Below are 71,837 nucleotides of genomic sequence, written 5' to 3'. Positions count from 1 at the left end.
GAGTAGAGTGGTTAGCATCTAAAAGTTGTGTCTTTCTAGGCTTCCCCTTTCCTGGCCCACTGGTTAGTGAGAAGGAGCTTTTATTTGGGTTTTGTTTGTGCCCATTGGTGTTTCCAGGTTGCTGGGTTCTTCAGCTCCAAGTCTGGGATATATAGCACCAAAAGGGAATCCAAGGAACTCAGCGTTGTGTCGTTATTTGGGTCCTGAGGTCCCTAGCTGGTCTGTTATACTTAGGGAGAGGAATGGGGAAAAATACATCTACTTTGTTTTCCTGGAAGTGGAAGTCAAGTACCGCTATTTACAAATTTTAACGTCTTGAATTGTTGAATTCTCTAGTCTGTGTCCTGAGTCCTTTTTTTGCTCACCCCCACCTACTCAGTGACCAGAAAGGACTTCTTGTATACCTGTTTTTGCCAGTACATCTCATTCTTGGGGTAGTAATCATAGAAGAGTTGACCATGAATAAGGGGATGGGGTGAGGAGTTGTAGCACAAAGTCAAAGGGAAATATGAGGTGCAAAAATTGGGTTAATATTTTTTAAAGGTATCATCATTTTAAATACATTATCTATAAAACTCTTGCAAGCTATCCATGAGGTAGATTTCATTATCAGATTACATTGAAAAGACTGAGGTTGCTAGAGGTGTCAAACTTCCCCAAATTAAGAAGATGACGTGAAGAAATGGAGGCAGCTATGTTTGTCCCCATTATTAGGAAAGCAAAGGTTTTCCCAGAACCCCCACCACAGACTTCTACTTGCATATCACTGCTGCAATAACTGTGTTGCCTGGCCGTTCCTCACTGCAAAGAAATCTAGAAAAGCTAGTCAGTGTGTCAAGTGAATGGCAATAAGGACAAGAAGGCTGAGAAGGATTGTCGATCCACCACCCTGCAGGTCTGCCACAATCCGTGACTGTTAACCAGGGGCCTCCTCCATATACAGGCTGCCCCCAGTCCCCAGGGCATCTACTTCATTTTAAAAGGCATATTCAATGTGCTTCCATATTTGGAAACCTTAAAAATGAAGAATAAGTTTAAAGAAAATTAAACTTAATATCTACTTGACATCTGGGGATCTGTGAAAGATGTAATGTTCAATATATGAGATGCGAGAATTTTTATATTTAACCAAAGAAGGCATGAGTTTAAACAGCTTAAGAAGCGTGATGTCAGGAAGTAAATACCATGGGCACTATTAGGAGACATTACCTGTATTAGTCAGGGTTCTTCCCGAAACAGAACCAGTAGGAGAGATACACATATAAAGAGATTTATTGTGAGAAATTGGCTCATAATTATGGAAGCTGAGAGGTCCCACAATCTGCTGTCTGCAAGCTGGAGACAGGGAAGCCAGTGGTGTAATTCAACCCAAGTCCAAAGGCCTGAGAACTAGGGGAGGTGATGGTCTAAGTCTCAGTCTGAGGGCAGGAGAAAATCAATGTCCCAGCTCAAGCAGTCAGGCAGAGACGTCAAATTCTCCCTTCCTCCATCTTTTTCTTCTATTCAAGCCCTCCATGGATTGGATGATGCCCACCCACATTGGGGAGGGCCATCTGCTTTACTCAGTCCAAATTAAACACTAATCTCATCTGTAAGCACCTTCAAGGACACCCCAAAAAATAATGTTTAGCCAAAGAGCTGGGCACCCTGTGATCCCATCAAGTTGACATATAAAATTAACCATCACACTACCCAATACCCTGAAAGTTATGGGAACTCTAAAGACCACATAAAGCTGAACTGACCACCCTCTTTGTCAGCTTCAACTCACCTATTGAAAGGGGCCAGTGTGTTCTCTGGACCTGTCCAGAGTGAAGTTGCAAGTTGTCAGAAAGAGTTTGGTGACACTGTTATCTGTTCCTAAAGTGCCAGGGAGAGCCCTGGGGTAGGGAGAAAGGGAGACGCATACTGCCAACCATGGCCAGAGCTAAGTGCCTTGTTTGGCTCTGTCTTTCTTCAGGGTCACTTGGCAGCCAGAGTAGTTGAGCTCAGGTAATTTGTGGAAAAGATCTTCCACTCCATGTGATTGCTAATTGCTCAAGGAGCAAAGCACAGTCAAAATGGCAGGCAGATATGAAACTCCAAACGTTGGTGATAACTGCATTTAACCTTTCCTAAAGGAACATTAAAGAGGCATTAATACTTTGGTGGGGGGAACCCCAATGTGTGAAAAAAGAAACAGCAATTGCTGACAGAGTCACTTTCCACCTGAAGGAACTGGGCCAGAATCAATTTCTAATAGGAGGGAAGGGTAATGAGAGTGCATTGTGGATTATAGTCACATTCTATGTCACCTTCTACATCTCTAAAAGCTTCTCTGGACAGACTGTAAATTACCCTGACCTTAAAGAAAATGTTCACACTAACGCTTTGGTTTTTATGAACATTCCACCTGGACAGTCTGGCCTGGCTTTAGATAAAATAAGAAATGAGCCGAGAAACCAGCTGAGCCGCCAGGTGCCAAGGGCCAAGCCTGGTCTGATGATTGATTCTGACTGTTTTCTTGCCACTCATATATCTAGAGAGAAAAGAGCATTATTTCCATAAATGATAAGCAAACCCAAGGCCAATTTGGAATGGTTATTTGCTGTCCCAAACATGCTTTGGCTATTGTTAAAATTAACGTGACGCTTGGGGTTTTCCTTCAGGTTTCAAAACTACAGCTGAGAACACCATACCAACTTTTGTTTGCGGGCAGATTACTGGATACTGTGCTAGGCAGGGCTCTTGACTGAAAACAACAGACACCAACTCTAGGTATGTGTCAGAGGCATACTGGCTGGGGAAGAAGACCCAGCCATCATCCCACCACAGGCTCTGTCTGCTCCGCACTGCGCTCTGGGCACTGCAGGCACTGTGGGTATCACTGCCCCTGGATCCTCTCCATCAGCACTGCTGCACGTCATGCTCTGGACGAGCCCTCTGTGCTGCTGGACCCCACTGCCAATTATCACCAGCTGACCAGGTCTCAAGATTCAGCTCAAACAGGAGCACCTTACAGGTCGTACTGAGGCCACCTGGCCATGCTTAAGCTCAAGCCGCCGGGGGATAGGGAATTCACCCATATAGTAGGGGTATACTCGGCAGCCAAAACAATACCTACTGTAGATGAGTTAGGAAAAAAATAAAAACAGCTACCCCCATGTGCTGTCTGAATATATATATATATATATATATATGTGTATGCCATATATATGATATGTGTGTATATACATATTAGAATTTTCTGGAAATTAATCAACAAATATTTATAGATAGTAGGTTTGGGTGTCCTGGTGAAGATCTTATTCTCAACTCCTCAGTAGTAGATGAGCTGGAAATCTTTACATGGGATTTGTACTGGGTCCTTTTCCAGGTGGCCAGGTCCCGGTGATTTGTACCAGTTTCCTGCTCTACACACCTCAACCCCATTACCCACTTCTTCTTGGCTTTTTAACTAAACATTTACTTCTGAGTTAGGTGCTATGGAGGAATACAATATAGAGAGAAGGGGAGGAGCTAACATTTACTGAGTGTTCATTTATTATTGAGTGTTCTGGGAGCCTAGTTAACTTAACATCATCCTCTAACAGGTGGGGCTGTTACCTTACAACACCCATCTGGATTCAAGGCTCTGCTCCACCACATATTTTGACCTTGAGCAAGTTATTTAACCTTTGTGACCACCAGATTTCTCATCCATAAAATGGAGATATTTTCAGGGTTGTTCGATGGAGTACCACGTGACACATGGCCAACTGTTGTTACTACCTCCATCAGCTGAAATCTAGCCCATTCTCGAGTGTCTCCTCTAAGAAGCCTTCCTCAATCTCCTAAAGCAGATGGTCTCTCACCCTCCTCCTTTTGTCTTTGGTTTTAACCTTCTTCATGGAGCGACACAGGCAGTGAAGGCTGTGGTGAAGGCATATCCGCAGCAGCACCTAACAATGCCTTGCACAAAGTAGGTCTTCTATAAAAAGCCATTGAATTGAAATAGCCAAACTGAATTCTTCATGGAAAACTATCCATTTAACACCCTAAATTTGCTAGTTAGTTGTTTAAATTGCTTTTTCTCCACAAAAAAAGGAGAGATTGTTGCATTTAAAACAGAGTCACACAAGCAAGCTCTGTGTTCTACATTTAGCATATTATACAAAATCATGACAAAATAACCTTAAAAACATCTTTAGGAACGAGCCATACTGGAGACTGACATACTGCCTTTCAGTAAATCCAATACGGCCATTGTCCCCTTTAATTACTGATTCCAGGGTTAGGACTAGATGACACAGAGCGATTGCATTGAGAGACATGTGATGGGAAAATGGTCTGTTTTTACATCGCAGCATCTCGTTCAGTGAGGGAACAGGTTCTCACTATGGGAGGTACAAAGGAACTGAGGGGTTTTGAAGGAATAACAGATTCACTTCTTTTAGTTTGTGTTCATTCCATGAGAAGGAGAAAGGTACTGCCAATATTATTGAAACTATTTCTTTCTTTATTTCTGAGCTCAAATAGCTGAATTTGCGTAAATGTAAATATATGATGCGATTCCACTACGTAGTCACAGGCTAAGAAGCCCACCCCATCTTAGTTCACTGGTGACTCCTACTCAGGGTGTTATTGTACAAACCAGCTTTTCAGCGAATTGCAAACGAGAGTGGTAGGGGATGAGACAAGGGAATGCATTTGATCTATGGAAAATGCTCTAAAGCTGCGTTAAGAGCCCTCTTCACTGTAATCTTGACTGCTGGAGGATGTGGCTAAATTTCTGGTCTTTCTGCCTTCTCCCCTGAAGCCCAAAGTAAGATTGATGTTCCTCCTTATCCAGGGCTCTTAAGTGGCAGTGCGAGCTTACATTCCTCCTTGATGCCCCGTGGCTGCTCTCTTCCCACGGCCGTTTGTCCCAGCTCCCTATGGGAACATGGCCTTCATGTCCAGGACACAGGGGGAGGGTCCTCTTGTGTGAGCACTGCTGACACCTGCAGGGTGACCATTGCACTGTGTCCTTCATTCTTCACTTGTTTGGCCATGTGGCTGCAGGGCACTAAAATCTGTAGCTAGCCCCCTGCTCTTTTTGCTGCAGTTGGAATTTACAGTGCATCCAATCTTCCATTTTTGTTGCTGTTGTTTTTAAGCAGGCAAAATAATTTTATAAAGTCCCTTCAAAGAGTAATCATCCTAGATATGTTTTTGAGGACATTTTTATTTTCATAATAAGCTCAGCACCTTTAGGACAGAGATGGCACCTTTATATCTGGCTCTAGAACTCTACATGATCCCTAGTACATAATAGCTCATCTGGAAATGTTGTGGAATTCAATTGCATTGTCTACATCATAGGCTTGGTGCTTGGGTTTTTTTTTTTTTAAAGATTTTATTTTATTTTTTTTCCTTTTTCTCCCCAAAGCCCCCAGGTACATAGTTGTATATTCTTCGTTGTGGGTCCTTCTAGTTGTGGCACGTGGGACGCTGCCTCAGCGTAGTTTGATGAGCAGTGCCATGTCCGCGCCCAGGATTCGAACCAACGAAACACTGGGCCGCCTGCAGCGGAGCGCGCAAACTTAACCACTCGGCCACGGGGCCAGCCCCGGTGCTTGGGTTTTTAACATGGGTTCCATGAAGTCTTGAAATTGTATGAAAAAAGTACACGTGTCTATACTTTTTGTCTCCCTTGGGGGAAGATCCTGCTCTACTCTGGGAATACTGGCGACCTCTGTGAACCTTTCCCTCGTATTCTGATCCTGGTGAGGGAGGCAGCAGTGGTGGAGAGAATGGAGGGAGAACTTGAGTCAGATAATTGAACAGAAGCTGTTGGAGAGTCACCGCTGAGAGGTGCTGGGAGAAAATAGGCACATGAAGAAACGTGGGGAAAATTCTTGCCAAATATGTCAAAATGTTATCCTGCCACACCAACCATAGATGGGGTCAGTCTTCATGGGCACTGGCTCTGTCTCCCTTCCTTTAAAAATGTGGCTTTGGTGTGTGCTACTCTTCTGTTATGCAGCTCCTTGCCAATTTACCCTCGACCTCTCTCCTCCATTCTAAATCAGAATAACTTATCATCATTATTGTCTTTCATGCTCACAATCCCTTTATTAAGACCCAATTATAAACTCCCTAGAGGATTCTGGTTTCTGGAAATAGTAGGGTAGGTTATTCAGATCAACACTCTTGCTGAAAACAACAAAAAATACTGCTAAAATAGATTTAAACAAACACCCCTACCTTAAAATAATCAAAGATCTGAAAACACAATAAGGAACTTCTAGGTCACTACCTGGATGAACCTGTTACCGAATGGTAAGAAGACTATTGGATGATCAAGACCCCTAGGGGATCTGTCAATTCGGCTGTGGCCACTAGGGCTAGATGGGCTCAAGTCAAGGCCTGGGGCCCACAGAGACTGAATAGTCTTACAGGACACCTTCCCCAAATTAATACACACGCGGATTAAGGGTAAACCAGGTCTAAATCTGTCTTCTCTGCCCCTCAACCTCAGGGAACTGCAGGAAAGCCTGCTTTAGCAACAAGCAAGGCAGGAGAATTAAAAGGAAAAGGTACAAAAAGTCTTCGAGAAGTCGTGGCCACAGACCACCTTCTTGTGGGTTTATACTGTGGGTACATTCAGCCTGAGTGGGCCAGAGACTTTTAAGCCATGAATTTAGCATGACAAGATCTCAGTTGTTGTTGCTCCCAGGTGCCCAGCAAAACTAAAATAAAGCCTCTCTGGAGAGGGGCACATCCAAACTGGGCTTTGGAGTACCCCCATGAATAATCTAAGGACAGTGACCAGTTCTCCAATCAGGATAACCAAGCCTCGAGGGAACAAGAACCAGCCAAACAGCAGAGAGAAGAAATAGATCCAAACAGACTTCAGCTATTAGACCCAGTTTTCAAAACAGTTATGCTTATATGTTGATGGAAATAAATAATGACCTTGAAAATAACTATAAGGAGATTGTAAAATGTTACATGCCCTATCTGAAAAAGAACCAAACTAAAAATCAAAAAGAAAGTAATTGAAATTAAAAACTCAATGATCATATTTGCAACATATTGATAATATAAGGAAGAAATAATGAACTGGAAGGTGGAGCAGAAGACATTATATTGAATGCAGTACAGAGAGAAGAGAATGAAAAGAAATACACAAAAGCGTGTCGGAGATGTGTAGAATACAGTGCGAAATTCTAACTTTGGCATGCCTGGGAGAGACAAGAGAAGGGATAGGACAGAGATTGGGAATTTTTCATAACTGATGAAAGACACCTATTCACAGGTTGAAGAGACTCAGTGGATGTAAGCAGAATAGAATGAAACCCATGCCTAGACAATGCATTATGAAACTGCAGAAAACCAAGACAGAGAAAATCTTAAAGCAGCCAGAGAAAAAAGGCTATCTTCAAAGGAGCGACTGACAATGGACTTTCAACAGTAAGTCAGAAAAGTTTGGGCTGATAACAGCTTCAATGTGCTCAAAGAATTCTGTACACAACCACCAAAAAAAATATCATTAAAAAATGAATTTGGTCCCTTTTCTTAGTCTGTGGTCCCCTATAAAATTCTTGCCACTCTGATAGAGGCCTGACAAACCCATGTTGATTGATTGTACTTTTTTTTTTTAAGGTTTTATTTTTTCCTTTTTCTCCCCAAAGCCCCCCCAGTACATAGTTGTATATTCTTAGTTGTGGGTCAATGATTGATTGTACTTTAAAGTGATGGGCTGGGGGCCAGCCCAGTGGCATAAGGGTTAAGTTCACAGGCTCCACTTTGGTGGTCCGGAGTTTATAGGTTCAGATCCTGGGCATGGACCTACACACCACTCATCAAGCCACACTGTAGCAGCATCCCACATACAAAATAGAGGAAGATTGGCACAGATGTTAGCTAAGGGCCAATCTTCCTCACACAAAAATAAACAAAGAAATAAGTAAATAAAGTGATGGGCTGGGTGATGACCTCATCAGACTGATGTTTGAGCAAGTTGTAGAACAAGGCCCTGTAATGGCACACAGAGTTGGTGGAAAAGGGAGGAGGGGGTACCCGAGAGGTTGGAAGTGGTTGCCAAAAACCAACCAGGCCTACTGCATAATCTGCCCTACCGTGAATATAGCTTGTTGGTGGCATGCACCTACTTTGTCCTTTCATTGATTCCTCACCTGTTGACGCGCTAAGGACCAGTTCCTTAACCTTACCTTACAGGCAGGGTTGATACTCAAAATATTTAACAATGCTAAGGTCGTCAATCAGAAAAGATTCCCACTATCAGACCAGATGCGGGCTGTTGCACAAGATTGGGCTCCTGGAGGCCCCTGCGGTGTAAGTTGTTACCCCTTTAGAGGCTAGAATATGGGGAAGCCGGGGGGGGGGGGGGGGGGGGGGGATCTGATCAGCTAGAGTGGTGGAGACATTCAAGGTAGCAACCGTATCTACAGCTGGTATTTAAAGCATGTTTGTTGGCAGTACTAATACATACCAGCTGAATATGAGCCCTGCTCACAGCCCTTCCACCAGGCTCCTTAGCAGCTCTCATCCTTCCTTTGCTCCCTGGTCACTGCCTCACCTTTCTCTCTTGCAACTTTAAACCTTCAAACAAAACTTCTTCTTTCTCTAGTTCTACCTGTAATGCACCTTAGCAAAAAATCCATAGGACAACTGCCTTTCTCAAAACCTGGTTCTTAGTTCCCCTGGAACACTCAGACAGGGATTGCATATTCTCTTTTGGCAAACTGTTCATCCCTGGATATGACTGTATCATTTTGTTGCACCTTAAGTGGGCTTTACAAAAGGAAAATCCAGATTCATGCAGAAAATGAGGCATTTCTTTGTTTTACAGTCAGATTCAAAATAGGCTTCCTTCAAATGACAAGCTCCTTTGCTACATTTTATATTTGCACAAAATAATTCATTTCATTACATAGTATATGTTTATAATTGAAAAGTTAGAAAATACAAATAAAAGCACCTGTAATCTCATTCTGCCTCCCTCAGCTATTGACTGTATTACCTATATATGTATCTATATATGTGTGTGACCCAATTAACTAACGTTGTCTTTATATATAAGCCTTTTCAGGGTAAGTTATATCTGTACTCATTGTCAATATCAGATGTGCCAAGCCATGGCCATATTTAGCAAAAGAAACAATTTTTTCTTTCTAGAGACAATACCTTTATTTGGATTTTAGTGAATGGATCAAGCACTATCAATGTGAAGTCGCTTTGACATCAAACGAAAAGGCTCGCAGTAGTACAGCTCAATATGATCTGGATTATCATCTTCAGGTGCAAACGCATCATGAGTTCAGAGCCCAAGGACTTCATTTGTAAACCTTGGGGCTTGAACTACATTTGAATTCAAATTCAGTAACACCCTTAGATCAACTTGAGCTGACAAATTCTTCAGAAGAAATTGGAATAAGGCAATTTGATGGAAATTATACTGTGCAGTGCCTTGTCACTCCAGATATTTCACTTTTACATTAAATTTTTTTTCAATTAATTTAAAGGTAACTGTTATATGCCAGATATCCAGGCTATTTGTCATTATTATTCATTTATTTATATGCAGCACTGTCATTTACAAGGACATAATTCTTAAGGAAACATAATTGCTCTAAACCTATCAACTTGCTTATGTAAAACTTTGTAAAATCTTTTCTCTGGAAAGACAGTTAAGCGTTGGTTGTCAGGAATGTTCACCAGGGACCTCTGCATATCCTACACACTTGGCCTCTGCTCCAGTCCCCTCACACCCACCAGGCTCCTTCCCCTGAGCCTCAGGACCCTGACGTTTGTATGGTATTGTTGCATACTGAAGCTGCAACAAAAATTTGCTGATTTAAGGTGACTTCCAGAGAAAAAGAGCAAAGCATGCTGTGAATGAAGTAAAAAAAAAAAAAGAGTCTATTAGTACATGCTGCAGCCAGTCCCCTCACCCGCTTCGTTTGTCAAGAACATAGAATCACAGACTGAAAAGTCTAAAGAAGCTTGGAGTAGGAAAGGACTCTAGAGCTCATTTTGTCCAACATTATTTGGTAGGTAATGAAACTGAGACCCTGAGAGCTCACTCCACAAGACAACCCTGGGACAGAGAAGTCTCCAGAGCCTGCTGGTCATGACTTACCATGAGTGGTCTTAGCACCCCGCATGTGAAGAACTGGGTATAGAATATCCCGGTGTGTGGAACACTATGGAGGTCACTAAATGACAAACTCCCAAAACTCTACTACCATGTTCACATGTCCAGCAATTTCCACTATGAAATCACCTCCTTCACTTCATTCAAAGCTCACTTTAAACTGTTTCCTCTAAACATATTTATTAAAGAAATGTGAAGTTAATGCAATTTTTTAAAAGATAAAATTATACCCACACCAAAAACATGACTAAAAATCTGGATTTTTACTCCTTCAGGTAAACAAAAGTGAACAATCTCTCCATTCCAAATCCCGCATCATACTCATCTGGAGTAAATTTGCGTTAAATTTTAAATTCTTGGAAGCAATCATACGAAGGGCATAGCACATTGTAGTCGATCAATGCTTTTGCAATCAGTCAAAGCTTTTGTCTCAAAGTGTTGGGGAACCACAAGCCTCATTCTTCTTGGAAGACAGCTCAGTGGTTCTCCAACTCAATTCAGTCTGTTGATGGTTGGTATGTGATTCTGTGGTCAAAACTCTCACTTTCATTCACTTCATGCAGAAATCCAGCTGATAACCTTAACATTTCCTTTAATAGGGAAAGTAACTGAAATGCAATGATGAATCAGTAATGGGGCATGAAGATTACCCTACTTAACATTCTTCCATGGTTCCCTAGAGCCTTCAGAATAAAGTCCAGACTCTTAAACTGGCAGTAATGGACCTTCAGGATATGAGCTTCATCTATCTTTCTAGGCCCATTTCTCAGTCCTCCCCCTTCTTACTCCCTGGCCCAGGCATGCTAAACTACTTTCAGTTCTCTGGAAAAATCGAATTCTCACTTCCCTCCACTTAGAATGCCCTGCATATATCCTTTTGACATTTGTCTGGTTAGTGTCTACTCACACTGCAAAGGTCCATTTAGTTGCATACATCCTTTTGGAGTGTTATCATGAAGGAATTAATGTCAACTACACCCTGAATGTGGGAACAATCAACCCACTTTCAGAGAAACATCAACATTTGCCTTTTCATCACTAATCTTTTGGTAAAATAGTTTATATCCACCATGTCCACTTCATCATCCAAGCATTTCTTAATCTCTTATAAACCTGCTTCCCCTAGCATTACTCAACTGAAAATGCTTTTGTGAAGGCTACTAGTGTCCTCATAATCATTTAATTCTTTGGCAATAGTTTTTTTTCCCAAATACCAAGCCTCCTTAGGTTCTCTAAAACCATCTAGACTGCTGGTCACCTGATAATGTTCTCCCCGCCTTTCCTTCTGTGGCATACAGTTTCCCAGCTGTCTTATCTAATTGTCCCTTCTCTGTGTCATTTACTGGCTCTACTTCTTCCTCCAGTTAAAGATACTCCTCTGGGTTCAGTAGATTCAAAACATTAGCATTAGGATGCCTCCCATCCCTTAACTCACAGCAAACTCAAATCCTTTGTGTATCCTGTTGACTCTATCTTCTTAGTGAAAAAGGAGGAAATCACAGTCCAGTAAAAAAAAAGTATTAGAGATAGATTTGGGTTGGGATCTCAAAGCTGTCACTCATTCTTGAGCAGTATGGCATGGAGTATATTACTTAACCCATTTGGGGGTCAGTTTCTCATCTTCAAGTTGGAGAAAATAATGCCTATCTTTTAGTATTACTATATGAATTACAGCATGCAAAATGTATATTTCAATGCTGGGTACACAGTAGGCGCTCAATGAAAGCTATTTACTGTTACTGTTATTTCCATACCCACCTCGCCCAAACTTGAATAGTATCTCGCGGTCCCAATCCATTTCTTCATACACATCAACAAAAGGTAAATCCTATAGAGTACAGATATGAACAAGTTTCTTTTCTGGCCTAATGGTTCCCAATTGCTTACTGAATCAGAGCTCAATTCTTCCTTATGTAAGAATCTTCAGGTTCTAGACCCATCCTTCTTCTCCAAGCTTCTCTGTCACTGCCCTTCTAAATGAAAACAATTCTCCAAGGAAACTGGACATTTTCTGGTCATCAAACATACCTTATACTCTTCACCTCAAGGTACAGCTCAAATTCTGCCTCCTTTATGAAACTTGTTACCTCCCTGGCTGGATATTTTATCCTCAGAGTATTTTATTGGTACTTCTCTCTCAGGGTACTCATCTTCTGTCTGGTATTCAGTTTTTTGTGCATAACTGACCTTTCCTGCTTATAGATTGTAACCCCTTTGAAGACAGAAACTAGGTTCTTATTCAAGCTCCTACTCAACCATTTGCTAAGTAATGAGGAAAGTATATTTTTGAAAAATACCAACTAGATTTTTCCTCGAGGAATTATTCTCACTTCCTCAACTTCTTATGAAGGGTGGGAATAGAACAGGGAGGAAGTGTGTATACCGTGTACTGACAGAAGCACTGCTGGCTGAACTTCCACTTGGAATTCTCCCAGAAGGACCAAAACGCAGGACTGAAACAGCTATCCTAGAAATTGACCAAGTAAGACTTTAAGATCTGTTGATCAATTGCAATCAACCTCTTGGGAAGCCCTTTACCAATTTGCTAAACTTGTCCATACTTCTTTTCCTCCCCAGAGCTATTTTCCTAACCTTCCAGTCTCCTCTAAACCAAAGAGTAAACAGAACATTTTATTTTAAACCCACAGGTGAACACAGAGGAATATTCACACATATAATGTTATTTTATGTATTAGTTTATATTTGAGAATCTTATTTCTTTAAAATGAAGTTTTTTCCAACCAAAATCCAGGACTCAATTCGTGAAGGTGTAATCTTCAGGCAGCACCTAGCATAGTGCTTTGGATATGGTATGAATTCAGTATGTAATGGTTGAAAGAAGAATGAATTTATAGTGCACAACTGCAGAACTTAATGTTGCTTAACTGCAGTGGACGAAAGGAGAAAAGATATAGTCAAAGTGAGCCTGACACCTGGGCGCTCTGTCCCTCATCAATACCAGCTGGGTAAACCCTTGGGAGCTTAGTGGCATACAAGGATTTAAGCATCCCTCACTGAGTTCCTTGAGAACAGAGATGATACATCATTTTATTTTGTATTACTTGGTACTTTGCCAAGTCTGAAGGTACTCTCTCAAGTACAAGAGTATCCAGGAATCAGAAACATTGGAAGCTCCACTATGAAGCAAATTAGGTATAGTTCATATTTGTAAAATTTTCAACTCTTGTGATCTTCAATTGCTCCATAGAGTAAGTAAAGTAGGTGTTCCGTTATTAGCCTCAATTTACATATCATAACATCCCATCGCTGACACTAAAATCCACTTCAAGATCCACTCTTCTTTCAACTATTGAATATCACAAAAACACAGAATAGTAGGAACAGAAGGATCTTTGGAAATTACCCAATCTAATGTTTTTTTTTTAAGATGAGGAAAACCAAGCCTCACAAAGAGGTCACATTAGCAGCAAAGCTCCTACTAAAAGCCAGATTACCTGATGCGGAGTCCATCTCTGTCTCCCTTTGAGTATCAGTTTCTACACACATTTATATATACATTTTTCACCTTGCTGAAAATCTAGAGGTCTAAAAAAAGCCCAAGACTTCTCTCAAGCCAGAGGTACTTGTTTATATGTAGCCAGAGGGCAAGTTTTATTTGGCTCACAGTGCTTTAAAAAAATAAAAGTGGGGATGTAGGAGGGCGAAGGGTGACAGGCTAACGCTCTTGCATTTTATTCTGCAACCCCTATGGCACATGTCCTTATTCTAGAGTTCAGCTACCTTAAGAAATATTTTGACGTAGTACAAAGAGCACAGGACTTTGAGGACCCATCAGTCTGGGATCAAATCCTGACTCTACCACCTACTATGCGGCCTTGGCCAAGAGTTAACTTCTTTGAGTCTCAGTTTCCTCATCAGTAGAATGGAGATTATTCAGATTTAAGTGAGGATTTCGGAGGAAGGTTTGTCTGGCATACAGGCGAAGACTGATCAATATTTGTTAAAATGAATAACGATCGATGCTCAATGAAAGGAGACCATGCAGATGGGGTGGTCCCATCTCCCGGGAGCTCCAGACTGAAGGCTCTGCGTCTCCCTCGACTTCAGGGTCTGAAGCTCAGCCAGGAGTCCCGCCCACATCTCCCCAGCCTCAATCAGCGCCAGGTCCAGGCCCGCAGAGAAGCTCTGGGCCTGGGTCTGCAGCCCATCAGAGTACGGAAGGCTTGGAGCCTTGCTCCGCCCCCTCTCTCCCTCTCCCGCTCCCCAGAGCCAGAGTTAGAGCCTCTGCGACACAGCCCCACGACGGGGCAGCTGCCGCCGGCGTCTGCCAGGAATTGAGCGTTTTGTTTTCCTCATCTTTTTCTCTCTCGGTTTTCTGGCTTTCGGCACTGCTCAGCAGCCCCAGGCCACGGTCTTCCGAGGTGGAGGCCACACCCCGCCTCCCCCAGCAGCGCCAAGTTGGCTCTGGGCAGTTTGGCAGGCCGCGTTGCCTAGGGAACTGGGGAGGGGCTTGGGAAACGTAAGCCCAGCGCCGGGTTTGCGCAGGCGCCCGGGCCCTGGCCTACACTATCGCGAGAATCGTCTCCCGGAAGTTCCACGTCAGTCAGTCGCCGGTCAGCGGGTGGTGGGTTTCTCTGGAGCTGCGTCGCGCTTAGCAAGTGAGGGCGTCCGGCCTCGGACCGACGGAGCCATGGTAGGTCCAGAACGTGCGGGAGGGAGCGGGGCCCTATTGGCTAAGGCCTATTCTTGGGGCTCCCGGGCTGGGGGCCACGGTGAGCAGCGGCCCGGGCTCCCATTGCGGCCGCCGCCTCGGGCCTTTGGGGTCCTAGGCGGGTGCGAGCGAGATCTGTGAGGGAGGGACCGGTGGGCCCCAGCGGTCCCGGGTGGTTTAGGGGGCTGTACCTGGAGTTGAGGGGTCCCTGATTCCTCCGGTGCATACGGCCTCTGCCAGAGCTCCTGCGGCCTGCAGCGGGTCTGCGGGGTAGGGAAATACGAGAGGCCGAAGACGTGGAACTCCTGGAAGGCTTTGGCAGAATTTCCTCGTTCTACCCTTAAAATGGTGACAGCTGATCTTGCACTCATGTTGGGCTTGTTCCTGGTATAGCGTGTGCTGACCACAAACGACAAACTTAAGCAGAGAAGCCAAAAAAAAAGAAAAAAAAAAGTAAAGCGTATATGGAGTCAAAAGTGGAATTTCGTGTGCTTTGGCATCCCAGCCTGAGTTTCTAGGGGGAAAGGAAGGGTTGGGAAGTTGTTTATAAAACTGGTGTGCGTGCTTTTCTGCATTTGCAAATATAGTGGCTGGTAAGAAAGGCAGTCATGACAGCACTTTTACCATTACCGACACCCTCAAAAATGCCCTAAAATACTTTTGCACAAGAGCATTATAAGAAGAAAAAACCACGATAGTGTGAGAATATCTTTTCCGAAAAAATGTAAGAAAGTATTTTATGTTTAAACATTTTCCTGCCTTTTTTTTTTACAACTTAAAATTAGGTTTGTACAAGGCTAATTGCAGCAGAGTTGGAACTACAATAAAGGTTGATTCCTTGGGGAAATTAGTGAACGTTATGGATACTCCCAGGAAAATGCATAGAGAAACACACAGTGGTGCATAAAATTTCCATGGGTTCACTCACAGACCGTCCCTCCCCCACCCCAACCCAACCTTCCTTGGGTCTCCAGGTTAAGAACAAGACCTCAAGTCTTAATTATATCTGGTTACCTTACCTCTGACCTGCTCTGTCTGGGGTCTGCTGTACTTTCCGTGATGTATGTTTTTGGAAAAGGCCCTTGGATCTGCCTAATTTTGTTTTCTTTTGCAATCTTTACATTTGAGAGTGTATTTTTATTATGAAATACTTCCTTCGTTCTTTAACACATTTTAATCTTTTCTGTGAGATACAAAATGTGCATTTATTCACTCATTTACCATAGAATGTTTACTATGTGCCATGCACTTTGCTACACATTTGCCTCCTAATTCTCACAAGAGGTGGGAGAGTGAGTTATAACTAATGTTTACGGAGTGGTTTCAATAGATCAGGCCCTGTTCTAACTGATTAATGCTGAATTTAATTCTCGTAACACTAAGAGGTAGCTAATAGTATGACCCCTCGTTTACATACATCAAACCTGAGAGAAGTTAAGGAAACTTGCCCACTCATGAATGGTGGAACTGAAATTTGAATCCCACGTGTGTCTTTAGACCTGGATTGTACTGTCTGTCCTTCAACCCCCATGCCCAAGTGTATACGGTGCTGTGGAGATAAAGACGCGAATAAACAATGACCCTGCCCTTATGGAGCATCTGCTCTGGAAAGCAAAACGAGGTGTGTACACAGATGTTAAAGGTTAAAACTAAATCCTGGAGGATCCCATAGGAAAGGATACTTCTGGCTAGAGTAATCAGAAAGATCATACTGGTGGCAGTAGCATTTAAGCTGAGTCCTAAATGCATCTGGCTTTTGGAAGGTGGAGGGAGACATTTAGAGTTGAGGGTACAGTATGAGTGTCTTGCTCATCCTTGTGTTCCAGAGTACCTAGGACACTGTCTCATTCAAAGTAGTCATTTAAATATTGGGAGAAATATAGCAAGAACTCTTGGCTGTGCTTTTTAAACTGGGATTTGTGCACTGGGGATATGTATATGCACTGGGGCTGCTCAGTTCCCTGGCCCACCTTCCTGGAGCATCACTTTTACTCAGTAATCAATCATTTAAAATATTTTTGTATGGTAAAATATACACAGTCATGATTTAGTAGATATTTTATATTTATTTACTAGATGTTCTGTAGAGCAGGTTTCTCAAAGTGTGCTCCGTAATTTCCTAGGAGTCCCCCATAGTCTTTGAGGAGGTCCACAAATTAAAACTACTTTCCTAATAGTAAGACACTATTGGCGTTTTTCACTGTGTTGGTATTTGCACTGACAGTGTGAAAGTAATGGAAGGTAAAACTGCTGGCACGGTACTGACAGTGTGAAAGTAATGGAAGGTAAAACTGCTGACACGGTGTCACCAAATTGTACTGATAGTGTATTTTTCATTGTCACACAATTTTTTTCTTAAAGCCAGTTTCACTTAAGAATGTCATTGATGAAGCAGTAAGAATTATAGTTTTATTACGTCTGGACACTCGAGTACACATCTTTTAAATGTTCTGTGTGATGAAATGGCTGCTATACATTAAGCACTTCTGTTGCATACTGTTAAGTTGCAAGCTTTACTTGAAATGACTGAAAAACTGTGGTTGTTCAGACTTTATTATTTGGCAGACATTTTCTAAAAACTGAAAGGTCCCTGACAGTATTTGTTGCCAATAATAAAATTAGAGCTTTCAAGTGAAAACTAGAATTTTAGAAAACTTTTGTCTCTCACTGAACTTGGCAGATTTCTAATACTTAAAGACTTATCAGTTAGCGTAGATGGTGGTATTAATGAACGTGATTTTTTTATACTGTATAATGAAATGTGTCATCAACATTTGGGAGATCTGCTTAACTCAGAGAACCAATGTTTTCCAAGTGACGAATGCATGATGTTACAGACTGAAGCGAGAGTGACCTATCCCTTCAAAATACAGAATAGACCAGTGAATTTTAATGTAACAATGTATAAAAAGTTCATTTATGTGGTTTCAGATTTCGCATTGCAACTAACCTTTAAGAAACTACCACTTGTCAAGTTGTGGTGTGCTATCAAAGAAGAATATCTACAATTATTTGGAAAAAGTATTAAAATATTCCTCTCTTTCAAACTACATATCTTTGTGAGGCCAGGTTTTTTTTTCATATACATCAACCAAAACAAATATCACAACATCTTGAAGGCCAAAGCAGATATGAGAAACCAGCTGTCTTTTATTGTCAGAATTTAAAGAGTTTTGCAAAAATGTCAAACGTTGCCATTCTTCTCACTAAATTTATTTTGAAAATATAGTTATTTTTCATAAAAATATGTTATTTAAGTTAACATATAATGGGTTTTTATTTGAAAATGAATTAGTACATAAATATTTTAAAGTTGCCTCAGTTTTAATTTTTAATATAAATATCAGTAGATATTACCTACATAAACAAAAGCTTGTTAGGGTCCTCAAAATTTTTTAAGAGTGTAAACGGGTCCTGAGATCAAAAAGTTTGACAATTGCTGCTATAAATTTAAAAATTTTAAATATTCTTATTTTTTGTATATATGAGCAAAGAATAGGTGCTTTAGATTTGAAATTGTGTCTACATTTTAGCAAAGTAAAAACTCAGTTGATTCCTTGGCCTGTTAATGCACTGTTTTTAGTTAAGATCCCAAACATTTTATTTGGCATAGCACTTTAATTTTTTTTTTTTATGTCGTTTCTCCTTAGCCACTGCGACTTGATATCAAGAGAAAGCTCACTGCTCGATCTGATCGAGTTAAGAGTGTGGATTTGCATCCTACTGAGCCATGGATGTTGGCGAGTCTTTACAATGGCAGTGTATGCGTTTGGAATCATGAAACACAGGTAGAAATTTTTGAGGACTTTATTAGAAATACTGTGTTTATAATCAAAGAGAGAGAATATCGTAACAGAGTCCAGTAGCTATCTGCAGACTGCTTCCTCAAATTGGTACAAAGTATTTTCAGTAAGGAGGAACTAACATTTATAGGGGTATAGCTTGTGGGAGAAACTGTTCTGGACTTGTTATATACAATATTTAAATATTAAATTCTGATGTGGGCAATATTAGCTCTTCTTTGAAATTAAGGAAACTGGCATCAATATAAGATCACTTGCTCTAGATAACATGTTTAGTAGTACTTAATTTTCCATTCAGTGAGTAGTCTAACAGTCTTAAGAATAGGATTTTTAATTTTATTTTTTCCCAAGTGCTCCATGTAATGATATGCAGATAACTTTCAATCAACCATACAAATCATAGATTACATCAGAGAAATATTTGTAGTTTTGATTACACATATGAAAATATGCATTTTAAGATTATCTGCCTTAGGGGGCCGGCCCCATGGCCGAGTGGTTAAGTTCACACTCTGCTTCGGCGGCCCAGGGTTTCCCCAGTTTGGATCCTGGGTACGGACATGGCACCACTCATCAGGCCGTGCTGAGGCGTCGTTCCCACATAGCACAACCAGAGGCACTCACAACTAGAATATACAACTATGTCGGGGGGGGGGGGGGGGGGGGGGGGGGGGGGGAGGGGGGAGGAGGCGGGGCGGGGGGAGGGCTTTGTGGAGAAGAAGAAGAAGGACAGAAAAGGAGATTGGCAGCAGATGTTAGCTCAGGTGCTAATCTTTAAAAAAAAAGATTATCTGCCTTAAATGTTTGTTTTGTTCTCTTTCATCTGAGTAAATAATGTATCCTTCAAATTAGCTTATTTCATATTTTCCAATCTTCCTTGACCATCCTTAGTCTTTTTCTTTCAAAGTGCAGAACATATAGTAAGCACTATCCCGTACAGTCATGTATCTACTTGTAAGGTAATTATCCTCAACATCCAAAGGTAAGTTCTTAAAATCCAGGTAAAATTCACATTTGAGGAATTTAAGATGGCAGAAATAGGCTCAGGGACCCAAGGTCAGGAGTAAACCTAAAATGCTCTTACAGTCTTATCTCACGATAATGAAACAGTAATGACAGCGCAGGAAACCAAGACCCCACCAATGACATTGTATATACATCAACACTTTGTTCTCCACTGTATCCCAGTGTCCATAACATTACCTGACACGTAGTAAGTGCTCAGTAATTATTTGTTGGACTAATGAATGATAAACATTCCATTTATCACTATATCAGTGTTTCAGGCTTTCTGTCCTCTGCAATTTCAGATCTTTATCTTATGAATTCCTTTTGCCTTGATGCAGATAACATGCATGCTAACTACTTTTGTTTTTTTTGGTCTACTTCTCCATCCAAATATCTAAAACTTTTCTGATTTTATGCTTAACAGATAATGTTGGTGCCTCTCCCACCCCACCACCCTTCCTAATTCTTCCTGCGGATCCCCTCTCTCAACTCCATTTAGCTTGCTCTCAGCTCTGTCATTTCACTGTTGTATGTTCTAAAGCCCAGGTGTACTTCCCTTGTCTTTCTCCAGGCTTTACCGTGACATAACTCTGCTTTATCTGGGTCATCCACTTCACCTTCTGTACCCTCCTGGGCCCTCCTGCAGGGCCATCTGCTTCCCCTTTCATAATTCATCTCATTGGTAATTTCTTGTTTCATTTCTTTCTTTCCTTCAAGAATGGAGGTTCTGTGAGGACAGGGATTACCATAGTCTTATTTCCCACTGTTGCTCCAAGCACATACCTGGCAGTTAGGCTCATAGTAGATATTCAGTAAGTCGTTGAATGGTTGATCTGTTTTAGGTTATCCTGCTTTTTTTCCTCTGCTTATCACCAATAAGAGTTACTTGCTGCTCATGTATATTGAGAGCAAAATTCTTGAAAGAGCCAAAAAGGTTTTTGGAAGTAAATTCAAATGTACTTGAATTTCAAATAAGGAGATACTATGTATTCTTTGAGGTGGTAGGTGCAGTGGTTGAAGAATCAGTATGTTAGGGTGCTGACCTGGTGGCATAGTGGATAAGGTCATGTGCTCCGCTTTGGTGGCCCAAGTGGGTTCGGATCCCAGGCGCAGACCTACACACTGCTCATCAAGCCATCTGTGGTAGTATCCCACATACAGAGTAGAAGAAGATTGGCAACAGATGTTAGCTCAGGACTAGTTGTCTTCACACACACGCACACAAAATCAGTGTGTTAGAATTTGAAGCCATCTTGCTAATTAAATGATGTAAGCAAGCCTTTTAATCATGTTGAGTCTCAGTTTACTTATCTAAAATGAAGATGCTATTGTTGCCTTGCCTACATTACAGGATTGTCAAAAGGATTAAATCATATAAAATTGTGTATGAGACCTATAAGTTACCATACACAGGCGTTAGTCATTATTTTCCTAATTTACACTGGGTGTCTGTCTGTTGAGTGTGTAGCGTTTCCTCCTGTTTAGATTGTTTAGCTTCTAGAGTGCGGAGACCCTCTCTCTTGTCATTTGTTTTTGTATCAGCCATAGCACTTAACATGGACTTGAGCTATGACTGTTTGTTCTGCAGCTGCTTCGTTTTTACTGCTCAGCAGATCCCTGGATTTGTTGGCTCCTTGTGGGCTTTCGTGGATTTGTCTGTCGTCTTATAGATTGCACGTTCTGTTGGCTCTCAGTGTCTATATCATAGTCAACTAGTAGTGATTGTACAGGTTGGAGCTGATGTCCCCACTTATTCAGCCTTTGTCTGAAGAATCCTTGAAGTCTGGCTTGGGAAGCCAGAGTAGGCTCAACAGTTTTTATGAACCAGTCTCTTCTTTTATTTAGTGCACATGGTTAATCAGTCAGTAAGACTGTGCTGTTTTCATTACTCTCTGGTACAAAAAGAGAGATTGAAGAGTGGTTTTATTTTCAGAATTTTAAAGAACAAGGCATCAAAATGGAAGGACAGAGATGTGTTCATCCCTGCTCTTTCTCAGAGGGTCTCCTAGTTTTCTGCCTTTATCCTGTGTGTTATTTCATTCCGAGCAGCTTGAAGGCACATCTTAATCACTGTGTCTCATACTTCACTAAAAAAGAGATGAATAGTGTATGTATGGAAGCGTATTGCTAAAGTGTACAAAAGAATTGTATCTTATTTATTAGTTTATGAGTTTACGGGTTTAATTTTAAAAAGAAGAACCTAAGAGCTAATTTATTCAACAAATACTTGTTACACTCTGGTTGTTTGCCAGCCACTGTTCTAGGCTCTGGGAATACAGTGGTGAACAAGATTCCTGTCCTCAGGGAGCTTAGCAGGAAAGATTGCCATTAAACATGTAATCACAAAGGTGCTGCATTGTGAAAGGGGAGTGTATGGTTCTGGGGGTGGGTTTTCAGGCAGGGCGGACAGGAGCAAAGGTAAGGCTGGGAGTAACCAAAGTGAGGCTAGAGAAGTAGGGAAGGGCTGGAACACAGAGGGTTTGGAAGTCCATCTTGTGGACATTTGCTTTCTTTTATCTTTTATAAGTTTTTAAATTTTGAATCTGTTAAAGAAAAGTTGATTGGTCTATTTTTTTTTATTTGATTGTTGGGCTTTCGTATTTTAGCCTGAGGATATTTTTAAATTAGAAGTGATTTAAATAATTGGATGTTTTAAATATACCAATAGATTTTTGAGTTATTCTCTTATAACTCAAAGTGTATATTTTTGTTAAATTTGAAAGACACTGGTGAAAACGTTTGAAGTGTGTGATCTTCCTGTTCGAGCCGCCAAGTTTGTTGCAAGGAAGAATTGGGTTGTGACAGGAGCGGTAAGTAATATGAATTTCTAATTCCATTTTCTGAATCGGTCAATGATTATGTAAATGAGCTGCAAAATTTTGATTCTTGATTTGTTTTGTTAATTAGTACAGTATTTGGACCATGGACTTTATACCTTGAGCCTATTGTATACTTTTTTGTGTAACTTACTTCATAACAGTAATGATGGTTTTTAAATTTCCATTTCTAGGATGACATGCAGATTAGAGTGTTCAATTACAATACTCTGGAGAGAGTTCATATGTTTGAAGCGCACTCAGACTACATTCGCTGTATTGCTGTTCATCCAACCCAGCCTTTCATTCTAACTAGCAGTGGTAAGAGATGACCCCTTTTGATCATGGATGTCTCTTTGAGTAATTCATTTTCATTCAGTGAGACATGCAATTCTTTTATTGCTGTTACGAGTAGAGTTCTAATACCAAGCAGCCTTTAAACTCTTTAAATCCATTAATGTGCTATCAATGCTGCTTGCTTTTGTATTTTAATGAAATATCAGCTCTGCTTAGGATTTTGTGTAGCAATTGCTCCAGTTCCTGTCGAGAAAGACCGACCTGAAGGTCTAGATGCTTAAACATCTGCCGAACAGAAAGCTAATTTACATGCTGATGAGTGAGGTTTTGGCAGATTGCCATATACCCTACTCAGTTTTATCTTTATATTGAGACTAGTTTGCTCCTTGGTATTATGTATAAAACAGTGGTCTTTTGGAGGGCACTTAAAACGGATTGCACTGAATTGGTAATAGCTTTTTGAAATTTTTTTTTTTTTTAAAGATTTTATTTTTTTCCTTTTTCTCCCCAAAGCCCCCTGGTACATAGTTGTATATTCTTCGTTGTGGGTCCTTCTAGTTGTGGCATGTGGGACGCTGCCTCAGCGTGGTTTGATGAGCAGTGCCATGTCCGCGCCCAGGATTCGAACCAACGAAACACTGGGCCGCCTGCAGCGGAGCTCGCGAACTTAACCACTTGGCCACGGGGCCAGCCCCTTTTTTGAAACATGCTTATTCCCTAAATAGTCATTGCCATCATTTTCGGTCATACTTAGACTCTAATCAAACTCACGTTCCTCTTTTGTCCTTCTGTAAAGCCCACTGAGTCTTTCTTAAATTTTTTCATGAAATTTTTATATTTGCTGTTAGTAATTTCTCTAGTTTATCTCTACTCTTCTGTAGAGAGTTAAGTTTATTCTTAGAATAAATAAAGATTTTGAAAAATCTGTGAAGTTCTGATTCTATTTCTGTAAGTCATGGAATGTGTGATTTGTGTTAGATTTGCTGCCTTAAAAGGCACAAAGACTCTGTGCCTTAGTTCTGAATGAAATAAATAGAAATTGCAACTAACTTGAGCCTTTCTTTTGGCCTAGATGACATGCTTATTAAGCTCTGGGACTGGGATAAAAAATGGTCTTGTTCCCAAGTGTTTGAGGGACACACCCATTATGTTATGCAGATTGTGATCAACCCCAAAGATAACAATCAGTTTGCCAGCGCATCTTTGGACAGGACCATCAAGGTAGGCTGTCCGCTGTGTGTCAGCTGTGATTGTTGGTGGAATGTAGTTGGTTTAGGTATTTTACTACTGGCTGCCCAGAAAGTTATTCCTATCTTAGACGTTTCTCTCAAAAACTCAAAATAGGACTTCTCATGTTGATCTAGAAGGGCATATTCCGTTTAGAAAATATTGTGGCAACTCGGTGCTTTTAATGAGGGAGTGTTTTCCCACGTGGGAACAATAAATTGTAAGACTTTTAAACCTCTCCAAACCCAGAATAAGAAAAATGCCACTATCTTCTCCAGATTACTGTTTCCTCCCCTTTTAGTGTATTCGTTGTTGACCTCTCTGCTGATTATTAATCAATTTTATATTTAAATTTCATCTGCCTCCATTTTCTTTTTCTTACTCCATTTCTCCATACTGCTGCCAGTTACCTTTCTAACATAGGATCCCATCTTCTCAGTTCCTAATCTAAGGATAAAGGCCAAATGCCTTGGTGTGGAATACGAGAGTTTCCAAGAGCAGCTTCAGCTAATATATTATGAGACATCGCCTATCACCCTACTCTACTCACCTTTCTCTAGAGGTGCCATGAATGTTCACAGAACCTTCCCTTTTCACCTGTTCCCTCTGCCTTCAGTACTCTTCATTCTCCCTTTTTGATTTATTTTCCTCTGGAGAACTACTCATCTTTCAAGGCTTAGCACAATTATTTACTCTCAGAAGCTCTCTTTAGACATCCATTTCACCTCTAGACAGAGCTGCTCAGCTCATCCCATTCCTTTCACTGCTTTTGCCTCTATTGTGGCTTCTCGGTGAATAATAATTAATGTGTCCCTGGAAATCTGTATTCCCCGAAATGTTTGGGGCAAGAACTGTGTCTCCCCATCCCCACCCCAACAGACACTCAGTAGCAGGCGGCACAGTGCCTTGCTTGTACTAGATGCTTATACATGTTGCGTGAGTGCCGTCCTACTCCTTTTTCCATTTACAATATTTCAAGTATCTCTGTGCATAGATTTAAAATTATATACTGCATTAACTTTTGCTTACATGTGTATGTTTACCTTATATTAGTTTTCCTTTAATATAAAATATTAAAAGTTATGTCTGACAGTTATTATTAAATGTTATATGTCTGAATATCTTAGGGTTTTGACCTTACTTTTTTTTCCCTTTTATTGGATTGTCCTTGCCTTTGACATAGGTTGCAAACTTTGAAATTAGTTTTCAACTTTCTTCACTAAATTAGGTATACCTTGAGAACAAGAATTGTTTTATCTTTGGCTCTAGTAAAGTTTGTCGTATACAGTAAGTGGTAAACATTTGTTTACACATCTTTATACTCCCCACAGGGCCTCTGATGTGGTAGGCACTCAATAAATACTTGTAAAGATAAAGTTCAATACCAGTACTGTGGTATGTTTGACTACTTTTCCTATTTTTAATTTTTTAATTAAGCAGTACTTTTCTCCTTTTAATACATCTTATTAAATCCACTTTCATTAGCTTTATATTAAATCCTTCATAAAATCATTTCCTACCCTTAAAGGAGTGTTTCTCAAAGTGTAGCTTGTGAATCTTCTGGGGTATCTGTTAAAAATCTGTATTCCAGAGTTTCACTGTAGATCCACTGAGTCATAATCTCTAGAGAGAAAGTCTAGAAATTGGCATTTTCAGAGAATGTCACAGTGATTCTGCCCCCTGGAAATTCAAGTAAAGTGAGAAAGAGCAAAAATAAATGAGTGAACACAATGAACGTTCTTTAGTTTCTATCTCCTGGGCTCTGGCGTTTTATGTACTGTCGGAAGTGGTGGCACCGCCTTCCGAAATGCGAGGCTGCGTATTGACTGCAGTGCTGTTGCTCCCTGAAGGTGTGGCAGCTGGGCTCCTCCTCACCAAACTTCACTCTGGAGGGACATGAGAAAGGCGTGAATTGCATTGATTACTACAGTGGTGGTGACAAACCATACCTCATTTCGGGTGCAGATGACCGTCTTGTTAAAATATGGGACTATCAGGTACAGTTTTTTCTTAGCCTTACTTGACAGATGTTAGGCATGCTTCTCACTGTTTCTTACAGGACAGTTAAAACTTGGGTTATGGAACTCTGTTCGTAGAATAACAGCCTAAGGCCTCAGTATTCTCACCTAAACTGTGGTCCCAGAATGCTCCAGAAAAATGAAAATAAATGCCTGTCACAATTTTAAAAATAAAATGCCATCATATTTATTTTTCACTTAATAGTAAAAATTAGAAATTTTAACACTTTAGTTCAAATGAATTCTTACATCCTCTAGTATCCTCATTGGCAGACTTCCATTTATATTTGAAACCTAGCGAAGCAATGAATATTGTCAGAACATCGCCACGGTACAACCATTTTGCCATATAGACCGTTGTAAACCTACTTGTGAAGTCTTGTTACAATGCTTTTGATTTCTAAGGTTTTGTTAAGTTTCTGGTTTTTTGTTTCCCACATCAAAATTTCCACAAGCAGTTAATAAAATGAGGCCTAGAAAACCAATTTTACTTAGAAAGTTATTCAAATGTGTATTTAAATACAGAATAAAATTATTAAAGACATTATCCTAGGAATTTGGGGGGGAAATATTCAGTTGAAAACCAGATCTTTTCTTGGGGGGCAGGATGCATTTTTTTCTTCTTTAAATGTGACAGTTGCATTTACTTTTGCTATCAAATAATTAGGGAAAATATGCACACAAGATAATTCTATTTCAGAAATTTCTGTATTAAATTCTATTTAGAGTGTCATAACCACTATCATAATGTATCTGTGCTCTGGGAAAATAAAGGATGAGTTACTTGTTTTTCAATGGTAAAAACATTTTCTGTGTCTTGATTACAGAATAAAACATGCGTACAGACACTGGAGGGACATGCCCAAAATGTGTCTTGTGCCAGTTTCCATCCTGAGTTGCCAATCATCATCACAGGTTCAGAAGACGGTAAGTCAGAAATGCATGCTTATTCCTCTGCTTATAGTTACTAAGTGGATATTTAAGCCAGGTAGTGCCGTGCATTGTAATTGGAGGTTTCCAAAGATTTTGATGTTTTTATTAGATTAGAATATTTGAACTGTCAAAGAGTAAAGGGACATCATCATCATGATTCTAATGTGTTTTGATTCTATTACTTAAATAAGAGGATACCCAGAAGTCCTAGAGAAAAATTGAAAAAGCCTGTGCTTTGGAGTCTAAAAACCTGGAGTCAGATTCAGGCTTTGCTACTTCATGGATGTGTGGTTTGGGCAAATTATGAAATGGGAGCAGACATATCCACCTCATAGGATTGTAGTGAAAGGATGAGAAGAAATCACAGGTATAAAACCTCTGGCACATAGCAGGCATCATACCCAGGAAATCCCGTCATTATTTCACACTTAAAATCACATTTCTTAGCTTTAGTTTCTTATAGATTTTCTATTATTAATTTATTTATGTTGCTGCATAAAATCACTTACAGACTATAGATCAAAAAATTAAGCTTCCAGGAGGTGTTTTCTGTTTGAATATAGAGATTTCCATGTGGCTAGTTCACCTGACACAGTTCATTGTTGGATGTTCAGATCAACGGGAGTACTCACATTGTTCTTTTTAGGAACTGTGCGTATTTGGCATTCAAGTACCTATCGCCTCGAGAGCACATTGAATTATGGAATGGAGAGGGTGTGGTGTGTGGCCAGTCTGAGAGGGTCCAACAATGTCGCTTTGGGCTATGACGAAGGGAGCATCATTGTTAAGGTAATCTCTGCTTGTCCTCTCTCTGAGGACATGGATGGAGGGACGCAGCTTTTCTTGTATTGTAGTGCAGTCATCTTCCACGTCACCAGTTCTATTAAACTGGTGGCACTTCCTTCATTAAGCACCAGAGATTAAGCACTGGGAGTTTAAAGTGAAGGAAAGGAGTCTCTGTTAAATGAACATAGAAAGTGTTTATTTTGTTGTGGTTTTATTTGTGTTCCTGTTCATTGCTGAGAGCCATTTGTCATTCTTCTAGCTTGGTCGGGAAGAACCTGCCATGTCCATGGACGCCAATGGAAAGATAATTTGGGCCAAACATTCAGAAGTCCAGCAGGCCAACCTAAAAGCAATGGGAGATGCTGAAATTAAAGATGGAGAAAGGTTGCCACTGGCCGTAAAGGATATGGGCAGTTGTGAAATATACCCTCAGACTATTCAGCACAATCCCAATGGGCGGTAAGCCATCGCCAGAATCTTTCTCTGAGCTTCTGAGTATGTTAGAGCAGGGTCTGCATATCCATAGCATGTGTCACCCTGCCCTACGGGGAGCGTTCCTCATGAGCTTTTGCCCTGGCCTCACAATCCTTCTCAGCACAGCTGCACGCAGCCAGACGAGTTGATCAAGTCGGCGTGCAAGGTGAAGCATTGCCTTCCTAGCCTTGTCCCACCAGACAGTTTTGAACAGTTAGATATTTCTGTATTTACCTTTATTTCAGATGTGTTGGGTTTGTGTCCTTGTGCTCCTTTGAGGGCAAGGATCATGTCTTATCCTGAGTCTTAGTGGGTGCCCTCTAAATACTTGCTAATTCATTTGCTCTTAAGAAGAAAAGCCAATTCTGTGGTATGTGTCTTTTGAAAAAGTTTTGGGCTTGGTAGTAATTCTGCTTCTTAGCTCTAATTTGAACCATCAGTTCTGCTTCTCCCCTAAGATTTAGAAAGCACCAAATATCTTGTGAGAGAGGAGTTTTGAGCACAATGAGTTTAAACCTGTGGAGCTTTAAAAATTATTTTACAGATCTTGGCATTTTGTAATGCCATCCTGCGTATTGAAAAAGACAAAGTATATAAACCAAGTATGCCGCCTCATTCAGTAAATGGTATCCATAATTATTTGTAATATAATTTTCTTATGAAGAGTAAGAATATATTATATATTTTTTCCCTTAACGTCATAAAACTTTTTTGCTGTTTTACATTTTACCTTTAACAATCTAATAGCAGCCACTACAGTGTTATAAATTGTACCTTTGAAGAGAGTTGTTTTATGTTTATTGAGAAAATTTTATTTGTGCAGCATTCTATTTTTACTCTTTATTTGAATGTTAAAATATTCTATTTATTTTGATAAATTTAACAGTCATTAAAAACTGGAGTAAGGTATTTTTAGTCATTTGAATGATCAGCTTTAAAATGAAGATAATCTTGCAACAAGGTAGTGGCGTCTTATGGTGTAAATGGAATAAGCAAAGTGCTCAACCAATACTAGTTGAGTTATTGGGATCCTCCTGTGCATCTCCAGCCCCCTCACCTTCCTCTCCCAAGTAGTCTTTGTTTATATGAGGAGGCCATTGCAATAACACTTGCAGCAATAACCCCATCTTCGTAATTTGCTTTTGGAATTGTTGGGTGGAATATTTGTGTCTCGCTCCGAATTCAAAGAAATGTATTACTTTAAAAGATATTAGATTCAGTTGTAACAGTCAACTGAAATAACATTTGTCATTGGAAATGTTTTACCCTAAGGATGAATCGTTGTTTCTTAACTTCTACATGTCATTGGTCCTCTGTTCTTCCCTCCCTGGCTTCTGTGATTTCTAGGTTTGTTGTGGTGTGTGGTGATGGCGAGTATATCATCTACACAGCAATGGCATTGAGAAACAAGAGCTTTGGGTCTGCGCAGGAGTTTGCATGGGCCCATGATTCTTCAGAGTAAGTTTTGGCCATGTGATACCCGGCTGGCCCTGATTGCAGGGGCTGTACTGTGCGTGGCTGGATTAACGAGGCTCCCGAGGCTCAGTGTAGACTGTGCTTCTCTGTGTTGAAGAGCAGTTCTCACCAGGAATGCCTGTTGGAAGATCAGAGTCAGAGGCAGCTGTGCAGTGAGCTGCCTGTGCCCTTTCTGTCTTCGTGTTGAGCTGGCTCCTTCACACTGATCTAATTATCCTGTTAAACTGGGGGCCTAGCATCCATTTTCTTGATGGAGCCTGTGCAGGGCCTGGTGCCTGTGGGCTCAAGACAAAGTAGGCCCTCCCTGTGCCCTGGCGTTCTGAGATGCTGCTGCCCCTTTCTGAGCTAGTTGGGAGAGACGCTGTAGTTTGATGTCATCTTGATGAGAACTTCATTGAATCTTTTTTAAAACTCATTTTCTGTGATGTTACCCCTTCCCCCCTGCAATTCTTAACAAAATTAATTCTGTCTGAATTCAAAATGTTCTTCTCATTGAAAATGGGAAAAATCATTTAACTCTGAATTGTTATACTAGATAGACACCAAGTGGCTCCTTTTTTGATTCCTTCTTGGTGCAGGTAATAAACATTAGGGCTGTGGTTTTTTCAGACCACACAAGTGAATTACGTCTTCAGTTTTCTTAGTTTTGTTTTCCCCATATTTAGTATTGCCCCCTCCCTGAACAGTGGGTAACTTGAGCCTCGGCATTGTGTAATAAGATGCATGTTTTTAGAATTTTTTGACAGTAAGATTTACTGAGAGGTAAGAAATTGTTTGACTCTTTTCATAAGTTTCCTAAATATACTCATATGTGCAGTTCCCTGTGCTAAAAGGTACTTTGTTATTGTCTTAAGTAAAATTACAGTTCCTGATTGCCTTCCCTCTCTCAGCTTACCTCTCCCTCTGTTTTGATAGTTCCCTCTTTCAGCCTTATCCAGCCAAGACCCTGATCAGCATCTTTCCTGTTTTGAGCAAAATACTCATCAGATCACGTCCTCAGATGCTGCTGAATATCCTGCAACAGCCATAGCCCCTCTTTTCAAGGCAGAGGCCTGAATGTACGCAACTTTTTAAGTAGTTGCCAAACATGGCTGACTAGTGAGCCACTTATAAAAGTTTTTCTTTATTTTTAAATTTTCTTTATTTTATTGTGGTATACTTTATACAAAATAAAAGGCGCTATTTTAAATGTAAATTTCTATGAATTTGGACAAATGTGTATAATCCGTAACCACCAGCACAATCAAGATACGGAACATTTCTGTCATCCCACAAAATCCCCTTGTTTCCCGTAACAGTCAGTTCCCCACCCCTGCTCCGTGGCCCCAAACACTAATCTGCTTTTTTGTCACCAGGTAGATAAGATTTATCTTCTTTAGAGTTTCATATAAACGGAGTTGTACAGAATATGCTCTGTGTCTGGCTTCTTTTGCTCAGCATAATGTTTTTGAGATTCATCCGTGTTGTATGGATCAATAATTGGTTCCCTTTTTTGCAAAGTAGTATTCCATTGCATGATACCATGACTGGTTTAATCCCTCACCGATAAATGGATAATTTGGGTCTTTTTCAGTTTCTAATAGTTCGTGAGGCCTGGTAATTTGTGTAATACTGTGAAACCCAAAGTTTGTTATTCAAGTATATCTGCAGATATTTCTAACATTTGGTGGAATTATGGTTTAGTATATAATATGCTATGTTTGCTTCCCTTTTTTCTCCCAGATATGCAATAAGAGAGAGTAACAGTGTTGTAAAGATATTTAAGAACTTTAAGGAAAAAAAATCATTTAAACCAGATTTTGGAGCTGAAAGTGAGTGTTATTTATCTATGATACATTTTTGGAAGCTTTCCAATGATTCAAAAACATCTAAACAAAAATTTTTCTTTGTTTTTAGGTATCTATGGAGGCTTCTTATTGGGGGTCCGATCTGTAAATGGCTTAGCTTTCTATGACTGGGACAACACCGAACTCATACGCAGAATTGAAATTCAGCCCAAACATGTGAGTTTTCCCTCCATTGTTACTTTTGAAATGTGCATCTTTGTGAGCAGCTCTGGGTCCCTGAGACTGAGAAATGTCCATGTACTCTGCTGTCCCTGTTCCTTTGTGTTGGACACGGTGCCATTTACTTCAGGATTGCTCAGAAAATCAGAGTTGTGGTATTTGAATGAGGCAGTTGACATTGGGTATTTTGAAAAGTATAAAAAGTTATACAAATGCCAGGCGCCATTCATATTTCAAATGGCTTTTGACAGAGTTAACAAAAGCATGCTTTGAAGAGAAGTCAGGGAGCTCTTGACTTGGAAAGGCCTGAGGGGCTCCCACACAATTCAGAAAGCCTTTTTATACTTTACTAAGAACGGCTGTGTAAACTTCAGGTACCTGTCTCCAGTGACAGAATTGTCTACCTTTACCACTACTTGCTGCTTTGACAGCCTTAATTGTCAGGAACTTATCTTTGGAGACAAACCCACCTCCCTGGAGTCCTGCGTCTGTCTGGTGGAGCGTGCATGCTCAGCGCAGCCAAGCGCCCTCAGCAGGGCACAAACTGGCTCCTGAGTGGTGAAAACAACAGGTTCTCTTTATTTGTAAAGCATAGTTATTCATATGGATATCCGTGTTATGGATATATATGCCACATTTGTGTGTATATGCATAAACATATGTATAGTATCTGTGGTACTAAAATTTTGTAGAGGAGGTGCTTAGGAAAAAAATGCCTGAAAAGCTTCCTGGGGGGTGTAATAATGAAAAAAAAAAGGATGAGAAATACTATTCTAGAGTAATAGGGAATAAGCTCCTGCTCTGCTAAATTACAGCCCATCCGTGTTTACTGACAGCTCTCCTCCTGTCTCCCTTTGGTCTTTCCATTTCTAGACTAAATAGAACAACACTGCCCCGTCCACCCTCCCAGATACATACACACACATACATAGACACTGCATAAAACTAAGTACGTACTTACTATCTTAATGTAAGATGATAAATCTTGTAAGAAACAAAGTGTACACAGTTTCTTCTATCCACTCAGAAATCCAAAGTCATTTGTGTTTTTGTTTGTCGTGTTGCAGATTTTCTGGTCTGACTCTGGAGAGCTGGTCTGTATTGCCACCGAGGAGTCATTTTTTATCCTTAAGTATCTGTCAGACAAAGTCTTGGCTGCCCAGGAAACACATGAGGGAGTTACTGAAGACGGCATTGAAGACGCCTTTGAGGTGATTGTATCAGTGCAACTTTAGCTTTGCTGTTAAATGATTTATAGTCTTATAACAGAACTTCACTGATTTTAACATTTTATTATGTTAGATTTGAAATCAAGTATTTAAGGAGTTCTGGTGAAGTGTGAAAATTATAATCTTGTCTCAAAGATCAGGGTGTGAAAGCATATATGTTTAAAAGAAATTTGTGCTTTGGTTTTAAGAAATCTTGAGACTAACTTTGATATCTTTCAGTAAGGAAATTAGAAGGTGTTTTGGTCTTAAGACAGTTTAGCCAGAGTATTTTAAGTGAGCTCTCCGATGGTGAAGATAAGTCATCTATTATGGAGATATCCTGGAAGATTTTATGCAATACTTCTTACCCGTTTCATGTGTGTTAGGAGTTTAGATGAACGCTTTTCTAGATCACAGCTTTGATGCAGCAGTGAGATCTTACATTACAAATACTCATCCAGAGTCTGTTGTTAAATGAAGAAAGAAGATAGAAATTCCAAGGCCATTTTCTTTCTGGAAGGAGGATTTTACCCCAGTTAGATTGTTTTCTGTTACTCACAGGATTTTGAATGCTGGATAAGGATGTAATAGACTTTATTTCCTTTCTGCAGGTTCTTGGTGAGATTCAGGAAATTGTGAAAACAGGGCTGTGGGTAGGCGATTGCTTCATTTACACAAGTTCTGTGAACAGATTGAATTATTATGTTGGAGGAGAAATAGTCACGATTGCCCACTTGGACAGGTAGCTGACTATTGTTTTGCTTTTTGTCTTAAGCATCCTAAATTTAAAATTATGCTTTTTAAGCAAAACCTGTTGCAGGCTTGTAGCAATGAGAGGCCTGATTTTTCAGAGTTACAGTTTTAGTAGGTTGGCTACTGTTAACCAAAATTGCATCAATTAAGTGGAAAGATTTTGAGCAAGAGGCAGGGTGTGGGTCTGTGTGTTTACTGATTTGGGCTTCCTTCTAAATTAGTTGCTGTTTCTGTTACAGGACCATGTACCTCCTGGGCTACATCCCTAAGGACAACAGGCTGTATCTGGGGGATAAAGAACTGAACATCGTGAGCTACTCCCTGCTGGTCTCCGTGCTGGAGTACCAGACGGCTGTCATGCGAAGGGACTTTAGCATGGCCGATAAGGTGCTTCCTACTATTCCGAAGGAACAGAGGACCAGAGTTGCACACTTTTTGGAAAAGCAGGTAAGATGATTTTTCATTTGTTTTCTTGTTATGTGTTTTTTAAAACCAGCAATTTAAAAGAATGGTAGTATGGGTTTGAAAAAATGTATTTCTCAATTGCCGCTGATTTTCCTATGGCAGTGGAATTTCTCCTGTAAATTTAAGTCACTTGTCATGGTCTTCCTTGTCCTTTCTCATTGCCCTTAGTACTCCTGTTAAATGTTGGAGGTGATCACCAGTCTTCTCTTTCTGTAGACTTCCTTTCCATTTATCGATATTTTCATCTCCATGCTGCATTTTTCTCTCTATCCTAGCTGGCTTTTTCCTTTTTTTTTTTTTTTTAATTGTGGTAGACATGACATAACATTTACCATTAGTGATACGCCTTTTTTGTAGTGGAATGTGTTTTAGTCAGTTATATGTACACAAAGTATAAAGTTCTGCAAGGCTTAAGAAAAAACCAGCACTCCTTTCCCTCTCTCTACTTTTAATTAATCACTTTTAATTCTTTTAGTTGACTCTCTCCGTATTTATTTCACATCTCTAGGCATAGCTTTAGACATTTCTGATGACTTCCCACTCTATAGAAGATGAGGATTTTTCTGTCACCCTTCTGCTCCTACCACATACATGCCACTTTCCTTCCCTTACCCTCCGGGTAGTCATATCATAATTTTGATTGGGTCGGTATTCAGTGTTTATATTATAATGACTGTGTAAACACTGTTCACCGCTGAGCTGTGTGGTATAGTATAGCTTTCCCTTCCTGCAATTGTTGCTTTCCCTAGAATTAATAATTGTCTCCTTTTTTTTCCTTTGCTTATTTTTCTGTGTACATAATGGTTAGTTCTCCCTAGATTCTGCTGGTTCTCCAGATTTCCTTGAAATCTTTCAGTATGATTAGTCTGCTTCAGGCTAAACTGGTGTTTTTGCTCTCCTCATGGATATCCCTTCACCGTCATGTTGGGGCTTCCCTTTGCCTTTCCCTTGAGTTGGATCCATTGTTTCCTTTATCCCCTATCTTCTTTCCTGGTTTACTCCCTCATTTTGCTGGAGCATGTACTTCAGTAGTTTTCCGAGAAACAGTTATTAATGGGAAGTAAATTTTTCTGTGACCTTGATTATCTGAAAGTGCCATTGTTTTACTCTCAAACACATTTGACCACTTAACAGGATATAGAATTCTAGGTTGGAGGTAATTTTCTGTCAGAATTTTGAATGCATTTTTTTTATTGCCTCCTAGCTTCTAGTCATTGTTGAAGTCTAAAGCTATTTATATTCCTGATTCTTGGTACCTGATTTACTTTTTCCTCTCTAGAAGCTTTTTGGATCTTGTCCCTGTTGTTCTTTAAATGTTACCATGATGGTGGGACTTGACAGGTCAATTATCATTCGTTCTTCTGGGTATTAGATGAGCTCTTTTAAATGAAAAATCATGTCTTCATTTCCGAGAGATTTTCTTGAATCATTTCTCTGATGATTTCCTTCCTTTGTTTTCTGTATTCTCTTTGTGGAACTGTTAGTCAAATGTTAGACCTCCTGCACTAGTTTTCTCATTTTGTTATTCGTGGCCTTTTTAAATCTTATTCTTGCTTGTGGATGAAAGTTTCTCCTATTGCCCTGAGGATGTGGATGATAGGTTTTTTGTTGTTTTGAAGTTTTTTTTTCCCCGTACCTGGTATGCTTCCTTCAAGTTGCTGTTAGTCGTTCATTTTGATCTGTCTTTCCTTTTAGAGATTTTCCTCAGATATCTGATGATCCTTGGGCCCTCATTTAAGGGTGGAGATCTAAGCAGTAGATCAGAAGGTCTGAGTTTGTGTGTGGGCTTGTTGGGTATGGACTTCACAAGGTGTGATGAGGCTGGGCCATTTGATTGGGGAGCCTCAGTGTCAGTGTATTCATCTGGTGGATTAATGAGCACTCAGCAGCGTACCAGGCACTGTTCTAGCTGCCGTATAGCCCTCACTGACCTTTTAGGATTGTACCCTGGGGCCGGTTAGAGTTTACAGAGAAGCTCCCCCGGCACCATCTTTCTGGAGGCTGAGTAGAAATGGCTTGGGGTCTCAGTATTTAGTAGGTCTCAGTGTCCCTTCTCGAAATCTCCAGTTTTCCTTTTGATACTCAGTACTCCTGCCAGGTGTGCAGGGTGTCCCTGACTGGAGACCCTCTAGCTTCCCCTGCCAAAGAAGAAACCTCCTGTCTTCTGTGGGTATCGAGAGGCGGTGGGGAGGGGGCAGGTGGGGGGACCTGGGAATCTCACGGCTGCTTATCCAGACTTGCAGGCCGCTCGCGTTGTTTGTTCCAGCAGCACCCTTCACGAGCGCCCTTGGGGATTCGCATATGGGAATCAGGTTGTTTCCAGGCTGTCCTCACTCCTGATTTAGGGTTTGTTTTCTCTAGTGTTTTAACTGAACATTTATACTCCACCAGCTTCCTGGCTTCCAAAATTTTGTTACTAGTATCTCCTCTGCCTTTCTGTGTGTCCCTGGGAGTTTATGCCTTAAAAAAAAGAATCCCTTTAGTGTCATTTCACTGGGAGTTTGGCGGGAGACAAAAGTATCTTTAGTCCACCTGATGTCATCTGCTTTGCCCTTTCCTGTGTCTCACTAGTTCCACAGATCCTCCATCCTCAACTCTTGATTGTATATTGTCCACATCAGTGCTAGGGAGGAAAAGGAGTAAGGCAGATTACTCAGAATGCCGTGTTTACACTGTACTCCTGGATGCATGGGGGGAGGGGCAGTTTGTATGGTCTGGGAAGTTACAACATTTTAACACAACAATACGGCCAACCTGAAGATCCAGCCGGACTGAAGTCAGAGCTGCCCAGCTTCTTCCTCCTGACCACCCCACAACTGAGCATTCTCCCTCAGTCTGCTGAAGTCTGAGCTTTTTGTCTGACACAGCACATCCCTCCAGCTGCAGGACTTGCCCATAAGGCACACCCCATCAGTACTGTTTGTCCTGGGGGAGAAGCTAACTTAGTAATTACAGTAGCTGGTTTAAAAGCCTGCTTCTGATGACTGAGTGGAGCATGGGAAGGCAATTCCAGACTTCCTGCCCTCTGGAGCACCTGCTAGTGAATAAGCTGGACGTGAGACGACCAGTAAAGGCACAGTTGATGACACCCGATCAGTGTCAGGACCCGAAAGCAGAATGTTTACTACGTGACCTACAGGGTATAGAAAATGGGCAAGTTTCACATTTGACTTCCTTTTTTTGAGGGCCTGGACTAGGTGGTCTCTAGGGCCCAGCTTAGTGAGTAGATTACAAACAGCTAGGCCTACACCACCTTGCCTTTCTTTGAAATGGCTTGTTCAGTCAACTTGCCAAAATCCTTTTCCTTTTGATGTTTCTGTTTACTTTTACATTTCTAATTTTACTTGTTGTTTTACTTGACTTTATCTAGCATTAGTCAGCTTCCACTGCCACTGCCTAGAAAACATTAGGCATTTTGTGACTGAATTTTGTCTGCCAGGTTTGTGCTCATCAGTTAATTTAATGACTCTAACTTTTCTCTGTCTCATTAAAGAGTATTTTGTTATCTGTTACTTTCGTCTAAGTTGTGGGGTTTCTTTGTCAGCAGGGTATTTGTAGTTTGAGAGGGAAATGGATGATTTGCCCTGTGTGTGTGTGTGCACTACATATATATATATATATATATATACACAGACTACACATTTTATATACATACATAAATATTTTATCTGTTTAGGGCTTCAAGCAGCAAGCTCTTACAGTATCCACAGATCCTGAGCATCGCTTTGAACTTGCTCTTCAGCTTGGCGAACTAAAAATTGCATACCAGTTAGCAGTGGAAGCAGAGGTATGTGCTAATGCATGGTTTTTCATAACTGATGGAAGGGTCAGTAAGTACTTCCGTGTGTGTTTAGTATAAGTTGTGTTGTTAAAGTTTTCTGAAATGCGTATTAGTGACTCATTTTGGTGAGGTTATTGCTTCTCTTTGATCTTTTTAAAAAATGCATTATGTTAATCTTTGCATAAATTAAATGGATTATATTGGAGATATTCTGAGCATTCTAATTTGTTTAAGAAAAAGTGTTTTCATTTCTTATGAGATCTGTTTTAGAAGAGAAGGAAAGATATAAGATAGCAGATAAAGTCGTCTGGGAACTCTAAAAGAGTGCAGACGTAGTAGTCATTTGCCAAACTAGTGAGAAAGATGGTTTTAAAGAAGGATTCTTAGCTTTTAAGACAGTTGCTGACATTTTTATGATCTTTGTACATTGAGGGCTCCCATTGTGGTTTAAGTCTAGCATTTGCTGGTAAGCTCATTTCACATGTGCTAAATAAATTCTAGATATGTTAAGATCACCACCAAATGTGCAGCTTTTTATTTGATTTATGAGAAGCTACAAATGACAGATATTATTGTTAATTATTTAACGACATAAGAAACAGTTTTCTACTCTGAAAAAATATTAAATCACTCATTAAAATAATTGCAATCTAATTATCTTAAAAGTTCAGTTAGTTTTAGTTTCACTGTATAATTACAAAATAGAAATATAATGGGATTGATGATTATTCGTGCATCATTAAAATTGATTTGTGTTTGAATTAATTTTCTATATGTGAGAATTTCCATTTTCTCATTATACATTTTGTCATTCCATTCTTAGAACCAACTTAACAAGCACAGCTCAGTGTATATATATAAAATACTGTCAGCACAGTAATGCTCAGGTTAACAGAATAATGTTGATGTTGGAAATTCACGTTTATCTTCAAAGGTATCTTAACTTGGAAACTCTTTCTTACAGTCAGAACAGAAGTGGAAACAACTTGCTGAACTTGCTATTAGTAAATGTCAGTTTGGCCTAGCCCAAGAGTGCCTGCATCACGCACAGGATTACGGTGGTCTCTTGCTTTTGGCCACTGCCTCTGGAAATGCTACCATGGTGAACAAGCTAGCAGAGGGGGCCGAGAGAGATGGCAAGAATAACGTGGCATTCATGAGCTACTTTTTACAGGGCAAGTAAGTATTAATCCAAGGTCTGAAAGAAGGGGCATTGTAACATAAAAATGCTTATTTGTGCACTGACTTGGAGGGTGGTTTCTCGAGAGGAATGTGAAGAACGAACCCTGGAGACGGAGCTGATGCCGGACTGAGTGGCTGCTCATGGGGGCAGTCAGAGGCAGACAGCACTGCTGTGGTGGCACTCACCTTCAGCAAGGGATGCTCTTAGCACATTTGGTCTAAATGTTTGAGCAAAATTATAAAATAAAACACAAAAATATTCATTAACCTTGCTCTAATACTTTTTTTTTTTGGTGAGGAAGATTGGCCCTGATAAGATGTGTTGCCAGTCCTCTTCTTTTTGCTTGAGGAAGATTCTTGCTGAGCTAACATCTGTGCCAATCTTCCTCTATTTTTTGTGTGTGGGATGCTGCCTCAGCATGGCTTGATAGAGCAGTGTGTAGGTCTGCACCTGGGATCTGAACCCGTGAACCCCAGGCCACCGAAGCAGAGTGCATGAACTTAACCACTATGCCACCAGGCTGGCCTCAATACCAACTTTTTAAACCCCACACTTTATTATAAAAACTTTGAAATGCACTGCAGTATATGTACTTATAAATTCATATACCTGTAAGAATAGGTTCACAATTCCTTATCCATAATTCAAAGATCCAAAAGTATTCAGAAAGTAGTTTTTTATAACTTTTTGATGGCAAAACCTGACCTGAACTCTGATTTATCTATTGTTAGCTGCTTTTACGCCCCTTGGAATGTTTTTATCATATTTAGTATTCATGTATTATTGTAGAATATTAGTGTTTGACTTTGATTTGATGCTGAGGATGTTAATGTTTAGTGTATGTACTGTATTATTACCTTTCTAAAATCCAAAAAATTCTGAATTCTAAAACACATGATCCACTTTATCAAACTTACACAGAAAAACAATTGAAATTAAGAAAAGAAAAAATAGACACTTGGATATTTTCCTACTGGGCACCACTGGATTGTCCAGCACAGCCCATGTTGGAGACACTGCCCTCAGTATTCCCACTTGAGAAACTGAGTTTCTGCTCCTGTATCTTCTGAAGCCTTTAAGATGGGCTCATCTAAGCTGCTTTAACTTGTCTTGAAAAGCCCCTGTAGATTCTTCTTAGGAGTTGTTGAAACAAGGAGATTGAAAATGGTCACAAAAGCTGTCTTATCCATCATAGTCCTGGAGTCCCCTGATTATGTAACACACTAGTGGTGACAAGTTAATGGCTCAGGGACAGAATGAAGCGTCTGTGTGGGAGTTGGGGAGGGAATGCTGACTTTGCAGCGCTAAATCCACATTTCTTTAATGTGTTAAGTGCCAGCATTATAGCCTTTATGCTTGGTAATAGTGCCTCTCCTGTTTAATCTTTAGGCTTGATGCTTGCCTGGAGCTCTTGATTAGAACCGGACGACTGCCAGAAGCTGCCTTCCTGGCCCGGACTTACTTACCCAGTCAGGTTTCAAGGTACAGACTTTTCATTTTAGGAAGAAATGTTTCAGATAAAAACAGCACACTTACTCAGTCTTCCTTTTGTTCCCTGATATCTGTAATAGGGTGGTGAAACTCTGGAGAGAAAGTCTCTCAAAAGTCAATCAGAAAGCAGCAGAATCCCTTGCTGATCCAACAGAATATGAAAACCTTTTTCCTGGATTGAAAGAAGCGTTCGTTGTGGAAGAATGGGTGAAGGAAACACATGCTGATCTGTGGCCAGCCAAACAATACCCACTTGTCACAGTGAGTGGCCAGGATGCCAGGCCTCATTTGGTCACCCTGTGACTACAGGGTGGATTTGCATTCACAACTTAAGGTTTTGAACTGCAGTACATACATTGTTGTTGGATTAAGAGCTAATGGGGGATTTAGGACAAGTTCATAGATGAGTTCTGACTTTAGAATATTTTATTTCATCATTGCTTTGTTCTCTGCTAGCCAAATGAAGAAAGAAATGTTATGGAAGAGGCAAAAGGCTTTCAGCCCTCAAGATCTGCAGCTCAGCAGGTCAGTAGAATACTACTGTGATAATCTGGTTGAGATTTGTTCATTTTAAGTATCATCTCCCACTTCCTAAATCTGATCAGCCTTCCCTTGGGGAAAACTTCAAATTACTGAACAAGTTCCTTTGTTTTCACATGTATCTCCATTTGGGTTTTCAGGAACTTGATGGAAAACCCGCTTCTCCTACTCCAGTTATCGTGGCCTCCCACACAGCCAAAAAAGAAGAAAAGGTACAGACATCATACCCAAACTTCCCACTGGGACCCCAGCCTCATGCCTTCCTCTGCATTGCATGAGGTGTCTGCAGAAGGTGCAGCCTCTGCATTTTAAGTGATGTAATCAGTTTCAGAGCAGGGCTTTGAAATGAATGGGGAGATGCCCTTTTTTGAGTGACTGCTGTTTTGGTTCTCTTTGGATCACCAATCAGAGAGAACTTGTCTTTAACACAGTACTACATAACTCACCTCCTTCCTTTTCTTTGCAGAGTTTACTTGAACTGGAAGTAGATTTGGATAATTTGGACTTAGAAGATATTGACACAACAGATATCAACCTAGATGAAGATATTCTGGATGACTGAACATAATGGTTCCCATTTACCCGTTAAACAGCTCATTATTGGGCCCAGGTATTGATCGTCACCCTGACAGTGCTTTGGACTCTGAGAAACTCCTTAGGTTTTTATATGTGAACACTGTGGCCAGCTAGGAGCATAACGCGCCCCCTCCTCTTAGGAGGAGTGTATGCACAGCATCTAAATCACTGTTTCCTTGTTAACTAAAACAGAGGTGGGCTTTGATCTTTTTTCATATTGTCACTAGACCATATCTCATAAAATTTTCTGAACTAATGAAGATACTTCAGAGTTTCTTTCTGAATAATGAACATAGGCTTCTAGTTTTAGAAGGCTGAGCTAAAGCTCCACCTCACCTAGGATCAGCCTCCATCTTCTTTTCTTTGCATAACTAAATGATATTTTCAAATATCATTATCACATTTTTTCTTATAACAGAATATCCATGCTAGAATTCTCTAACCTGGTTTTCTTGATCTCACCGCATTAATCCCCTTAGTCTGTGTAGCTTGGGTTCTTGTGCCTTGCCCTGATTTTGTCTAGTAGCTACCTGTCTCTGGAATCAGAGTCTGAAATTCCAGCTCCCCTGACCTCATTAAGCAGGGCTGTTTAAATTACCTCCTCGCCTGTTTGGTAACACAAAAGCTATAGTACGTTTTTTCTTTTTTACACTGCTCTTGTCTGCTTAGGCAACTTCATAATCAGGCACTGAATTATACCTCGCAGTGATCGCATCACCTGGTAGCCTAGGAAAGTGAGTGGGTAACAAATTTTTCTTTGTATTTCTGTACTATTTAAAAAACAATTTTATTGGGAACTCCAAATCATTACCTTTTAATTCTGACATTTTTGAAGCATTCAGCTCAATATTAACAGAGAAAGCTGGTTAGTATTTAATAAAATGAAATTTATTTAAAAAATATTTTCAGGAAGCTGCAGAATGGCTAATGAATGCTTCTTGATAAGCTTGCAGTGTTAATTCTATATATGCTCCCTTCTGTGCTTCTGTTTTTGCAAAGACCTGTTTAAATTAAAAAAAAAAAAGTTGTAAAGCAATAGAACATACACTGAAGTTTCCAGTTTGGAGACTTCATTATCCCAGTAAATCAGGCTTGGTACTGTAGTTTCTCTCTACTCCTCCCGGGATCTCATCACTGGTTGTTTTTATCCTGTAAGCTTTATAGCTGCTTTGCAGTTTGCATAAAGTACTGGGATAGAAGCTAGATCCACAAAACCATCTCTCTGCTGAGCATCTTGGGCTCCAGCTGTAGCTCCCCAACCCCGTCTGTCTCTGTCGTCCAGGCTGAAGAAATATGAGGGCTCTAATCACTCTGTTTCCACGGAGTGGAGACCACAGTGTTCCACAGAAACCACTATTCACGAATCTGTTTAGTTACCATTAAATATGACCCACTTTAGAAGACTACCCAACTCAGTTAGCACTTGACAACAGGCAGTGTGAAAAAAGTTCCTTTACCTTAATTAATTGTAATCCCTCAGCAGCCTGCTCCTTGGCCTCTTGAGCTGACTGGCTGTCTGGATACAGAATGTGATACAGCTGGACCAAGCTGGAGGCATCATCGACTCTACAGTGAAAGAGTTTAACTGTTATCGAGGGGTTTTTTTCATTTGCTTCACAGTCCTATAAAAACGTGTGCCATCTTAAAACTAAATTACATTTCAGACTTTCTTAGGGCCAGAAAAACTTTCTTAAAGGCCTTCCATTTTATTGTTTCAAAGGCGTTTTCAGGAAAATGGGCTAATTTAGGCTTCACACCCACCTACTCTGCGGTAGGTAGGCAGGAGTCACTATAGGCAGGGCCCAATTTATGAAAGTGAATATATTCTAAACGTGGCTGTTTTCTTTTTGGACACAGAAACAGCATTCCTAATGGTAGATGATTTCTAGGTCAGCCCACTTCACCAGCAGATAATAATGTAATCCAACTCGGAGGGTAAGAATATGCCTTCATCCTACATAATCCAGAGGCTGGTGGTCATGGCGATGCTCAAAGCCACCTGCCTTTAAGTGCAGTAGCAGTGACATCTCCTAACATGTTTTCACTGAGACTCCGAATTAACAGATAAATGCCTCCACAACAGTCTAAGGAAAGACTCCCAGGCCACTTGTCTATTCATAGGAACCCATTAGTTAAAAATTACCATCCTAGTGAAGCAAATCTGAAATTACACACATCAGACGAGTCAGGTTCTACTTCGGCCATCTAACTTTAGTGTCACACAACTCTTTGATGAAGCCAGAAAGAGAATTCAATTCTTCTGGTTTGTATTTACCTTTTTGGAACCCTAGAAACAATTTTTATCAACATTAAAACTTCCCTAGCCTTCTCCAAACCATCACTATCTTCTCACACAGTCAACACCTTCCTACCACTTGCCTACCAAAGCTGAGAGGACATATAAAAATAACGCTTCCAGAAAATGCTTGTGCTTTTGAGTTCTGCTGTATACACTTAGTGAGCTACTGACTTCTAGTTGGGGGTGAGGACACCCTATTCACTCCTCCCTCAGCTATCACTCTTCAACCTTCCCTGCTTTCCTGTGACCTGAACTGAGGTTAGTGAAAGCTATCTATCACTCGACAATATAATGTTACCACTGGGAAAATAACATAGCTTAAATACAGATTTACTGTGACGGTAGTAAGAATTTATTTTACCTGCTGAGATCATACTTACAAATCTCTCTGAATCTGGTCAATCAGTAAACCATCAATCCTTTTTTTATTTACAAAATACCAAGCCATTCCACCAAAATGTCTTGTTGAACGTAAAAGGTCATACTTTCCATGTTTATCTATATCTTCGTAGGTCTGATGGTGAATCTAGCCACATAAAACGCAGTTTTCAGAAACATGAAAAAAGAAGTGAGCAGCATTACTGGATATACTATGCTAGCACGAGTGCTGCGCAGGAAAGTTATCAGTGGAACTAGGTCTCCTTAAGACCTGCCTCCGCTATCATTAACGAATAGGTTCGATTTAGACCAGCCTTCCACTGTAGAAGTACGTGCAGCCTGGAACAAGTCTGTCGAACATTTACAGCCATATCAACTACTTTTCAGCAGCCAAGCATTATCTATGAAGTACCTATGACATACTTATAGACCACTGGAAACAACGGACCACCATTTCTTGGTCACTGGGGGGAAAAAAGAAATCAAGAATGTTCTTTTACTCCTCCCCTTTTCTCCTAGCCCATCAACTACCCCTATTCCATCTTATTAACTAATGTCCCTTCAGTTCTCCTTCCAGATTGATCTTTCCAAATAAGGACTTTGATGAGGGCATTCCTGTGTTTAAAAGGCTTTCAAAGGCCTGCTGGTTGAAGTCCAGATTCCTCAGCCTAGCATCTCAGGTCACCCATGATATGGCCCCATCTACCTTTCTAGCTTAATCTTAAACCACTCCCCTCTATATAAAACACAGCACACCCTATCCTAGTTCCTGTCATCACCTATACTATCCACAATAATACGTTACACATGGAAGGTACTACATGATTATTTATTAAATTGAACTGTAAGACACATTCATTGCGTTTTGGGAAATTCTGGTAAATAACTTTGTTCCTGTGTGATAAATTGAAAAGAGGACAGGCTTTGCCATCAAGTTTGGGTCCTAACTCTACCACTTACTAGCTGTACAACTTTCAGCAAGCTACTTAACTCTCCAAGCTTAAATTCTCTCATCCTTAACTCAGAGGTGGTTGTGGGGATAAAATATCTATCTGGTATACATATCAGGTACTCAAGAGGTATTCAAGTATTTCCCTTCTCTTTCCCCTGTATCAAAGCTTATAACCTAACTCATTGTGCTAGATTAAAAATCTTACTCATAACCATACTTAAAGCCCATAATTTAGAAACTATAAAATATACTCACTTTGATATATTCAGCAGAATCTGGCTCAAACTGGGCAACACAGAGATTAAGGACATCAACATGCCGGTCCTGACTGTACATTGTCTAAAAGCAAACAGCAGAGTAGGAATTAGATGAAAGGAAAACCAAAGTTCAACACCTCTTCTGATGCCGTGACAGGCCTCCCCATCTCCACACAGGCCCCATCTGTGCCCATCAAGAAGCGTGCACAAGTACCACAGGCTTTGTAATTGTCACACCTGGATTCAGTCCCAGCTAAGCCAGTTACAAGACAGATAATCCTAGTTAATCATTAGACATTTACCTGTGTTTATCAAAGCAAAATGCCCAGCAGCATCAGAGCCAACTGATTTAACAAAGAAACCATCACCACTGACTCTGAAACCAGTCACCTTACCTTAAGATTTTCCTCCTTGAAAATTATTGGTGTTAAAACTCTGCGACCTTCCTTTGGGAAATAAACTTGTATCATCCTGTCCCGTTCTTCCCAAGAGGCTTTGCGTAGTGTGCCACTTGGTTCTCTGACGACAATAAAACGTTCCTGAAATAGAAAACATAATCAAGGATGAGTTTGTGAGGACTTATTTTTAGTTCCAGTGTTCCACTAAGCACTATTATAAAAATAATTTGCAATCAACAATATAAAATGCAACTGGGCAAAGTAACATGGAATCACATGTATGATTTCAATGATAATTTTAAACCGCAGAGACTTGGCAAGATTTGATACTTCCTTTACTAATCACTGCTGTGCTTCTGACCATCAGAAATCTAAAACGAAAGTATTTACTAAGTGCCAACTATGGTCCTAAAGTGGGTTCAATATATAACATGGTTCAACTAAAAAAAGCTGATCTGAGATTCATCAAAGTCCATTTCAGTGGAAAGAAGTGCTGTAAGGCCTTTCCAAATTGTTTCACTTCCCCATCCCAGAGTCTCTCTTATGACTCACTTTATGATCCACTTTTCAAGTCCCTGGGATACATAGATACAGGAAACAAACTGGTGGTTATCAGAGTGGAGAGGGGGTTGGCGAAATAAGTGAAGGGGATTAAGAGGTACAAACTTCAGTTAGAAAATTAGGAAGTCATGGGGATGTAATGTACAGCATAGGGAATACAGTCAATAATATGCTAATAACTTTGTATGGTGACAGATGGTAACTAGACTTACCGTGGTGATCATTTCATAATGTATATAAATACTGAATCACTATGAAACTAATCACACCTGAAACTAATAGGATATTTGTATGTCAACTATACTTCAATAAAAAAATTTGTAAAAAAATAATAATAAAGTCCCTGGGATAAAAGGAACAAACCCAAGAATGTGGGGTTTATGATTCCTCATACTGGCATGAGACGTAAATGTGTCAGAGAAACTGACCAGTCCACCTGCCTCTAGCCTCTTCACTCTTCCGACTGCCACATCCCAGGACTCAGGATCACTTCCTCTGAATTCCACTCACTGTTTGTACCACTCAACTGGCTATTTATCATGTGCAAGGTTCCTGACACCTCTCAGATATTGTTATAAAACTCGAAAAGGACAGGAACTGTGGATTATAATTCTTTGCAACACCTGGAGTGACTTACACAGAGCTTTGCACATAGCAGCTAATTGATACACATCTGATTAATGTACTGACTTTTCAGAGGTATAAGAGTTTTGAGGATAATATAATTAAAACTTTCATCAAGTAGTGCAAATAGGAAAAGAACCAGCAAATGCCAAAATAACACAATTGTTCCTCAAAAGGATTTTGGTAATTTGAATTCCAAGTTCCCTTCTCCCTTTCAGGTTATAGAATCCTCCCACAACCAGCCTTCACAGCACTGCAAACATGAGTAAAGCACCCCAAGCAAAAATTCTAATTAAAATGAAACTCTGTGATCCTTGTTCATTATGTCAGGTATACAGGCAGTTGATATATAGACATGCACATTGCTCAAATCATGTCTTCTAACCATTATTTATGATAAAGAGATTAATATGGGGTGGCCCTTCTCTCAACCATAGCATTATACAGAATTCTTCTGCATTTTGTGGGCTGAACTGTAAATTATTCTCTTTTTACCCTTTACTTGAAAAGGTTCAAACACAAAACATGTATTTTCTAAGTGCCAGAGTGTTCTCCTGGAACTGGCAATCAAGGGAAGAAGAGCTAGAGAAGAAAAACTCCCACAGAAGCAGCAGTGCTGTCTGAAAGTTACCTGGGGATATCTGCCATTCTTTGTGCAAATTCTGAAAAGTGAAAATCCTTTGGGAAGTGTGGGTTTTTTGGCATCATCAAGAATTTACAGGAAAGAAACTCTTCATCTTCTCAGAAAGCTTCAGCTCAGTCAGTCAGTCTAACTTGGACAGAAAGAATCCCCCTTCTCCCACTGCCTTAAGATCTCTGCCTGTTTGTGGTTTGAGTGTGGGTGTCTGTCTGTAAAGCCCTCGTTCTATCTCAGCACACCTGCCTCTAGTCTTGGAGTTAATCTGGAATATACTGGGTGCATAATCTGTAGGGATATGGTAAGATGATGATGTGGGGCTGGTCTGCAGCTCTCTTCTTCCTTATGCTAATCTTCTAGAAGGATCTCACCCAGTCACAGGAATTCTGGTGTGGAAGATTCAGACAGCTGGGTCACATGATGCTAAAACCTTGTCCCAGGCCCATCTCCACATAAAGATCACTTTGCGATGAGAGGTATACTCACCCGGTGTGGTATGCTGTATGATATATCAGTAAACACGTATTTGGCTGTTTCTGTTCCTTCCAAAATCTTATCTTCAGCTAACACGTCATTTATTGGCGCTCGCTCTTCCAGAACTGGTGGCATTTTTAATCGTACTTTAGCTGCCTCAACTGCCTGTCTTGTAGCCTAATGAAATAAAATATTTTTTAAGGAATGCCACAGGGTTACAGACCAAAAGGACCATCTGACAAAGGAGATACTAATCAAAAATGCTAAGGACTGCAAAGAGAAGGAGCTGTAGCCATGAATCAGTGAGTGAAAAGCGAGACTCGGGATCCTGGACCCTGGCCCTTGCCTCTGGTGTGACTGAGAACACCGGCTACAGGCTCGACCAGTCTCAAAACAGCAAAGGAACGCTCTGAGACAGAGCCAGGGCACACAAGAGCTGCTTCAAATAGATAAAGGGTTTCGTTTATTGGGTGCTTACTACGTGCCAAATATCGTTCAAATACTCTGAACGTATCTAGCTCATTTAATGTCCACAATTACCATGAGAGCTAGGTGCTATTGTTATCTCATTTTATCAGAGGGAAAATAGAGGCACAAAAATGTTAAGTAAACTGCTAGGAAGCACTGGGATTTGAACCCAGGCAGCTCCACTCCAGAGCCCACGCTCCTCACCACCGCCCACACCCTCCATGCCATTCTGTCAACAGTGATTACCTCTGGGCGGTGAAAGGGGGACTCAGTCTTCGTGTGATACACTATTGGATATTTGAGTTTTTGCTATGACTATAAATAACTTTTGAATTAGAGCAATAATGCTTCACATATTCATACATCAAAGCGTTTTCCACAAAGCACTCAATACCCACGACTCCAGGAGGACACTGGTGCCTGGAGTAGGATGCTGTTCAGCAAGATCTCATAATCTCACCAAAGCTTCAGCCTCAAAGCAGCTCACAGCAGATGTTTCTCCAGGAGGGAAGCTGGAGCAGGCAGGACAAAAAGAAGGATGCTCACGCTGGTTTTGGAGCAGAAGGCTCTGCTTGGACACCCAGAGCTGACCCACATGCCCTGGCCTGCCTGATTTTGGTCATGCTCTCTGCTCCTTTCTGCCTGGCTGCTCACCTTTCTTTTCTTTTCTCGGTTCTGTGCCTGAACACGCCCTCGTAGCTGTGGAAGAGCAGCTATCAGCATCTGGAGCGGCCTCTGGAAATCTTGTTTAACCCTTTAAAGGAAGGTATTCTACCAATATTCCTGCACTGACATACCTCTTCCAGCTGTGCCTGGGTCATTAGCTTATAGGTTGGTGGCTTCAGTTCTTGTATAGCTGGCTTAAAAACCTTCTGCAAATTCAAGCCTGTCATCTTGATGAGTATGGTTTGGACTTCCTCATCCATAAATGTAGGTTTCTTGATCTGTGAGCTACCAGATTCTGTGAAAATGGGTTTCAGTATATAAGAAGATGGCAAAAATGACAAGCCAACAAGACCTCTAAATACAAAAGAGTCAAAAGTCAACAATAAAAACGATTAACACAATGTCTACTCATTCCTTCACTTAAAATTTATTGAACATTCACTAAGAAAAGGAGAGTTTCTGCCAAAAAGGCACTCAAAGTCTAGTGGAGGAAGCAGTAGGAAAGAAGTACTTCATGTAATACTGCTGCGACTACTAACGGTTGTTGCCACTTACAGAGCTGTCTCGCACATGCCAGGCACTGCAGACACTTTCAGGAACGCTGACAAGAACCCACAAACTAGCTATTGATATTCCAGTCTTATAAATGAGGAGACTGGAGCCTGCCTAAAGACAACTGGCTATTAAGTTGTAGAGCCACAATTTAAAACAAGGTTCATGCCACAACTAGAAGGACCTGCAACTAGGATATACAACTACGTACCAGGGGGATTTGGGGAGATAAAGCAGAAAAAAAACAAATTGGCAACAGTTGTTAGCTCAGGTGCCAATCTTTCAAAAAACACCAGAGTTCATCTGATTGTAGAGCCTGTATCAACTGTGATCTACCATGGTGCTCCTCAGTGTAAATGCTACATACAGGGAGGTACGAGGGGTTGTGTGACTAAAGAGCCAGGAAGTAAACAGAGCCTGGGAGCAGAAAGGGCATGGTAGGGTCAAAGACGGCTCACTAGGTACCTGAGTAGGGCAGAGAAAAAAGGGAAGGAGACTCTAGGCTGAGGGGGTGCTGCTGGGAAAGAGAGGCCTGGATCACTGGATCTGCTACTGCAGAGGCCCTGTGGTGTCACGGAAGAGCCTTGGACAGGAGCGTACACCCAGATCTCAGCTCTGCCTCATGCAGTTTGCCTAGCCCCCATTTCCATTTCCACTAAAAAAAAAAAGCCCCCCTTCCCAGCCACCTCTTCCCCTGCTGGTCCCATAAATGTTGGTGTCCCTCAGGATTCTGAACTACACCCTTCTCTCTTCTCACATTCCTGATGGATGATCTCCTAGCCTCTAGTAACCTCTATTACTTCTATATGCTGGAGATTCTAAAATCTGAATCTTCAGCCAAGATCATCTTCCATCCAACTACCCAATGGACATCTCACGTGCACTTCAATCCTGCCAAGCAGAACCCATCAACTTTCTCCTGTCTCAACCTCCTTTTCCTACTAATCCCTATCCTAGCACCATCCAATACAATAGGTCCTGTGGGCCAGAAACCTTAGTCATTCTAACTTCTCCTCTACCCTCCACATCTAGCCAAGAGCAGTAAAATAATAATAGTAATGATACCAGCTGACCATCTGTTAGATATTTATTATGTGCCAGTACTTACTGAGCTAAGTACTTTATATACTTAGCACATTTAATCCTTACAATAACCCCATAAATACTATGATTATCCCCATTTTACAAAAAAGAACACTGACACCGAACATACTACTTGTTACACCTCATAAATCTCTCCTTAATCCTCCATTTCCCACTGCCACGACCCTACTCATGGCCAACCTTCTCTCTTGCCTTAACCTCCTAACTGGTCTCCCTGCCTCCATTCTGACCCCATCGTGGACCACTCTCCACAGAACCAGAGTAATCTCTTAAAAATTAATCAAAACAACAGAAAAGTTCAACAAAACTAAGAGTTAGTTCTTTGAAAAAATAAACGACAAACCTTTAGCTACACTAACCAAGAAAAAAAGAGAGAGGACCCAAATCAACAAAATTATAAATGAAAAAGGAGACATTACAGCTGATACCACAGAAATGCAAAGGATCATAAGAGGCTACTATGAACAACGATATGCCAAGAAACTGGACAAACTAGAAGAAAAGGAAAAATTCTTAGAAACATACTACCTACCAAGACCGAATCAGGAAGAAACAGAAAACTCGAATAGACCAATTAAAAGGAAACTGAATCAGTAATCAAAAATCTCCCAACAAAGAAAAGCCCAGAACCAGACGGCTTCACTGGTGAATTTTACCAAACATATAAAGAAGAATTAAGCTAGTCTTTCTCAAACTCGCCCAAAAAAAAAATCAAAGAGGAGTGAACACTCCCAAATTCACTTTACAAGGCCAGGATTACCCTGATACCAAAGCCAGAAAAGGATATTACTAGAAAAGAAAACTATAGGCCAATATCCCTGATGAAGATAGATGCAAAAATTCTCAATAATGCTAGCAAACTGAAGTCAGTAGCACATTAAAAAGATTATTCACCATGATTAAGTGAGATTTATTCCTGGGATGCAAGGATGGTTCAAACATACTCAAATCAATAACCGTGATATATCATATTAATAGAATAAAAGGAAAAAAATCATATGATCATTTCAATAGATACAAAAAAAGGATTTGACAAAATTCAACATCCGTTCATGTTAAAACTCTTAACAAATTAGGTGTAGAAGGAACGTACCTCAACATAATAATGACCATATACGAAAAACCCACAGCTAACATCATACTCAATGGTGAAAGATCAAAAGCCTTTCCTCTAAGATCAGGAACAAGACAAGAATGTACACTCTTGCCACTCCTATTCAACATAGTATTGGAAATCCTAGCAAAAGCAATCAGGCAAAAAAAAAAGAAAAGGCATGAGAATTGGAAAGGAAGAAGTAAAATTGTCTATTTGCAGATGACATGACATATGTAGAAATTCCTAAAGACTCCACTAAAACCCTGTTAGATCTAATCAACAAATTCAATAAAGTTGCAGGCTACAAAATTAACATACAAAACCCAACAGCATTTCTATACACTAACAATGAATTATCTGAAAAAGAAATAATGATCACACTTACAATAGCATCAAAAACAATAAAATACTTAGGAATAAATTTAACCAAGGAGGTGAAAGACCTCTATACTGAAAACTACAAGAAACTGATGAAAGAAATGGAAGAAGACACAAATAAATGGAAACGTATCCCATGTTCATGAATTGGAAGAATTAATATTGTTAAAATGTCCATACTACCCAAAGTCATCTATAGATTCAATGCAATCCCTATCAAGACTCCCATGACATTTTTTACAGAAGTAGAAAAAACAATCCTAAAATTTACAGGAAACCACAAAAGACCCTAAGTAGCCAAAGCAATCCTGAGAAAGAACTAAGCAGGAGGCATCATACTTCCTGATTGCAAGCTATAGTTTAAAGCTATAGCAATCAAAACAGTATGGTACTGGCATAAACACAGACACACAGATCAATAGAATAGAATTGAGAGCCCAGAAATAAACCCACACATATATAGTCAACTAATATCTGACAAGGGTGCCAAGAATAGTCAAAGGAGAAAAAACAGTCTCTTCAACAAATGGTGCTGGGAAAACTGGATAGTCACATGTAAAAGAATCAAACTAGACACCTATCTTACACCACTCACAAAACTTAACTGGAAATAGATTAAAGACTTAAATGTAACACCAGAAACCATAAAACTCCTAGAAGAAAACATAGGCAGTAAAATCCTTAACATCAGTCTTGGCATGATATGCTGGGTATGACACCTAAAGCACAAGCAACGAAAATAAAAAATAAACAAGTGGGACTACATCAAACTAAAAAGCTTCTGCACAACAAAAGAAACAAACAGCAGGGGCCGGCCCCGTGGCCGAGTGGTTAAGTCTGCGTGCTCTGCTGCAGCGGCTCAGCGTTTCGCTGGTTCGTATTGTGGGCGTGGACATGGCACCGCTTGTCAGGCCACGTTGAGGCAGCATCCCACATGCCACAACTAGAAGGGCCTGCAACTAAGATATACAACTATGTACCAGGGGGATTTGGAGAGATAAACCTGGAAGAAGAAAAAAAAAAAGATTGGCCACAGTTGTTAACTCAGGTGCCAATCTTTAAAGAAAAAAAAAAATCAGCAAAATGAAAAGACAACCTACAGAACAGGAAAAAATGTTTGCAAATCATATATCCAATAAGGGGTTAATATTCAATATATATAAAGAACTCATACAACTCAATAGCCAAAAAACAAATAATCCAACTAAAAAATGGGCAAAGGACCTGAATACAAATTTTTCCAAAGAAGATACATGAATGGCCAACAGGTACATGAAAAGATGCTTAACGTCACTAATCATCAGGGAAATGCAAATCAAAACACAATGAGGTATCACCTCATGCCTGTTAGAAGGCCTAGCATCAAAAAGACAAGATGATAAATGCTGGCGAGGATGTGGAGAAAATGTGCAATGATGGTGGGACTGTAAACCTGCACAGCTACTGTGGAAAACAGTACGAAGGTTCCTCAAACAATTAAAATATGATCCGGTAATTCCACTTCTGGGAATACATCTGAAAGAAACAAAAACACTATGTTGAAGAGATATCTACACCCCATGTTCAGTGCAGCGTTATCCACAACAGCCAAGACATGGAAACAGCCTAAGTGTCCATCGATGGATGACTGGGTAAAGACATGTGGTGTATATATATACAATGGAACATTACGTAGCCATAGAAGACAAGGAAATCCTCTTATTGGTGATACCATGGATGGCCCCTGAGGGCAGTATGCTAAGTGAAGTCAGTCAGACAAAGAAAGACAAATACTGCATGAGCTCACTTATATGTGGGATTAAAAAAAAAAAAAGCCAAACTCATAGAAAAAAAAGATCAGATTTGTGGTTACCAGAGGCAGGGGGAAGGGGGATAAATTGGATGAAGGTGGTCAAAAGGTACAAACTTCCAGTTATAAGATAAATAAGTGCTAGGGATGTAATGTACAACATGATGACTATAATTAACACGGCTGTATGCTATAATGAAAGTTAAGAGAGTAAATCCTGAGAGTTCTCATCACATTAAAAAAAGTTTTTTCTTTTTCTTTTTTGTATCTGTATGAGAGCATGGCTGTTAATTAAACTTATTGTAGTCATAATTTAAGATATATGTAAGTCAAATCATTATGCTGTACAACTTGTACACTGCTGTATGCCAATTATATCTCAAGAAAACTGAGGGGGAAAAATTCTTTACATTAAAGAAAATGTAATCAAGATCACTCCCATGCTTAAAACTTACCAATGGATTCCAGTATCATTTAGACAGAAAGGTAAGGTGGTCTGCTAACTTCAGTGTGTCCCCACTAGACGATGCGCTCCCTCCAGGCCAGAACCCTGTCTTGAACTCATCTCTAGCACTCCCGGTCCCTCATAGTGCCCGGTACACATCAGGCGCTCAGCACCACTGTCTCCTCGGACAATCTCACCCATTCCCCCAGCTTCAGTCACCATTCTTACCCCAGTGTTTCTCAATCTATACGTAACTACATACTGGATACCTCCATTTGAACCTCAAAGGCACCTCAAATGTAACATGTCCAAAACAGACGTTTAATTCTGTCTCTCTTCCCATCTCTTCACCTCATCTACTCCTGCCTTTTCTTCCCAACTACCCCTCCTTTACCTCCCCCCCAAAAAGTGTTCCTACAATTAATCTTTTCTCTCTTGGTATAAACAGGACCACTCTCCTCTCAAGCCAAAAATTTGAGAAGCAGCACTCTCCTTTTAAATTTGCATCCAAAGTCATAACCAAGCCTCATCAAGCCTGCCTTTGAAATGGGTTCCCAAAGCCCTATGATTTTGACTTTTGCTTAGGCTGCTTCCTCTGCTTGGAATGCTTCTCCTTTTCTCCCTAGCCTGGTTAACCAGGTCTCCGCTTTGGTCCTATCTCCCAGGAACCCTTCCCTGCCCTTCCGACCTAGTCAGAGTGCCGCTCTTACGTGCGTTCTCCTATCACAGCCCGGGTCCCTCTGCAAGGCCACCACCCTCAGGGAAAAACCCGGGTCCTAGCCCCTAAACCTAGCACGGCGCTTTGCCCAGAGCGGAGCAATGCAGGCTAAGGGAGGGAACGAACGAGCAAACGCGGCGAAGACAGCCCGTGCAGGTCCAGGGGAGAGCCGGCTGGGCCCAGGGGCGCGCCGCGGGGAGAGCCAGGGCTCCGCAGGCGTCTCGCCAGCCCACCACAGCTCTCGGTGTCCCCGGAGAAAGCTCCAGCGGCCGTGTGGCAAGTCACTTACCGGCCGCGGAGCAGAGCCGACGGCATGGCATTCCCGCCCCGCAGGGCGCGGGCAGCGGCTGGAGCAGGGCGCCGGGCAAGGGCCGAGCTCGGGCCCGGAAACACACCCGTTCTGTGCCCCGAGAACCCGTCAGGAGGCTCCGCAGGGAAACAGACACTCCGCAGGTCGCCATGTTATCCAGGGGCCGCTTGTGCCGGAAGGGGCTGGAAGCGATTCCGGGTCTCGCGCGGTTTGTATGGCATTCTGGGAAATGTAGTCTAGATGAGGGAAGAGGGAGCCGGAAGCGACGCAATTTCTAGGACTTTTATAGTTTCTTGTAAACCGCTTGTTCACACCTAGGTGTTCATGTTCTTCTCTGTGCGTAGAGCCAAAGGTAGAACTCACACCACCTTCCCTATGTGCTCTTTTTCCTGGACTTTTCTTTCGTTTCCATGCGTCTAAATAACAAATTCCATTTCCTGCCCAAACTTCTCCTAGCCCCAGGTTTAAATCTAATTGCCTATTCAACTTCTCCATTCAAACTTCTCACAGACAACCCCTCGACACACACCTTAAATATAACTCCTGATTCCAATCCCTGATGACCACCACTACCACCATCCCACATTGACTCATATACCTTATTCTCTGTCTCAGAACCTTACTCTCGTCCTTCATAGCCCTTTTCTAAATTTGTGATTATTTTACTCATTTATCTACTTACTTATTTTTCTCACTCCATGAAGACAATGACTCTCTGTATTTTGTTATAATATCACCTAGCCTGGTACATCTATGTGCACAGCAAAACGTCTGTTTTGGACATATTACATTTGAGGTTCAAATATTGAATAAATGACTAAATGATTAAATGATCGTGTTGTGTTCTTCCCAGCTGTCCAGGACGTGCAGGGCTTATCCTTCCCTAGACTATCGGTTGGTGCCTGTACTAAGAACTTATCCGAAGGCTTGGCTAAAGAAGGGTGTTAAGTCAACACTTGTTTGAATTAGCTGGACAGGCAGACTCATCTTCTAACCTCACCTCTTCCCCTACTGCCCAGTAAGAGCTCTGTTTGTGAACTCTTTCCCTATTTGGGTGGGGAAGGAGAGAGCCCTAGGCTTGGTGCTGCATTCAGGCATGAGTGCTGCCCTGCGCTTCCCAACACTTCCTCTGACACCTACATGATAGCCAGTGTCAGAGAGTGGTAGTGGGATGCATGCAAGTGTCTCCCAGCCCATTCCCCTCTCTGAGAATTGACCACCTACTTCTCTCCTGTAGCCACTGCTGAGAGGATAGGCCTTAGTGGCTATGTTTTTCCTGTTAACATCCCCCCGGACAGAACTGATGGGGCAATGGTGGATACCTAATGCAGGAGGAATGAATCCATAGGCTGCTGTATTAGTTCTATGTAGCTGCTGTAGCAAATTACAACAAATTTGGCGGCTTAAAACAACAGGAATTTATTCTCTCACAGTTCTGGATGCCAGTAATCTGCAGTCAGTATCACTGGGTCGAAACTGAAGCATCAGCAGAGCTGTGCTGCCCTCAGAGGCCCTAGGGAAGAATCTCTTTCTTGTCTCTTCCAGCTTCTGGTGACTACAGGCATTCCTTGGCTTACGGCTGCATCACTCCAGTCTCTGCCTCCATCTTCACATGACCTTCTCTTCTGTCTGTACCCAGTCTCCCTTTGCCTCGCTATGATAAGGATATATGTGATTGCATTTACGGTCCACCTGGATAATCCAGGATACTCTCCCTGTTTTAAAATCTTTAACTTAATTACTTCTGCAAAGACCTTGTTACCATATAAGGTAACATTCCCATGTTCCAGGGATTAGGAGGTAAATATCTTTTGGGAAGGAAGGACATTTTTCAGCCTACCCCAGCTGTCCAAGCACCAAGCAGATTTTCTCTCAATATTTCAAACTAAGAAACACAGAAACTGCAGCTGATGGCAGAAGCTTGCAGTGAATAACTGTTTAGAGTTAGGTTTAGAGCAGCCTTTTTCAGCAATATGCTCACTACTGAATGAGCAGAGAAAACCAGTCTGCAGAGAAAGGCAGGAAAATAGAGCAGAAACAGAGATGGCAGACTACAAGGTTTGAGAAAGAGAGAGATAGAGAAAGCTGCTATCTTAGTTGGAGATTCTCCCATTTTCTTTTCATTGACTTCCTTTACTTGGGCTAAACTAAGTCTTACTGACATGGAGTAACCAAGATTCCTAGTTCCAGCTGTAACCTTGGGCAGATGCCCACATCTTTCAGAGCCTCAGTCCCTCACCTGCACAATGGGTATAATGATAGTACTCACCTTGCAGACTTTGAGGATGAAGTACTTTCAGGATCTGTGCTTGGTGTTTCAAAGAGGGGGTGCAAGAAGGTCATATTGCAGCAAGTCAGTGGCTCTCTGAAGATCTTCAGAGGAAGAGCTTAGTGGGTTACATTTGTCAGTTAAGATTCTCTGGTTGCAAGCAACAGAAATCTTTCCTGACTAAAACAGAGATGGAATTGATGGGAAGTATGTTGAATTTCTCACAGGGTTAAAGGGAAGACTGAACAGCCTAGCTTCAGAAAGGACTTGAAGGATGGAAGCTCCAGGGATCCCAGAGGAAGGAATTCAAGAGAAATCTCTCCAGGAGACTGCTGTCAGAATGCCATGGTTCCAACGATGTGCTTTCCATCAAACTCAGGTTCCTGGTGAGAGAAGCTGATTGGCCTGGGTGGGTGCTGTTCATCCCTAGGGAGTGGAGGGCTGGCCTCTGATTGACAGTCTCTGGCTGCATCTAGTGGTAGGACTCCTCAAGTCAAATCTGAGAGATGGATCACCAGCTCTGTAGAGCAAGAATGGGTCTTATTTTCTATAAAACAAAAGAATAATGATGTTTCAATTACCCAACTGCCAGTGATGTTACAGGATCTGAATTTATCATTGTTTCCCTAAAGGGACTGGGATTTTGCCCTGGGCTTTTAGAATTCTTCAAGATGAGAGTGTGGGAGTAGAAGTCAGAGAGAGGGATGGAGAGACAAAGAACAATGCCTGATGGAGAAGAGTGAGTCTGGACAATCTAAGAACTCTGGCAATCTCCAGCAACACCCTTGCAACTTCTGTACAGTCTTCAAAACCTTATCTTTGAAGCATTCCCCAGGGACCACATCTGCCCCATTTCTGTCCTCACCCAGAGTGTTTTTCCTCTGTTCTTGTCCAATCTCCCATGTTGCTATGGACAAAAATTCCTTGGCCAAAGCCCCTTTGTCTGCTGAGAAGGGACCAGTAGCAAGGGAAAAAGTAAAGAGAGTAGGGCCAAGTGATGATGGGAGGTTCCCAAGGAAGCTGCAGGGAATGAGATCCTGAGTGGGGACATCGGCCATTGATGGGACAGGGCGTTTGTGCCAGGAGGCAAGGAGTTAAAGGCAGGTAGAGTGCGCATAGGTTTTGAGAGGGAATCAGAGGGCCTTCCTGCCTCTCTGCCTCTTTTCTCTAAGCAATGGTGAGAAAAGGTAGGGCTGTGCTGGGAGCTGCAGGAACAAGACGTTTGAAATAGCTGCTGGGGGCTGTGCACATCGCTGTGATGCTAGAACTTGAAGCAACACCAGCCCACCAAGTGGTGGGACAGTCTGCAGCAGTGCAGGAGAAGACGAACCAGGAACTGTAAGCCAGGAGGCTATTTCCGACAGTTTTAAACGAAGATGCCAAACATTTGAAGATGTGCCTGCAAGCCTGTGCAGGGCTGAATCTGAGCAGAAAAACCTTGAGCAACGGGGAGGATGTTGCAAGATGTAACAAAGCACAGCCCTCTCACTTGGAGTTTGCTGTCTTCCCGTTAATCCCGCTGGTCTTCATGGCAAATTGGTGAGGTAGACAGGGAAGGCACCAATATTCCCATCTTCTATATGCATAAACTGAGGCTCCAAAGTTAAGGGTCACCCAGTTTATTCAATACACAGACAAGGCTAAACTCGGGCCCCTGGCAGCAAAGCTCTGTTACAGTGGCAAAGTTCTGTTCCACGAGTGTTTCATGTGGTCAGGAAAAACACCGAGACTTCCAGAAAAGATATAGACTCTCTCCTAAGCCCAGAATGTGGCCCAAAAAAGAGCAGGCAGGGAGACTGTCCTCCACCATGAGACAGTGGGGTGGATGAGTCAGCTGCTCCAGCCCTGGAGTTATCAGTTTATCTCCAGTTTTCTGCATGACACTCTGTCTCTTTTCTTGTGACAGTGCCCACTGAACTAAATTCCACCCCAAACTGAGCACTCAAAACAAAAATGATTGCCAGAGGCTAAGGCTACACCTGTCTGGAATGATAGGCAGACTCTGTCCTATAGCACATGGATGTAAATGTCAGAGGCATCGAGGCTGGCTCCTCCCTGCCATCCCGGATGCCCCCACAGTGATGCAGGCCAAGAGCAATGACCCCACGTCACAGCCATCGGGGATACAATCTACAAGAGCCGACGCTTGGCTCCCTGCTCCCGAGAGCTGGCTGCTGTCAGGTTTGGTATGTGGAACATTTTGTCTGAGGGACAAGCTGGCCTGGGTTGAAAGTAATTCTCATCAGCTCAGAACCGGGTGGTCTGTCACAAGGTTATTTTTCAGTTCGATCTGGACTCAGGAAGTCCTTTGGACTGAGAGCCGGTATTTCTAAGCCTGTCAGAAATTTCTTTCACAAGAAAATGTGATGCATCTGATTGTCCTGACTTGCATGCAGTCCCAGATCAGGGGCCTGAGCGTAAGTTCACTTCAGACTCGGGACGGCAGTGTTTGAAGGTTCCTGGGGCCTGGGCTGGGAGAGGCTAGCAGCGGGATGCACTCGTTGCTGCTGATGGGAAGCCAGAACCGGAAGGGCAGAATGTGTGTTCTCAGGGTGCCCTAAGTGTGTGTGTGTGTATGCACGTGTGCTTACAAGTATGTGTGTGTTTGGCTGTACGTGTCGTGCAAATATGTGTGTCCATACATGTGCGTGTCTTCATGGGGCATTTGTGCGTGCATGCATATGTGTATATATGGTTGGCCATTGTGTATGCATGTGAATGTGCGTGGTGTTCAAATATGTATGGGCATGTATATGTGTCCTTGTATGCATGTACACACATGTGTGTACAATGAGCACGTGTGTGTACGGCCTTGTCAGTATACAGGGGAACATGCATGTGTCTACACATGTATATTGGCCTGGGAATGGGGGCAGTTTAATGGTAAGAGCTTTGGAATCAGACAGATGTGGGTTCAAATTCTCACTCCATAACTCATTAGCCGTATGAGCCCCTGCTGCTCACCGCCTTAGTTCCTCCTCTCCGAGATGGCATGATAACAGCTTCCACAGAGGACCAGAGTGAGGGTTAACAGACGTGAAGCAACGGCAATGGCACACAGTCAGTGCCCATCAAGTGGTAACTGGCTTTATCACTGTCATCATCACCATCACCATCCTTCTGGTCTCATCTCATCTTGGACCCTGGCTGTGTTTCACTGGTTCTGTCTCCTAAAAAACTCATCCAGGGCTGCAGAAAGTTCAGATGGAAATGAACTGACTTGAATTAGCAATCCAGAGAAGTGAGTGGCCGGACCGATCCCCTCACCCCCTGTGACTTTGCTACCTCAGTAAATCACAATTTCCCCATCAGCTACTACTGAGCTCATCAGAGGCACTCTTCACTTCTGTTACAGATTTTTTGATTTCTAGTATGTCTTTTTGATTCTTTTTTAGAATTTCTCTCTCTTACACTGCCCATCTATACTTGCATGCTGTCTATTTACCCATTAGAGGCCTTAGCATATTGATCATAGTTGTTTTAAATTCATCTTCTGATAATTCCAACATCCCTGCATATCTGAGTCTGGTTCTGATGCTGCTCTCTCTCTTCAAACTTTTTTTTTTTCCTTTTAGTATGCCTTGTAATTTTTTCATGATATACTGAGTAAAAGGACTTGCAATAAACAGGCCTTTAGGGATGTGGTAGGGTGTGGGGAAGGGGAAGTGTTCTGTAGTCCTGTGATTGGCTCTCAGTCTTTGAATGAGCCTGTGCTCCTGGGTGTGAATGTCACATATGCTTCTCAGTTCCCTCCCACCCCCACAGCATAGCTAGCGGGGGCTGAGTTGGGTATTTTCCTTCCGCCAGGTCAATTAGGCTCTGGTAAAACCCCAGCAGGTTAGGCTCTGTCTGGTAAAATAGTTTTTCTTGAGGGAAGACCTTGTTAAGAAGACCATAAGGCTCTGGCTCACTTCAAAATGGTTACTGTCCCCCTTCCCCTGCAGGAAGCACGAGGGGAGGGGATTTTTCTGCCATATTCACTGTGAGAACCTGGTCCAGCTCATGGAGGGAAAACTCACAAAAGTCTGGGGGTCCCCCATGACTGGGTGACCCTTGAGTTTTTTTTTTTTTAAAGATTTAATTTTTTTCCTTTTTCTCCCCAAAGCCCCCCGGTACATAGTTGTATATTCTTCGTTGTGGGTCTTTCTAGTTGTGGTATGTGGGATGCTGCCTCAGCGTGGTTTGATGAGCAGTGCCATGTCTGCGCTAAGGATTCGAACCAACGAAACACTGGGCTGCCTGCAGTGGAGCGCGCAAACTTAACCACTGGGCCACGGGGCCAGCCCCCGCCGCTTGAGTTTTAACCCTTATACTTGTCCACATGGGGCAATTTGCTCATTACACTTTAGGTTTTCCTACCTGGGTACTGGTTCCTGCAGAGGGTTTCTGTGCCTGGATTTCTGCTCCCCTAAGCTGTGATTCTGTGTATCCACCTGTCTCTCCAGTCTTGGGGACAACAGTTTGCCCTGTGATCTTGCTTCTCTGACGGATCTAAGAAGGGCTGTTGATTTTCAGTTTGTTGGCTTTTTATTTGTTAGGATAGACCGATGACTTCCAAGTTCCTGACATGCCAGACCAGAAACCTATTTGGGTTATGTTTGTCCAAACTGTTCATTATCTCTTTTCCCGCTTTTTCTGCTTTCTTCCAAATTAGTTGGGTACTTTTTAATAATACACTTTATATCCTTTGTTGGCTTATTATATTTTTATTTCAGTGATTGTTTTAGGACTTATAGTGTATGTCTATAACACAGCATACTTTCAAGTGACATTGCACCATTTCACATATGAGAACCTTACATTAGTATACTTCTATTTTTTCCCTCCACTCTTTAGGCTATTTTATCATACATTTTACTTATATACGTGTTACAAACCCCACAATTGATTGTTACTATTTTTGTTTAAACAGTCAATTATCTTTTTAAATAGACAATTTTTTTAGAACAGTTTTAGGTTTACAGAAAAATTGAGCAGAAAGTCCAGAGAGTTCTCATATACCCTCTCCCCAGAGTTTCACCTATTATTAATGTTTTACATTTGTTACCACTGATGAACCAATCTTGACACTTTTTCTTTTTTAATTAATATCCCTAGTTTACATTAGGGCTCACTCTTTGTGTTGTACAGTTCTATAGATTTGGACAACTGCATAATGTCATGCCTCCACCATTACAGTATCATTCAAAATAGGTTCACTGCCCTAAAAATGCCCTGTGCTCCCCTTATTTATCTCTTCCTCCTCTTCTGAACCCCTGGCAACCACAGATCCTTTTACTATCACCATAGTTTTGCTTTTTCCAGAACATCATATAGTTAGAATCATACAGTATGTGGCCTTTTCAGACTGGCTTTTTTCATTTAGTCATATGCATTTAAGACATGCATTATCCATGTCTTTTCATCGCTTGGTGGCTCATTTCTTTTTATCATTGAAAAACGTTCCATTGTATGGATGTACCACAGTTTGTTTATCCACTCACCTATTGGGAGACATCTTGATTGCTTCCAATTTTTGGTGATTATGAATAAAGCTGCTATAAAAATTCATATCCAGGTGTTTGTGTGGACGTAAGTTTTCAATTCATTTAGGTAAATACTTAGGAGCACAAGTGCTGGATTATCAGGTAAGAGTATGTTTAGTTTTGTAAGAAACTGCCAGACGGTCTGCCAAAGTGGCTGTACCATTTTGCATTCCCAAAAATCATCTTTTAAAGAGATTTAAGTAATAAGAAAAAATGTTATGTATTTTCCTGTGTATGCCATTTCCAGTGCTCTTAATTCATTTGCATAGAGCCAGATTTTCATCTGGTATCGTCTTTATGCCTGAGGACTTCCTTTAACATTTTTTTTTAGTGTGAGTCTGCTGGCGTAGAATTTTTTTCATCTTTTGTTGTCTGAAGAAAATCTTTATTTTACCTTTATTTTTTGAAAGATATTTTTGCTGGGTATAAAATCCTGGATTGTCATTTTTTTTTTCTTTCAGTATTTTAAAGATGTGCCTTCAATGTATTCTTGCTAGCATTTTTCTGACGAGGAATCTGCTGGAATTCTTGTCTTTGTTCCTCTGTACATAATGTATTTTTTTTTCTCTGGCAGCTAAGATTTTTCTCATTATCTTAGGTTTTTAATAATTTGATTATGGTGTGTGGGTGTAGTTTCCTTCCAGTTCCTTGTGCTTTAGATTTGTTGAGCTTCTTGGGTCAGTGGGTATATTAGTTTCCAGTGAATGTGGAAAATTTTTGTTCAATAGTTCCACAAATATTTTCCTGTCTACTCCCCCATCCCCCTGCTCTCCTTCAGGGACTCCAATTATGTATCTATTAAGCCATTTGAAGTTGTCCCTCAGCTCACTGATCCTCTTTTTCTTTTTTAAAAAAAACAAAACTCCTTTTTTTCTGTGTGTGTTTCATTCTGAAGATTTCCTATGCTATGACTTCAAGTTCACCCATCTTTTCTTCTGCTACATCTAATCTGCTGTTAATCCCACCCAGTGTACTTTTGATCTCAGACATTGTAGTCTCCTTCTCTAGAAGTTTGATTTAGGCCTCTTTTTGTACTTTTTACGTCTCTACTTAACTTTTTGAATAGATAGAACACAGTTATAATCACTGTTAATATCCTTTCCTGCTAATTCTAACATTTGCGTCAGTTCAGGGTCAGTTTGGATTGATTGATTATTCTTATTATGGGTCATATTTTCCTGATTCTTTGTGTGCCTGCTAATCTTTGCTTGGTTGCCACAATTTGTGAATTCCACTTTGTTGGCTGCTGGATATTTTGGTATTCCTGTACATATTCTTGTGACGTTGTCTGGGATGCACTCAAGTGAATTGGAAACATCTGATCTTTTTGGATATTCTTTTATGGTTTGTTAGGTGGTTCTGGAGCAGTGCTCCATCTAGGACTAGTTATTTCACGTTACTCAAACAAGACCTTTCCAAATATTCTATCCAATGCCCCATAATTTATGAGTTGTTCTTCTCTTGCTTGTGGGAACAGACACTATTTACAGCTCTTTGTGTGTGCTGTCTACTGTTCTCTAATCCTTTCAGATTGCCCCCCCTCAACCCCCCAGCCTCTGGTAGTTTCTTCATACACATGCTCTGATCAGTACCCTGCTGAATGTTTGAGGAGGACCCTCTGCAGATCTTCGGAGTTCTCTCTCTTTGCAGTTCTCTGCTTGTTTGGTCCTGTGTTGGGCAAATTCTAGTCACCTTGATCTTTCTGGGCTCTCAGCTCCATCTCCTGAACTCAGGGGATGTTCTTGGCTCTGCCTCTGTTCCCCTTCTCTGTGCTGTAGCCTGGAAAATCTCTCGAGGCAGTAAGCTGTGAAAATTGTAGGATTTGCCTTGTTTGTTTCCTGTGTTTCAGGGATCACTGCCCTTCCCAGCCTGATGTCTAGTGTCTTGAAAACCATTGTTTATATATTTTGTCTATTGTTTGTTTGTTTCAGGTAAATCTAGTTCTTGTTCCTCTATCTTGGGTAGAAGTGGAAGTCCTCCTCAGTGGACTCATACAATACCATTAGGGAGTAATTCAAGATTGTAGAACATGAATTTTCTGAACCCAGACTGATATTTTCCTTCTGACTTAAAAACTATAATTCACAAAGGCTCACAAGTAAAACAAACAATGATGCAACTATAGGAAAGCAATGAAATTCTAGGAAATTGGAACTGTCACTGCACATCTAGAATGGAGGGCCCCATGGCAGGAGGATTTCCTAGAATGGACAGTCAGCGTGCACTGGAGGATATGGGGCAGGCTGCAGTGATGGGAGCTCCCAGCCTATGGCAGGTTTCCCTGTTACATGCTGTGTCCAAGCCCTGCCTTCATAGTGCTTATGAAGATTATAGTTAAATAATTATTAGTTTACGTGGTTATCATCTATTTTACCTTCTGGGCTACAGCTTCTGTGAGAGCAGAACTTTTTGGCATTATGTCTTCAGTACTCATCACAGTGCCTGACACGTAGCAGGAGCTCAATGAATATCCATGGAATACATGAATGAATGAATACAGGAATGATGATAAGCAGAATTCGAAGAGAAGGGCCCAGACCTCCCTCCAGGATCTGGAGATCAGCTGTGATGGTGGCTTTGAGGGCAGACAGGGGCCATGAGTCCCCCTGATCCCCCGCAGTGATACAAGAGGGAGTTCATTATGTATTTGTGGAACACATGATGTTGATGATGATGGTGACAACAATGACATCCATTCTTACTTAAGCTATGAAGAGAGAAAGAATCTGAATGTGGCCAGAAAGCTTAAGACCACTGTTTTATTGTTGTTTTCTTCCTTGTTACAAACGAAAAAAGAGGTCAGTTTCTGGTACATATGCTCAGTCTTGGCAAATATTTATGGAAGGACTGGATTTTTTAGTGAATTTTTTTTTGTTGAAAATGTCACTATTAGTAAGTACTGCATGTACCAGTAACAGAGTACCTACCTAAGGCCACTCAGAGATCTGCCTAAGTCTTCCACGTCCTCAGGAGGCTGGTGGAGGGAAGCTGGTGGCAAGAACACAGATTGGGATGTCAAGCAAATGCAGGGTCAAATCTCAGCCACGTGTCCACTGGCAAATTTAATTTGGCTACCTAGAAAATGGAGGTGATGCTGCCTGCCCACGGGGCTGAGTGAGGACTGGGATGATGCAAATGAAGTGCATGGTTCATAGTAGGCACTCAATAAATGGTAGGTGTTATTTTAATTACTTAATGGAGAATGACGACTTTGAGAGAGCAGACTTCATAAGTTGGGGTTCCCCAAACAGAGGTGACCTGGGCACTGTCACCTGAGGGATCCTGCAGGGGCAGACACCCTGCACCCAGGTACCTGGACCACAAGTGCTGCTCACTCAGCAGCATTCTCTGTTGAGAAAGGATAAAATGATGGTGTGCCACACACGCACACACTGGCCCAGTGAGACGACAAGGAAGGTCAGTGAACACAGCCCTAAAATGTCAGGTACAAGACCAGGATGTCCGTGATATCAGAGATCAGTATAACTTTCCAACGGCTTTCTTTTTATTTCTGTCTCTGTCTCTACTCTCCAGTCCCTTCACCTGGCCTCCCTGGACAACAATCTGATATCTCCATAGCCCTTTCATCCCCACGTGTCCTCAGTACCCAGTGGGTGTTCACGATTTCCTCCACAAGTTGACAGAATGTCCTGGTTATCTATTGCAGTGTCACTAACTCCTGAAAATTTAGTGGCAGCATTTATTATGCTCATGAATCTGCAGTTTGGGCAGGTGTGGTGGGGACAGCTCCTCTCTGCTCTACCTTGTACTGGTTGAGGCAGCTCAAAGGCTGTGGGCTGGAACCACCTAAAGGCTCATTCTTTGTATGTCTGCCAGCTGATGCTGGCTGTCAGCCCGGACCTCCGTGGGGACTCAGCCAGAGCACCCATGTGTGCTTGATCCACGTGGCCTGGATTCCAAAGGTGAGCATCCCAGCAGAGAGAGTCGGGCCAAAGCCACAGCACCATTTCTAAGCTCCTCTTGGAAATCACACAGCATCATTTCCATCTCACTTTATTCAACAGCAGCAAGTCGCTAAGACAAGCCCATATTCACAGAGAGGTGAATTAGACTCCAACTTCTGAAGGAAAGAGTGTCAAAGAATGTGTGGACACATTTACCTACACCAGGCAGAGCACGCGTGGAGCACTGCCTTGTGCAGGGCCCGTGTGCTGTGAGAGTCTCTAGCCCAGCTAAGGGGAGGAGATGCTAGCACAGGGGTGGGGTGGGGCCAATAGGACAGCACCTCAGTTCTGGGGTCAGACCTTTTGGGGCCCATGGCAGGGCTGTAGGAGATCAGGTGAGGACAAGCCCCTCTCCCTGAGAGCTGGGTGGTCAGCATGAAAGGCCTCCCTGGAGGAAGAGGGGCTTGAGCTGTGTCGGGAGAGGAGGGCACTCCTGGGGAGGAGCACATGCGAAGGCTGTGAGGTGGGGATGTGGCTGTCCAGACCCAAAATCTGCTGAGTGGCAGGGTAGGCTCTGACCCCAGTCTATATGATGGAGGGCCTGTGTCCTTCCACCCCAGCAGAGGCTACTCTAGGAGGACAATGATGACAACATGAGATTTCCTCCCAGGGGGCCCAGGACCCGAAGGCTTTGGGGTCAGTGTGAATTCCAGCTCTGCCTTGTACCAGCAGGGTGAACTTGCATGTGTTACTCCACTTCTCCGAGACTCAGTCTCTCTTCTGCAAAGTGGGGCGGATGATCCCTGCCTTTCAGTGTTGCAGTGTGGCTTAGTGACAATGTGCGTAAAATGAGGAGCAGCCTTGGGCACAGAGTAGGCACTTAGGGAGTGGTGCTTATTATGACTCTTGCAAGGCACTTTGCCATTTCACATACAACCTTTTCATTTGCCTCCCAAAATGACTTGATGGGAGAGGAAAGGAAGCGATGATCATCCAGGGTGCAAGTGAGGAGCAGGGACAGGGGGATACAGGTGAGTGTGGGCCAAGGGCACTGGCAGGGGGGCTTGAGGAGCCACTGCTGGTAGCAGCTGGGACCCAGTCCTCCCGGGGTCACTTACACTCTCTGAGCCCAGTCCTTTTTCTTGTCGGGGAGAGTCGGTGCGAGGATTAAACAAGGTGATTCAGCCACTTAACGGGGGAAAGCTCCGGGCCCAGGCTCTGGCCCGAGGGAGGTGGTCTGGTTCCTGCCCAGGGGCCCGCTCCGCGCGGTGAGAGGACACGTGTTCTCCTGGGGCGGCACTAGGTGGCGCTGTGGGACTGCTGTCGGGACGCGGTCCCTGAGCGTGCAGTCCTCCTGGGCAGCTCACCCCCGTTCCCGCCCGCCCTCGGTGGAGCCGGGACAGGCCCTCTGTGTTCGGCATCTCTCGGAACCACACAGTGCGTCCTCACCTTTCATGCAGCCTTTTGGTTCCTTCCCCACCGACCCCACCGACAGACAGAACCTCGACCCTTCCGCCTTCCGTCACAGAGTCATGGATCTCCCAGGATGGAGGGGAGGCTGAGGAGCAAATTGGAGCACCGGTTCTGGGAGGAGGATGACCTTGCTGCAAAGACCCCGTCCACCTCCTAAAAGCCAAAAGCCCACATCCAGGCATGCAAACTCCTCTTTCTAATTCTGGATGCTTGATGATAAATCTCTGCAACAGTGTCTTTGGGGGAGACTGGGTTTTCTAAAAGGGTCTGTTTAGGAGGGCCAGAGGGCCAACTCTCCCTCCCATCTGGCACTTGGGAACCCCACCTGTGCCCACAGGCATTTGCTGTGGATCCTTCAGTGTAGGGCAGTGGAAAGAGCATGAGTCAGGAGCCGTCAGACCTGGAAGGCAAGCTCGCCCCCACAAAGGGGTGATTTAGAGCCAGAGGGGCGTGGCGACTTCTCAGAGGCTCCTCTGCAGAGTGGGGAGAGCACTTGCTGCCTGTAGGGTGGCAGTGGGGAGTAAACAAGTGTGCCTTGTCCGCTGGGGAGCTCTAGGCACCTGTGAGATGTGGTTGTCACAAGGAGATAGACTTGGACAGCCTTGGGACACACAAAATGGCTGGCATGGGCAGCTAGGGCAGGGGGGCCAGAGCAGCGTGGAAGGGAGGGATGGGCCTTGAGCCAGGTGATGGGATTAGGGGTGGAGGTGGAGTGGGTTCCCAGTAGCTCGGGACTGGAAAAGCGGGTGAGTGGGACCCGGGCCACAGGCTGGAAGAGAGGACAGTGCCGGATGCAGGGACTCGCGTGCCTGGCCGCTGAGTCTGAACCCAGCTCCCAGCCACAGCGAACTTCTACCCCATGAGGCCACCTGGAGAGACCCCTCTGGCAGCAGTGCGGGGCAGCGCTGAGAAGCCAGCCTGGAGGCTGTGTCATCTGTGGCCATCCGCTCTGTTGTTAACTGTGATTTCAGAAGTGCGGGTCCTCCTCAGACTTCTCCTGACGTTGAAATGGGCTTGAGAGTTGAGGCTCACTGGTCTTCTCTGCCTCAGCAGGCCAGCCCTTGACAGGGGACCCAGGGCTGTTCACATGGGTGTTCCCATCTGCACTGACACCACGATGGTGTCCCAAGCCTTCACCTCCCACTTCCCAGCGAGGCGGGGACCCAGCCTGTCTCAACTGCCTTAACGACAGAAGCTGGTTATGGGAGCCCTGGCAGTGCCACCCCAACCCACGCACTCACACACACACACTTGGGGATGAAACACATGGAGGACAGGGCCTTCTCGGCTCTGAGGGAAAACCACGCAAACCACAGGGCCACGTGGCATGCCCTATCTTCTCTGCACCCGCCAGTTCTCATCATTGTTGTGGCTTTGGAGGAAATGTCCCTTAAATGTTAACTCTGAACCCAGCCACAGAAAGACTGCGGGAGGACGGACGAGAAGGGCAGACATTGGGAGGGGCTGGGCTGGCCGAAAGACACACGTGGGGACGACCTCTTTGGAGGAAAGTTCGAATCTCAGTTTCTTTCCATGTACCCTGAGGCTGCCTCCTCCACGGAACAGACAGAGGAAGGCGGCAGAATCTGGGATGATGGGAGCCAGTTTGTTGGGTTCTGGTTTAGTGATGTTTGTGTTCTGAGGTCCAGGAGCGACTCCCCATGTCACATAATTTTCCCCTCCTCGTGGTAGCCTGCCAAGACCTTTGATCTAGAAAAGAGGCGGAGAAGCCGGCCCCCTGCTGTGAGCCCTGGACAGCCCCCAAAGGGCTTTGTGCTCAGTTTGTCCATCCATAAGATGGGACAGCAGTACATGAAGGCTCGTCACAGGGTTGCCGTGAGGATCAATGGATAGACGTAAAACAGCAACGCGCCATTTAGTGAAGGTGGTGTTTTCCCCTCAGTGGAAAAAAGCAGCACTTCTCGCAACATACAAATAAAACTTCAGTCCCTAGAGCCAAGTGAGTCGGGGAAATGAAGCCAAATGCAAACCTGGAGCACTGTGGCTGGAACTCTCCATGACAAGGGCTTTGAAGTGAGGGCTCTCCCTCCCTCCCTCCGCGGCTCCGGCAGCTCCCCCGGCCGCTTGATGAAAGGGAAGACGGGCTCTGTTGTGGTTTGACACATGCCCCAGATGTCAGGTTGCAACTCCATTCTGCCATTAGCTCTCAGAGGTGGCAGCTGTGCGGAGTGGGAAGGGCCCGGGCTCAGAACCAGGGCCCTCGGTGCCAGCGCTGGCCACACCCCACGTGATGCACCCGGGCCTCCACTGCTTTGTAGGGAAAGTGGGGCTGATACCAGCACGTGCCTGCTCCTTAGGACTGCCAAATTCAGCTGATGAAAGTATAGGATGCCCAGATCAATCTGAATTTCAAGTAACCAACCAATAATCTTTAGTACAGAATAGCTCAGGCAATATTTGGGACATACTTATCCTAAAAAATGACTTGATGTTTATCTGAAATTCAAGCTTAACTGTGTGGCTTGTATTTTATCTGGCAACCTTCCTCCCTCAGGAGACTTTACAAGGGGTCATGTGGGTGAAATGGCTTCAAAACTACCAATGCTTTGAAAGTACATGTTGGGAGGTATTCTGGAAAGATGGTGGACAGTAACTTTAGCAACCAATATGGTCTTTTATCTGAAGCTTCTAAGCCCGCCCACCCCATCTCCACCCCGACTCCACCAGAATCTCTTCATTGGGAAAGGGCCACCCTGCTCTTCCAGCCCCTGGTCCCCTCTGCCTCTCACGCCTCCCCAGCCCCCGCCCACCCCCAGGAGCCTGGAGAGGCTCGCTGGGGTTCTTGGAGGCTGCTGAGGTCATTCTCCGCTCCGGGGCTGTGGCCTTCCAGGAGCATGTGATGGGGTTGGGGGCTCCCGGGCCCAGTCAGTGGGCCTGGCTGGAGTGTGTGCTCTGCTGTGGA

General features: G+C 42.2%; 2 protein-coding genes across 2 annotated transcripts; one reads left to right on the top strand and one right to left on the bottom strand.

Annotated features, from left to right (window-relative positions):
* Positions 1-14,644: 14,644 nt before the first annotated feature.
* COPB2 (COPI coat complex subunit beta 2) lies at positions 14,645-41,892 on the top strand. The gene is made up of 22 exons (XM_046655345.1): positions 14,645-14,777; positions 18,446-18,583; positions 22,330-22,416; positions 22,617-22,743; positions 23,792-23,940; positions 25,797-25,943; positions 26,792-26,891; positions 27,544-27,686; positions 27,943-28,142; positions 29,505-29,615; positions 31,356-31,444; positions 31,530-31,636; positions 32,707-32,850; positions 33,459-33,589; positions 33,840-34,047; positions 37,742-37,852; positions 38,811-39,025; positions 40,419-40,511; positions 40,601-40,781; positions 40,977-41,045; positions 41,201-41,272; positions 41,527-41,892. The coding sequence occupies exons 1-22, from the start codon at positions 14,775-14,777 to the stop codon at positions 41,620-41,622; spliced, it is 2,721 nt and encodes a 906-aa protein (XP_046511301.1). The 5' UTR covers positions 14,645-14,774; the 3' UTR covers positions 41,623-41,892.
* A 610-nt stretch (positions 41,893-42,502) lies between these two features.
* On the bottom strand, positions 42,503-55,907 carry MRPS22 (mitochondrial ribosomal protein S22). The gene is made up of 8 exons (XM_046655356.1): positions 55,722-55,907; positions 49,482-49,645; positions 48,229-48,393; positions 45,918-46,061; positions 45,521-45,604; positions 44,316-44,461; positions 43,094-43,202; positions 42,503-42,637 (listed from the first exon to the last, which is right to left on the bottom strand). The coding sequence occupies exons 1-8, from the start codon at positions 55,891-55,893 to the stop codon at positions 42,542-42,544; spliced, it is 1,080 nt and encodes a 359-aa protein (XP_046511312.1). The 5' UTR covers positions 55,894-55,907; the 3' UTR covers positions 42,503-42,541.
* Between the last annotated feature and the right edge of the window lie 15,930 nt (positions 55,908-71,837).

This window comes from Equus quagga, chromosome 1 (assembly GCF_021613505.1).
Source record: "Equus quagga isolate Etosha38 chromosome 1, UCLA_HA_Equagga_1.0, whole genome shotgun sequence".
NCBI classification, from domain to species: Eukaryota; Metazoa; Chordata; class Mammalia; order Perissodactyla; family Equidae; genus Equus; species Equus quagga.
This window is presented reverse-complemented; position numbering and strand designations above follow the sequence as displayed.

Coding starts and splice junctions, on each gene's coding strand:
- COPB2 (XM_046655345.1), top strand. Junction 29,616..31,355: donor TGGGCCCATGATTCTTCAGA/GTAAGTTTTGGC, acceptor TTTTTCTCCCAG/ATATGCAATAAGAGAGAGTA. Junction 41,046..41,200: donor CAAGATCTGCAGCTCAGCAG/GTCAGTAGAATA, acceptor TTGGGTTTTCAG/GAACTTGATGGAAAACCCGC.
- MRPS22 (XM_046655356.1), bottom strand. CDS start 55,893: ATGGCGACCTGCGGAGTGTCTGTTTCCCTGCGGAGCCTCCTGACGGGT. Junction 48,394..49,481: donor CCCAGGCACAGCTGGAAGAG/GTATGTCAGTGC, acceptor TTATTTCATTAG/GCTACAAGACAGGCAGTTGA. Junction 46,062..48,228: donor CATACAGCATACCACACCGG/GTGAGTATACCT, acceptor TTTCTATTTCAG/GAACGTTTTATTGTCGTCAG.